The following is a 72089-nucleotide window of genomic DNA, read 5'->3' as shown; positions in this document are numbered from 1 at the left end:
GAATTCAATAATAAGGACCATTCATCCTAAATACCCCCTAAAGATCTAAATTAGTAGTTGACAACCAACCTTGATGCCAGAGGGTAGTTCGAGTAGGATTACTTATATCATCAAGTATGGAAAAACCTCAATATTTGAGTGAATCGAAGGGAGCTTGCAAAAATCGATGACTATTACCACTCCCAAGACATGGATCTAGGCTCAACCTAACCTTGGCATCATTCCTAATATTCCATGCCATTGTAGGAATTTACAGGGTAAGTTCCTCAGATAGAACACCAAAGGACACCGCCCACAAACAAATCACAGATCAATACACCAGTATTCTTGACGTGGTTAAAACCCTCAGAGAGGGAAACAGTCCACGGCCTGAGCCAACATAGACACTTTAGGCAATTTATTAATGTAAAAGAAATAAAATTTACATAAGCTTCTCTCATGAACGATCACCTTACAAATGACCCTCCATGCTCTTTAAATAGAGATCATGGACCAATCGGGTGTTAAGCCATGCATCAAGTGTTGGTAATACTGAGGAGGGAATGAACTGTCAGATCACTTCATGTCTAGAACATATCGTGACCGTTGGATTGTAAGTTACAAAAAGTACATAGTAAAGAAACACACTTTACATAACTATACACTAGACCAAGTTATATTTAACTATTTCCTATGTGTCAGAATATCCTAACATCCCCCCTTAAGAAAAACTTGGGATAGGATTGAAGGATTTACAAATATGACATAATAGGAGAAGGAAGGAGGCATTAGAGCCTATCCCCCTATAGTGACAACTTCCTAAAATCCAACCATAAATCAAAGTTTAGTAAAATTCGCCTCTGTGAGAGCCTTTGTAGAGATGTGTGCAACTTGATCATTGGTTGAACAATATTGCACTTCAAGAACATGGTCATGAATGAGATTTCCGATAAAGTGCATGTGTAGTTCAATGTGTTTTCTGCGCTGATGTTCGATTGCATATTTACATAGTTGAATGGCACTTTGATTATCACACCAAAGTTTAGTCGGATGTTGCTACTGAAAACCAAACTCTAACAGGATCTGATGAAGCCACATGGCTTCCTTATTAACTTCTACGATGCCACGATACTCTGCTTTTGCTGAAGAAAGAGAAATGGAACTTTGTTTCTTGCAAGCCCATGTAATAGGTCCAAAACCAAGAGTGAAGATATAACCTGCAGTAGACTTCTGATCATCAGGGTCACCATGAGCCCAATTGGAATCAGTGAAACCAACCAATAGGGGAGATGCTTCTGCATTGTAATGAATCCCAAACTGAACTGTACCTCGAACATAACAAAGTATTATTTTACCTTCTTTCTAATGACTTTCATGTGGGTTTTGCATAAACCTAGCAATAAGGCCAACATCAAAGGAAAGGTCAGGACGAGTATGGGTTAGATGCAAAATTTTTCCAACAAGTTGACAGTATAAGGTAGCATCAACTTCAAGGGAAGTACAAGCGACTGAAATTTTAGCTCCATATTGAAAGGGAGAAGGGGCTGGCTTACAGTCTTCCATGTGAAAGTGGCGTAGAATATCACAGGCATACTTGGACTAGGAAAGGGAAATACCTTCCTTGTATTGCAAGACTTGAAGACCAATAAAATAATGCAAGTGTCCTAAGTCTGTCATTTCAAATTGCTTTTTAAGGCTGGACTTCACATGGTTTATAAGGTTGGGATCACTACCAGTAAGGATAAGATCATCAACATAATGAAAAAGAATGATAAGAGACTTACCCACTTTCTTGGTGTAGATAGTATTGTCAGAATGACACCTAGAAAATCCAGTATCTAATAGAAATCTATCCATTTTGGCATACCAAGCCTGAGGGGCTTGCTTGAGACCATAAAGGAATTTCTTAAGATGACATACAAGGCTGAAGTTTGTTTGTATAAAGCGAGGAGGTTGTTCCATATAGATTTCTTCATGCAAGTCCCCATGTAAGAAGGTAGATTTAACATCCATCTGATCGAATTCCCAATTGAAAGAGGCAGCAAGGTAAAGAACAAGGTGGATAGAGTTCATTTTGGCAAGAAGGGAGAAGGTTTTAGTATAGTCAATGCCTTCAACTTGTGAAAATCCCTTAGCAACAAGACGAGCTTTATGTTTATCAACTTTCCAATCTAGTCCAAACTTGGTTTTGTAAAGCCATTTACATATAACAAGTTTTCTTCCCTTTGGAAGAGGAATAAGATCCCATGTATCATTTTCCAATAATGAATGATATTATTCATTCATAGCTGCACCCCAATTTGGATGGCCTGAAGCCTTTGCAAAGGTGTTAGGACCATAATTTGCTGAAGCTTGAGCCAGTAAAGAAGATGCTCTATCGAACTGAGAACGTGTACGTCGCGAATTTGTAGGATCACCTGCAAGAGAACCCATTGCATCCCGAGTAGAACAAACCCATTTTGGAAGCTGAGGAGCTGAAGGAGGATCCTGAGAAGGTGGGGGGGGGGGGGGGGAATTTTCATCCTCGCTGTCATCATCTGAAGAAGAGATATTTTCAACAGTAGAAGGGATAGAGAGAGGTGGCACATCCACCAGAACTAGGCTCATAGGCTGATATATTTTCAGCAAACTTTACATCTCTTCTAATGATAACATTTTTGGATTTAAGTGAAAGAAGTCTATATCCTTTGACATCTTCAGAATATCCAACAAAAATACATTTTTCACTCTTAGGTTCTAAGGCTTTATATTTCTCATTTGGAATATGGGCCCAAGCTTCACTTCTTAAAACACGAAAATGACTTACATCTGGTTTAATTGAGCTCCATGCTTCTTCTGGAGTGATATTATTTAAAACCTTAGTAGGAGTGTGATTTACTATGTAATTTGCACCATTAATTGCTTCTACCCAAAAATTAAGACTAATTCCTTTAGATTGAAGCAGACAATTAGCCATTTCCTTTAAGGTGTGATTCTTCTTTTCAGCTACACCATTTTGTTGTGGAGTATATGGAACAATATTTTGCATTTGAATTCCATGTTTAGTGTAAAATTTGATGAATTTGTTGTTAACATATTCTCCACCATTATCAGATATTAGCTTAAGAATTTGATCTCTAGATTGTTTCTCAACAAAGGCCTTAAAGGCCAAGAACATGTTAAATACTTCACTCTTGAGTTTTAAGAAGTATACCCAAGTGCGTTTGGAGAAATCATCAATGAAAGTTAAGAAATACTTGTAGCCAGAGAATGAAACAACTGTAAGTGGACCACATAAATCAATATGCACAAGCAGTAAAGGGGTTGAGGCGTGCCAAGAGGCACATTTTTCAAAACTATCCCGATGATTCTTTCTGAGTACACATCCGGAACAAACACCATCTCTGCAAGATACCATAGGAAGACCTGTCACCATATTTTCTTTACATAGATTTTGAAGGGAGCGTTAGTTTAAGTGACCAAATCGCTCATGCCAAATTTTGCTCACTTCATCATTATGAGAAACAAATACCGAGGGAAGAGTTGATGACCCAAAGTTTTTAAACTTATACAACCTTGTAGAATCATCAGCAATTCCAGTAGCTAAAATATGTTTAGGATCTCTGAGGTCCTTAATTACAACATCATGAGGTGAAAATTCAACGGTTTTATCTTCACCTGAATGCATTATCTGATATACAGATAGTAGGTTGCAGGATAAGGTAGGAACACATAATACATCATTAAATTTACCATTGTCCAGATGAATATTTCCAGTCCCTACAACACTAAGAGATCTATCATCACCAACATATATATTTTTGGTGTTACAATCATTTAAAGAAGAAAACATGGCTTTGTTTTTGGCCATGTGATAAGAATCTCTAGAATCAATGAGCCACTCATGAGAATGAGAAGGAGAAGATACATTTAGTGCATAACCAGACCGAGATGCTTGACAACTACATGCAGAAAGTGCTATTCCTGAAGATGAAGCTGAAGTTGAAGAGTGCTCCAAATGGATGTTATGCTTCTTCATTGCTGCTTCCAAGGCATCCATCTTCTTAAAGCATTTGGATTCTAAGTGGCCATCTCGATTACAAAAGTTGCAATGTCTATCAATCTTCTTCCCTTTTTTTATTTTCCTTATCATTTTGTCGAATTGATTTTTCTTTTTGAGACTGAAAGTGCTTAGGACCCTTGGTTTGTTTAGGACCATTCTTTTTAGGATGCTTCTTCTTCAGATTATTTGAACCTGGTTTCTTTTGGGTGGTTAAGGCTTTCTTAGAAGAGTTTCCAAGATTAAGAAGACCAAGATGTAAGAGTTTTTCTTGTTCTCTTATTAAAGAATCACAAAAGGCATCAAAATAGGGGGATTGGTAGGCTTTTCCTTGAGAAATAAAGGCTTCTCTAGTAGAATGGAAGGTGGAAACAAACACAGAGTAGGCTGGTCCTAATTTTGTAAGAATGGAATAAATAAGGCTACCATCTTCTTTCTTAAACTTAACATCTTCCAAGAGAAGTCTAAGGGTCTTGAACTTGGACAAAAAATCTTCAATGGAAGAAAAATTATTGGGGTCCAATGTAAGCAACTCTTTTTTGAGTTGATAGGCTCTAATTTCATTTTTAATTCCAAAATTTTTATTGAGTTGTTTCGTTGCTTCATCAAGGGTATCAAGTTCTGCGATATGGAATCTAAGGTCTAGAGAAATAAACATCCCTATCAACCCACGTGCTTGATCTTGCCTATTTTCCCATTTGGCTGCCTTATATTAATCTTTAGGTTTAGATTCTTGGCCTGAGGCTATTCTATAAAGACCTTTACTTCTAAGTAAATCCACAATATAGGATAACCATTGGAAGTAGTTGGTGATGTCAAGAATAACTTGGCATGGACTTTCCATTTTAACAGAAATTGAAGCTGTGAATGCTGAAACTAAGTGTTCCAATGGAAAGATCTCGAAAAATTAGGCCGATTAAAAAAAAACGGCTTCTGGATGAAGAAGTTATGGTTTTTTAAGAAAATTTGATGAATACGCTAACGAAGTACATGAATGTGCGGAAGTGAATGATAATGTTGTATTTAAAAAAAAAACCTGCCCCCCCCCCCCCCTTTCAAACTTAATCTAATTAGCTCACTTTAAAAAAATATGTGACCTACTTTTATAAATAAGTGAAAGTCACTTTTACAATAGTACTTTATGAGCTACCCACTAAATTTTAACTTAAATAAAATATAAAGTGACTTTAGAATTATAAGTGACTCACTTTTTATAATGGGTGAGAACACTTTTACATAAAGTAACTTTAAAACATAAGTTACATATGCTTTTTGAAAAAGTAACTCAACAAAAATAAAGACTTGAACCCAAGACCTCTATTCTCATAAAGTAACTTTGGACCAGGTGAGCTAGTTTAAAAGGTTAGTAATTTTTTGGAAAAGAGGAGGTTTTTTTTGTGTGTGTTTAAATCCCTGAATTTTTGGAATGCATGATTATTTGAAAAAACTCTTTTTGCCTACTAAAAAAAACCACACAACCCAACACGGACATGCAAAAAAAAACAAACCTTGTGGCTTGAAGTTAGCTTTTGTTGGAAACTAAATATTTTCCTCTGTGTTTCTGATTTTTCGAGATCACACTAAGGTGCGGTGGAAAAGAGAATACGCATGAGAAAAATCCTTCCTTTCTGTTTTTTATTTTCCTAGATAGCATAGAGTTGCGGGGCAAAGAGAATATGCAGAAATGAAAGGTATATATCCGGTAATAAAAAACTGAGAGCTAAATAAACCAAAATAAACAGAGAGATGAATAGCTAAAACTGCAAATAAAGATTGTATACCTCTAGATCTTAAAAATGACGTAGCTAGGGCTACTAGAAACCTTTTTGGATTAAACAAAAGGGTTCCTCACTGGAATAGATGCTCCTAACACAATAGAGCAGTCATCTCGGCCCGAAAGCAGTCAGAAACAGTAGATCTAGGAAACAACAGTTGGATGCAGTTGTACTGGCTTTGGATTTGGATCACTAACGGATGCGACCCTCAAATAGCTCTGATACCATGTAGGAATTTGCAGGGTAAGTTCCTCAGATAGAACACCAACGACACCACCCACAAACAGATCGCAGATTAATACACCAGTATTCTTGACGTGGTTAAAACCCTCAAAGAGGGAAACAATCCACGGCCTGAGCCAACGTGGCCACTTCAGGCAATTTATTAATGTAAAAGAAATAAAATTTACCTAAGCTTCTCTCATGAATGGTCACCTTAGAAATGACCCTCCATGATCTTTAAATAGAGATCATGGACCAATCGGGTGTTAAGTCATGGATCAAGTGTCGGTAATATTGAGGAGAGAATGAATCGTCGGATCACTTCATGTCTAGAACATATCGTGACCGTCGGATTATAAGTTAGAAAAAGTACATAGCAAAGAAACACAATTTACCTAACTCTACACTAGACCAAGTTATACTTAAATATTTCCTATGTGTCAGAATATCCTAATAGCCATACCAGAAGAAATCACGTTGAAAGAATTTAGAACAACCCACCATACCACTGAAATTTTCTACTTCAGCTTGTCCTAAAGTTGCACGAATCTTCCAAAGAATGCGGAGCAATGTATTTCTAGGAAACCACGTGCATCCAAGGGATATTTGTAGATATAATTCATAACCTGCCCATTGCAGCAAGGGCCTTGGATTACATGAATTTTTTTTATCCCCCACCCACAAGGGGAAATTTTAAGGATGAAAATTCGTCTTGAAGTTTCAAAACCTTGGCGAAGTTTATGAAGAACGGAAAATGTTTTTTGACGACATATTTTCCAAGTGGAGTCATGGGAAAGAAAAACTTAACCTATTCCTCAATCACTTAAATATCCTCTCTGACCATATAAAATTCACTATAAAAATTGAAAATAACAATCAGCTTCCCTTTTTGGATATACTTCTAACTTAAAAAGAAGGGTCACCTGGTTTCCAAGTCTTCAGAAAGAAAACTCATACCGAGCGATATTTGCATGCAAATTCTCATCACCACCCTAAATAGAAAATTGGCATCATAAGGACCTTAACCACTAGAGCGTCCGAAATATTTGATCCTAGCCATTTAAAGTATAAACTTGACCATCTTCACAAAGTATTTGAACTAAATGGTTATAATAAGAACACCATTAAGAAATCCATGCACCAATCCCTAAGCAAGAATAACAATGATAACAAAGTTCAAAATTTGTCAATCACTCCTAAGGTCTCCCTTCCGTACATAAAAGGCACCACTGACAAAATTACTAAAATTCTTAATAAACACGACATTAATTTAGCCTTCACCCTTCCTAACACCATCAGACAATTATTCAACTCGATTAAAGATCCCATAAACCCTGACCTTCAAAATGGTGTTTATGTTATTCCTTGTTCATGCGGGAAGGAATACATAGGCGAAACAGGAAGGTCCTTAAACATCAGAATCAAAGAGCACATTGCAGACTTAAGAAGAGATAGGACCTCAAAATCTACCTTAGCAGATCATGTTCACTCTTCCTCTCATTATATCTGTATGGAAGAAGCCAAACTAATTAAAAAAGAGGACCACTATCTTAGAAGGAAAATCAAAGAAGCCATCAAAATAGAAAAAAGAAGGAACAACTTGAACCGTGACAATGGATTAAAACTAAGCAATACATGGAAACCTTTATTTGAAATCCTAAAAAACCAATGATTAGCTCATACCCTTATAATAATTTAATCCCTCCTCTTTCATATAAAATAAAAATTAATCTAACATCCTCTTCAAAAATAAATAAATAAATGCTTATCCTATTAAATATATAATTTTTCTTATAATAAAACAATTCTTAGGTTAATTAAATTTCATAACTATTCATTTATTGTAAATAAAAATAAAAATACATTCTGATCATATTTTATGAATTATAATATTAAAGTAATCTATGAATTTAAATTATAAAGGTTTGTAATAATTCAAATTAAAAATAAATCAGAACTTATTAACACTAGAATTTATATATTCAAATAGATTATAGTGAATTGATTAATTAAATCCTTAAAGGTTTAAATTCAATATAAGACATCAACATAAATTTCATAATTATTCATTTATTAATCTAAAACCAAGAATTCTAAAAAAATAAAAAATTACATTATAATCATATTTTGTTAATTATAATCTTATAAGTAATCTATGAATTTAAATAAAAAAGGTTAATAAAGCTTTCATATTCAAATTATAAACAAATCATAACTAATTAACACTAGAATTTATATATACAAATAGATTATAGCGAATTTAATTAATTAAATCCCTAACGTTTTAAATTTCAATTTTTCAATATATTACCAAATTAATCAGATTATGGCTGACTAAATCTCTTACATTATTCCTTTTCATAATCCATATATATAATCTCAAATTTAACTCTTGGATACATCATTAATATCTTCTTAAATCTATTGACGCATCCCCTGATGATGGAATCACTTAGTAGTCCGAAACGTTGGGTTCATAAAACTCTATAACAGGTCATTCCTCCTCTATCTGAATATTACTAGTCCCTAATATACAACTACAAAATATTTGGAGATATCTTGGTAAAAATATTCAAATTTCTAAAGGTAAAATAATTTTATTGAATCTTTTTTTTGGAAAAAGCATGGAAAATTAGCCCACCTACGAATATTACCCCCTAAACTTTTCCTTTCCACTCACTCAACAAATTTGGTGCAACTAGGTGGGACCACTTGACCGAGGGAAGCATGAAATGGTCTTGAGAACCTTCCCATAAGAACTTGAAAAACATCCTCCTTGCTTTCTCCAAAACACCCTTTAGAATCCAAGCCATAGACATTCGGTAGACTAGGATGGCTTCACAAACAAATTTAACTAAGACCAACCTACCTACTTTGGAAAGCCATATAAAAATCCAACATTTTAGCCTTTTCTCTAATTTAGCAATCAACCACAACCAATATTATTTTTTATAACAATTTGGATTCAGATGAAAGCCCAAATATTCTAGCCTAACTTCAAGATCATATACCTCAAAACAAAACACATATATGATATATTGAACCTCCTGCTCTTCTAGGTTATGATTGGATATGGAAGGTTTCCTTTGTTGGATAGTTTCCATTGTCTAGATGGTTGGTGGTAGAAACTGTGTTAGCATTGATGTCAACAATCATGTTGGGAGATCAAGTTGGGGAGTTGACATTTCCTAACAGTTAGCAAGTGTGTTGGCATTGCTTTCAACCAGATTAGCATGGATGTATGTGCTAGCATGATGTTAGGAAAGACAACGTTGATGTATACTAGGTCATATGTGATGAAAATAGATGCTAGCATTGATGTTCTTGGCATATCAAGCTTAGGGGGTGTCCCATGGTTGTTGTAGTGCTATGTAGAGAACCATCATAGTAGTAGACTTATTGGAGAAGCATAAAATGATGGCCATGATGGTTGGGAGTCCCAAACTTTAGAAGATATTTTGCCTCAAGAGAACAAATCAGATACCTTTTTAGACAACATACCTTTTTAGTGCTCAAAAAGAGCTTTCCAACGGTATGTGGAAGTCCATAAATGGGTCACGGGATTGAAATTTATTGATAGTTGAAGTAAGGATCTTGAAGTCATTAAGAGCAGGCCAAATTTCAGAACCGGGGAAGCAGGTTGAATTTTGGGACCTCAGAACCAAGGAAGCACCCTGAATTTCCGAACCTCGGGATCTCAGAAGGTCGGAATATCAGAGTCTCAGCCAATCAAAAGTAGACCAAATATCGGATCCCTGAATTTCATAATCTCAGAACTTCGGAGGGTAAGAGTCTCGGAGGGTCGGAGTGTCAGTCAATCAGAAGTAGGCCAAATTTTGTGACTCGAATTTCGGAACATCGAAACCTCATAGCTCATTATTAATGAATCCTTTTTAAAAGCACCGAGGGTTGCTAGGAGCAGGGACTTACAAAGGAATTCGTTTTCTAAACTAAAGAACATGGGACCCTTTCTCTCTCCTTGGACAAGACACATGGCAGTAGTTGATTGGCCCTCAGGAGCTGATAGTGGCATATGACATAAACATGATTGCATTTATGGAGGACACGTAGAAGTTAGTTTCAACATTATTGAGTGGCCTAATGGAGAAAATCCTTGTGACACGTGTCACCACTAAGGAGACGCCACGTGGGGTGTATGACAAGAGAATGTTGGAAATAATACAGAGAGGGGGGGGGGTGAATCAGTATTATCATGTTCATAAAACTTTTTCATTTCCATAATCAGATTCATATATGCTACTTCCACAACTTCTTATGATTAAGTTAATCGATCTTCAATGAGTGCATTAGAACATTATCAACCATATTATCAGTTAACAGATGCAGTAACATAAAGTAGATCATCACACATAAGGCACACACATGAACACAATGATGTAAGGTGGAAACCCAATGCGGGAGAAAAACCACCTGCTGCAAGTCATCTCAATCTTCTTCTTAATAAGAAAATTCTTTTACAATATTTGTACTGGTGCAGCCTTATACCAGTATGGGAGCTACAACCCCCTTTGCTCTTGTACTAGCTGATCCATTTACTAGTACGCAGGCTACTACCTGCTACAATGCTCCAAAGATTTCCTTTAGCTCTTGTACTAGCTTAGATACTAGTACGTAGGCGCCGGCCTACAATCTTCTCTCCTTCAAGTACCACGTTTCATCAATTTTCATACTGGATACACTGAAGCACAACCCATAAACTGAAAGGCCACATTTCATCCAATTTTCATACTGGACCCAACAACAACATTGAAGCTCAAACAACCTTCTGAAACACCCAATCAACTGAAGTAACCATATCAACAATAATAGGACCAAACCCAGAACACAAAAATGATAAACAAAGATTTTAAGAGAAGGAAGCACCCTGCTCAACTGCTAGCCTGAGTCCGGACTCACCCTGCTCAACTGCTAGCCTGAGTCCCGGACTCACCCTGCTCAACTGCTAGCCTGAGTCCCGGACTCACCCTGCTCAACTGCTGGCCTGAGTCCCTGGACGCACCCTGCTCAACTGCTGGCCTGCGTCCCTCGCACTGAGTCTACTGAACTGCCTGCGTCCCGACGCACCTGAACCCTTCTGCGCCTGCGTCCGGCGCACCTGAAACTCTTCGCTCCTGCGTCCCAGACGCACCTGAACCCTTACTGCACCTGCGTCCCTCCGGGCATAGATGATTTCAAGACTTCAGAAGTAACCCAGACAATCAGATCCACAGATCTGAACATGCGCCGAAGAGATCTCGGTCCATCACTAGATACGCCTTGTTTAGATCTAGACCAGATCTAGCCCTCATAAGATATTCAACCCAAGACTTGCCCAATCCAAATGATCTCCTTTGCTTTATATAGGCAAGCTCCTCCTCAAAACATGGAACAATACCACGAGCCGACACCATAGAAACATAAAACCGTCGGCTAGATACCACACAAGAAACCCCCACGTGCTTTTCTCTGCCTTGAAATGTGTGCACTGGGTGGACGCACCCCCTGAATGGCTGGCCTGCGTCCTTGGACGCGGGTTCTGTATGGTATACCTGCGGGGACGCACTTTCTGAACGGTGTACCTGCGACCTTCTTAAATTTTTCAATAAATTAAGAGCTGATCATCAATCTTTGCTGTTGACATGAAGAACAGTGATCTACCACCTGAATGGGTTGCCATCAAGGACAACACTTTAGCCATAATGCCAACAGAGAATGATGTCATCCTAGGAGCATTTTAGAGATCAGAGATTTCATAACTCCTTCGTAATTTATTTTTGAGAAAGTTCTGATACAGGGAGCTCCAATGTTGATTGGAACTTGGTCATGGAGCCCAAAGAAACAAGGGCGTAGTGAAGGGCTTAGCACCTAAGTGCTATGGAGACACCACATGGGTATATCGGAGGTTAGAGATTTTGTAACTCCTCCATAATTAATTTTTGAGAAAGTTCTGATACAGGGAGCTATGATGTTATTGGAACTTGGTCGTGGAGCCCAAAGAACCAAGGGAATAGAGCAAGAACACAAGGAGATAGGCCCCCAACAAGATCCTGAAGGGATTAGCACCTAAGTTCTATGCCACCAGTCACAACACCCGGTCCTATGGTGGAAAAATAATAATAGGCAAAGCAAAGGGGCTAAAGGCCAATATTGGAATCTTGTGATTTCATAATATCCTGCCTTAATAAAGTTATTATGGGTGGGGCTATAAGATTGAAAAATAGAGGTGTATGAAGCCGATAGTCACAACACCAGTCTTGTGGTGGAAAAATAATAAGAGGCGAAGTAAAAGGGGCTAAAGGCCAAGATCAAAATTTCAGAATCTCGTGTTTTCGTAACATCACCTTAATAAAGTTACGCTATGTGGGGCTTCAAAATAGTAGCACAAAGGTGTATGAAGGATGAATGAGTTTGCAACTAAGATTAACTTCACACAAAATAGTTGGTATCTAGAGTAATGGTGACCACAAAGATCACTGAGTCAAGGGTGATAAGGAGCATGATTTTCAGAGAAGAGTGTTGGGCATGTATTGAGTTGAAATAAGTCACCTTTAATCTCTCGTGCACACTACAAGGGATTAAATGAAGAATAGAGCCTCAGAACAAAATATTTGATTACACGAAGGAGAACCATGCTTGAGGTACGTGTTTGTCTCTGGAATACAATTCATAAGTATGTCCTGAGTGGTAAAGAGCCATACTATCAATACAGGGTGAATTTAATGGAAGAATTCATTGAGTCTACAACATGACTCATATTTATTTCTCGATAGGTTGAAAGACACTCAAGTGCCCATCCTCATTTTTAATGCAACAACAATGGGTGAGAGAATAAAGCCCATTCTCAGTGGTTAATGAAGATGCAGTTCCTATGTATTAGACACAAAAATAGGATGGAGAAGCCCATGCAAAGGTACACTCGGACAACGTGAATGGCAAAATGATGGCTGAAAAAGATAGTATTGATCACAGCACAAGAGAGGAACAAAACCTGTGATTGTAGTTTTTTGTGTAATTTAATTGACTATTAATTTACTTGCATTTATATGTCAATCCGAGTACATGAGCTTACGAAGTACACTACCTTGTATGTGCTAGGAGATTAGCTTTCAATATTTATGCATAACTAAAATGAATTGGAAACTTCAAAAAGAAATTAGATTATATTTATGAGATCTTGGTAAGCACATGCACATGTTTTTTTCTCAAAGACTTTATCTAATAAAAACATCAAATTGAGAATTGAATTGTAAGGAGATTCAAAGCAAATCGATTCTAAACTATGAAATCTCTTGAAATTCTATGTTATTAATCATAAAAGCAAATGCTAGTCTATTTTAATTAAAATCAAATCTAGTTTATTATGCTTGAAATCAAAACTAATCTATTAAATTCAAAGGCAATCCTAATCTATCAAATTCAAAAAGAAATTTTAGTCTATGAATTAAAGGCAACGCTAATCTATGAGACTTGAAAAATAAACCTTGATTATCATTATTGTGGAAATAGATCTAGAAAGCAGGAATAACGAATCTTATGATGAATGAACTTGAACTAGAGCAAATCATAATCTATTAAACATAAATATGAGACTAAGCTAGAAAAAGAAAGTCAAAGTAAATCTTTTTGTTTGTTTTTGGTCTTTTAACAAGCGTTTGTCCTGTAGGAAAAATAGAGGCAAACAAGTAAACATAATGAAATGAATTCAATCTAAAGCAACAAAACATTAAAATGAAATAGATTTTTTATTTAAGCGTAGAGAAGAAAGAAATTAAATTAAAGAAATGGAAAACATCTACAGTATTTTCATAGATCTCCAAGGGCAACCCTTGAGGACTGCAAGATGTTGAAAATTCATATCAAGAGAAGATAATTGCTAATTAACAGTTACATGAACACCATGGACAAAGTTTGTATTATTTGCAGCGTGTAAACAGAGTTTTCACAATGATAACTTCAAAAAATAATTACAAATTCAGATCTGAGCTTAATAAATTGAAAAATATCATCCTTTCTCATATAGATTACAATGTTTTATAGATTTCAGAAGCAACTAGAAACTCAAAATTTCATTGCATTAATTCTAGCCATGCGGTCTCAAAAAATCAATTTGAGAATAAAATAAAATGTGTTTTGAAGGATTTTAGGATAAAGGATGAGCCCATATGTTATCTCAAAATCAGGCCCTGGAAGGCTGCAGACCAGGAAGACTTCAAGTAACTATTTCAAACCGACTTTAGGCTGAGGCTTAGCCTCCTCAACCTGAGAGGGCTCTCTCTTGATGGATTAATGATTTTGATTAAAGATAAGATGGCTAACTCTTATAGAACAACTGTGAAAAATATGAATGGTGGAAACACATTAAACAAAACTATCCATTGGGCTTATGGAGTCAACAACACCTCAATATAACAATGAACTCAACCCTACATGGAAGTCAGGGCATTCAGCATTTAAACATTCAGAACATAAACTCATATGGGACCACACAGTTTATAAATGTATACAGGAAGTCAGAGCACATTCAGTGAATTCTGAGTGATTATACATCCATACCACTGTAAGAATTAAGGAAAGGACAACATCACATATTCTGAACATAAAAAATCCTTCATGAATCCTGAGAAGTAAAGTCCAGCATGTATTACTGAAAATGAGTCTTACATAGGCCAAATACAAGCTTTTCCATAAAAATTTCCAACCCCGATTACATTGCTGTTTCAGCTATATATAGAGCTCTTATTCTAACTGATTGAGATTCCTCCTTAAACATTAAGGGAACTCGAAAACTACTTCTAATGACACCTATTAACCCTTTAACTAACTAATAAATACAACTGACTACTAATTGACAGCTCTAGAATCCTAAAACAATTAGGATTATAATTCTACATCATGCTGAATGTAGCATTTATTACAATCAGGATTTATTCCCTGACAAGTGGTCTCTTTTAGTTTGGCTGTGGTAGGTGTTTGTAGCTGCTTGTTGGCCTTTAATGTCGTATCCTCTCCATTGCCCTGAAACATAGGAAACTACCGCTGTTTTACCCGTCTTTGGTTTGCCTCAAATGTTCGAATCCAAAGAAACATGCCATTTATATTTGATTACCCAAAATAGAACAGATTGCCACGTCCTTGATGTGCTGGCCACCTTTGTCATGTGTAAAGGCAAAAACTCTTTCAAACCGTTTGACATATCTTGAACTGTGGTAAGTGTGTTCACTTTATGACAAAAATTTAAAGCTGGATTCGAATCCATATTTTCTCCACCTGTCTTTACATGGTTGAATGTTGATAGCTTCAGATGATGCCTTGTATATATTCCCCTTTCAAAATTTCCACTTGTATCTCAAAACCGGTTGACTGATATCAGATTGTTTTAGCTTCAGCAGTTTCGTAGCGCGTTATGAAATTGCTGAGTTTTAGTCATCATCTTCAGCAGTTTCGTAGCGCTCTACGAAACTGCTATATTATTCCAAAAGACACAGTTTCGACCAAATTTTTTCCATTGTGAGCCCTTTGCTATCTTGAAATGTCTCTTTTCATGTGCCTTGGAGCTTTTCAAACTGAATATATATATGGACCCCATTCTTTCCATATGCCTCCACATAACACCAATTATCTGTTGTGCCAACCATTAATGAGAGATTACACATAGGATTCTAGACAGCTGTAGCAACAAACCTATCTAGTGCCTAGTCAATTAAATGGGTTGCAATAATGCCTTCAGTTATCTGAGATTTCCTCAGAATACCATCTGGATCACATGTCACAAACCAACCAATCTGCCAACCAGGAACCATCCATTTCTTCGATATGCTCCCAAGAGTAATTACTGGTATAGTTGATGCAAAGAATCCCATTGGAATGAATGGCTTCTTACCAAAGACAATATGAGCATATACTTCATCTGAGATTATTAACAAACCTAACCTTTTAGCTGTCTCTGCAACCTTAGCCAAATGATCATGGGTAAAAGTGATGCCACATGGGTTGCTTGGATTGATAACAACCATTGCCACTGTGTTGCTGTTTGCAATTGTATGAAGTTTATCTAGATTGATTTCCCAACCCCTTTCTGGAACTAAATCATGATGCCTTGCTTCCTTTTTCTTGTATTGCCAATATAATGGTAAGTGAAGATGACATGAGATATAAGCTTCTATTCTGGCTGAAAACTAGGGCTTGGGACAGAGCTCATAACTTCTCACAAAAAACGTATTTGGAAAAACTGAAGGAGGCTTTTGTGAACCAATCCATGCTGAACAAAAACCTATCTTGGTTTTTTGAAACACCTTCCCTACCGCCCAGAATGTGTCTTTGAAAAACAGGTGTAAAACAGGAGATGAAAAACTGCACCTACAGCAGTTTCATAGCGCAACTTTGGTCATTAATTTCTCTCAGATCGTAATGGATTTGAGGAAACTGAAGGAGGTTTTTCTAGTTCAGTCTGTTAGGAATAAAAACCTCTTTCCATTTCCCAAAATAGGCTTTCAGTTGCTTTAGAGACCTCCTGGAAGTTGACTACCTTTTCATAATAAAACTTTGGAGTTCATAAATGTATTTCTTTTCTTTGCTTCTTTTTGAAACTTGCAACCTGTGCATACCAAGACAGCTAATGACCTAATGATGAGGATTCTGATAAATATGACAGCTGGGTGAGATTTTCTATGGATCAGCACGAAATCACCTAGACCGGGTCTACGAAATCACCTAGACAGTTGCGTTGCGAAAACACCTAAAACTGACTTATGCACTACGAAATCACCTAAAGAGCTTTGTAGCACATAATAACCTTTGAACAGAGCTGACACATGGAAATTGTGTGAATTATGAGACCAGTGGTGAATGAGAATGCATAGTGGACTCCTAAGACTCAGACTCTAAGGCAAACAAAAACTCAAACTTAGACTAGCACCGAATCTTTACCATCAAGCTAGTATGAGAAATTTTGGCATTAAAATTCTTAAGTGATAACACCATATATGTTCATAATGATCTTCTTGCCATGAATTTTCTAAAGAACAATTTGTTCTGGCCTCTTTGTTGGCTTTGGATTAAATGATGAATTGAAAAATCGTTTATCCACATAATCTGCAAAATAAGGCTCCAAAGAACCTCAAAAATATCTCAAATGGTAACAAATTTGAGAAAATTGCTTATGGATAACCTAAGTGGGCCGTGCTGGAAAAACCCATGTTTTCATTTTCCGAAATTCGCTTTCATTTGCTTAGAAAACGTGGTTGAATTTGACTGGTCAAAATTATTGTGTATTTCCTTTGATTTGATGTTGGAGGTCCACACGTGCGAGCTGGGTGGAATTTAACCAATAAAAATCCATATTGGAACCTTTAGAAATAATGTCCATGTGTTAGATTTCCTTCTAGAGTGGTGCTACTACCTCAACCATGGAGATAGCTATGGAAACTTGACTGCGCTGCAAACACTTGCACTGGCAAAACTATGATTAGTAAAACAAAAAAAAGGTTCTTCTTAACTCATTAAAAATAATGGAAATAATAATAATAAACCATGTAAACATGTATGATGGAATTGGGTGTGTTTATGAAGAAATATGGTTAAGAATGAAGACAATGGGTGAGTGGAATGATGAAAAAATGGATGGTTTGATTAGCAAAATCATGACAAATTGGAGGCCCAACATTCTCCCACACCTAAGTTTTTGCATGTGCTCATGCAAACAAATCTTTGCAAAATTTTATGATTCGACTAGTTCTCAGTAATCCTTTATTTTGTCATTTCAACTGAATCCTTGACCAAAGCTCCAAGGGATTGGTGTAAGTCATCTATCTTGGTAAGATTTGTTTTTCTCTCTTATTCAGTGAACCAAAGAATTCATTCTCCAAAATTACATGTTTGGTAGCACAGCTCTTTGTTTCCACACTTGTTTCTTGATAGTTTCAAAATGAAAAAGAAGAGTTATCCATCCTCTTGTTGAAATTTCTGCCATAGTATGCTACTCATGAATGATATGATGCATGTTGATTTTTTCTTCTTTAATACAACAAACATATTTGCAATACTTATTAATCCCCTGCACATTATCATATACAACTTGTGTGAAAGACAAGGGTTTCCATAAAGTAACATATCCAAATACTTATCATTGTTGTTAAAGCATTTGCAAATTCAATATTAGAAACAATTTATGAAGTTTTTGTCACTTATTCAATTGTGCACAAATTGTTTAATCCTTGGTAGAATATTCAACATGCCATATTGTGAGGAATGCATCAACAAGACTCTTACTACATCCACGTGCTTTCCAACTCAAATAATGAATGATATCCATGTGCACCATGAATGTTGTATGTAAACATACCACCACCTTTTGATCATGTGCTACAAACATGTACCATGAAGTCAAGCTTGCTATATTTGTAAAATATTTTTTTTCTCAAGAATTTCATGTTGATGGACCATTAAGGAAAGCATGAATGAAGGCCAAAAGGTTAGATTGTTCATCGAATAAGCATGAATTAATTTATATGGCAGCAAGAAGAGAAAAGGTAAACATAATATCTCATGAAAAGATTATGCAACCATAGTATGGGGCTCAATCATAACAACATTGGTAGAGCATCCAATAAGGTATGAGGGCTGAAAATAGTAGAATAGGGATGAAGGATTGAAAAAAATGGTTTGAAGAATGTGAATATGATAGGGTGAAATACATAGATCACATGTTTTCAATAGATTTCTTATTACAATTTCCAAGATTTTTAACAAATTAAAAAGTCTAATGCTAGTTTTACCTCAAGTTTACCTTTTGAAGAACTTGAAATATTGAAGTAGGGGATGTAGGTGTTAATTTGGAGTAGGTACTATGTTATTGCATGATGCATTGACCATCACTTTGACCTTGTTCCATAGATTTTGTCCCCTTCTTGTAGTAGACTTTTCTTTCCAATAGCTCTCAAACGAAAAATAAAATTCTCCTAAATTTTTTTGAGGTTGTTACCATTAGTTTTATGCATCTTCGCACAAAATATCTCAGCCAATGGGTGCACAAATCTCAAGAAAATTGAGAAATGACTGTAGGTAAAAGTGACCAATTTCTTGAAAAATACACACTGGAATTTCTTGAAATTTTGTGTATTTATTTACCCCACCTCAATGCATTTACCATAAACATTTTAGGACCAATGGATGCACAGTTTGCAAGATATGGTCAAGTCAATTTCTTCCCTGTTTCACCCTTCACACTACCAATGTTGCAACAAAAACATATGCCACGAATTCATTTTAAGGAAAAATTGAGTGCTTCAAAAGGAAATGGTGTATTTTTATTTTACTGCCACATGCCTTTAGAATCCCATTTTGATGAAGAAACGATGCTGTTGTGCAAAAATACCGAAATATGGCCTAATCTATGCACAATGGTGAAAAATGAAAATCCTTGTTAAAAACCTGATGAAAAGTCCTGGAAATTGCACTTTTTTGGAACTATGCTCGTGCTTTACTCAATTTACCATATTCTGAGAAAACCCAATAGCTCAGAATTTTTTTATTTCTACTCCATCTCTTTCAATATTTGTGCCAAAACCGCCTCTGGAACAAACTTCTACAACAAAAAATTAGGTTGTTACAACAATAGCTACAAAAATTGCAACTTTCTCTAGTTGTTGCAGAAAATGTCAATTTTGCATAAAGTTGTTTTCTCCAAGTTTGAACTATTAATTTGGATTGTGTACTGCATGTTGAAGTAGAAACCATGAAACATAATGCATATTTACTGAAATAGACCCAAATTTATTGTTTTACTTGAAAAGGGAATGAATGAAGACGAGTTGTAGTGGTGCCATTATGCTACTGTTGAATGACCAAAAGATGAACATGCTACTATAAGAAATGAATAAAATATATTGTTGCAAGTTGTTGTTGATTCCATAAAACCATTTAGTCTTCATCAAAACCAAAATTCATGGTACAATTCTTACCATGCGAATGAATTTGCCGAAGTCAAGCATGGAAAGAAATCATTGGATCAACAGTCAATAATGAAAATCGTTAACCAATGCGAGACAACTCACCAATAATGTAAATGAGTGTCAAGGTACCTGGGTGAATCTTGACATGGACGAATGAATGTGTTGAAGTCAAGTCACCTGCAAGATCTGGAAATCAAGAGACATTGTTGTATTCTTGTTGTTTTCAACAAGGAGGCTTGCCATTGATGTATGAAAGTTCCAAGGCACTCCAAATAATCTTTGATCTTGATCCCATATAAGGTGTTGAGGTCAATGGGACAAGATCCGTTGGAAGGTGGGCCTTAAGGAATCCTACATCAACCAAGTCGAGCATAGAACCAAAAATGATTTGAAGAACCATAATAAAATATTGAAACCATCATAAAATTGTAGAACTTATTGTGAACTTTGCTCGCCATTTGCCTAGTTTTCAAGCAAAGATCACATCCAATTGCACCAGCAAGCTGGTTTTCACAATAGGAATTATTTTTCTCTTTACTTTTATTTTTTTATTTTTTTTATATGTCCTACTCTACTTGAAAAATAAATCTCATTCAACTATATGAATACTTCCAATGGAACCATGTGTGTAACAAGATGATAGATAAACTCATATACAGGTTTGAAATATACTATGTACTAGTATATGAGAGACCAACTACCTTGATTGAGATGATGTCAGAAGATACTGAAGAATTGAGTACTGGGATCCAATGACTGTCTTGAACCAAGATTCAATGTAATCTTGTCTTCCTTGACTTCCTACTATCATGCCATGCAAGTCTTCAGAGATGTGATCCCCGTTCATAGAATCTGGTGATAGGCATGCATGAAACTTTTTAGCCTCATGTTCCAACAACTGCTCTTCTTTAATAGGCATCCATGATTCTTAGACCTTATCTGAATCTTCTTCTTCTGGTTGTTGTTATTCAATGACAGTTGGAGAATCATTTTGCAATACCTCAACATTGTAAGTGGATTGAGGTGTTTTATTATTGGAGATCTGAAATGGTTGTGCAGGTAGTGGAGTGGGAATGGATCTTTGGGGTGATTGTGTGCATGGTAATTGGAAAGGTTTAATTGAGGTCATATGAGGGTGAAATTGATGTTGTGGTGGAGGTGAATGGTATGGATAATATGGATGTTGGTATTGACAATAGTGAGGAAAAGATTAAGGATATGGTGGATTTCCTCTGTAAGGCCCTTGCCAACCTTGTTGCCAATATTGGTTTTGAGGTTGGGATTGAGATGACCAAGGTTTCCAAGGTTGGTTTTGAGGTTGGGATTGAGATGTCCAAGGTTGCCAAGGAAAGGGTGTTTTCCAATTACTTTGAGATTGTTGTACATAACCGTGAAATTGAGAATTAAGATCTTGCATCATACTAGGTTGATGAGGCTGTAGTGGTCTTCTTGGAGCTACATAATAGGATTGTTCCAATGTTTGATTTGCTCCTTGGTAAATTGCCTTTAACCCTAGTAATGATGGACAATCTTTAGTAGTATGTGATCCAACACCGATTTCATGAATTTTAATGTTATCAAGTGGACATTCATGCAAATCATGTTTCTCTCTGCATTTAGGGAAAAATATAAATGAAGAAACATTATCAATTTTTTGCTTTTTTTGCATTCTTAGCATATCAATTTGTTCATTTAAATTACCAAAAATGTCTAGCAAATTGTTGAGTTTAGTTTAACTTACCAATACAGATGTCAACTTACCTACTCTTTCCATAACTGGATCCTGAGGGGATCTTCCATACTTTGCTTTTCCTCTTGATATGTTCTTGCACAATTCACAAATCTCTTGAAATGATAGTTGAGAGACATCTCCTTTTCCCACCAGATTACAAATATCAATCCATTCATCCCTTATATCATTTATTAGAAGAGTTTTTAATGTGTATGATCCTAAATTATGAAATTTAGATCTTTTGAAATTATAAGTAAATTTCTCCACTAAATCTTCTAGGCTTTCATCCTCTTTTTTATTCATCTTAAAGACTTCATTTCTAAGGTCATGGTGTATGCAATAACCTTTATATGTTTCCAAAAATACTCTTTTCATATCATCCCATGTCCTTATAGAATTTGTTCCTAACGTCATGAACCATTTAAGAGCTCTATCTTTCAATGTTTTTGAAAACAAATTAAATTTTTGAATGTGTAATGAGTAGCCACAAGATCTACATAGTATTTTAAATTCAAAAATAAATTTTTTTGGGTCTTCCGATATCATACCTTTGAATTTAGGAAGTACAGATGGAGGGATGTTCTTCATATGAATGCTAATATCAACTTCTTGAATGGGAAATCCAAAAGGGTCTTCCTCATTGTCATCATCTCCATCCATTTCTTCTACCTCATTTGTCACATCTTCTTTTACATGAAAAAATAAGAATTCGTGATGTGGACGGGTGGCTCTTATTGCAACACGTGATATAGTGGGGGTGGTAGGTGTTAGTGTCGGTTTCTTCATCCCTCCATCAGTGATCAAAATACTCTTGTTGCATTGCATGTTAGGTGTCTCATCCGATCATCTGCATTCCATTAGGATCATGGATCATCTGATGGTAGTGGCATATTATAAATTTTCCCTCATGATCTTTACCTGCTGGCCCATTTTCATACATTTAGGTCATTTGCAGTCATTTTTTGTCTTTACATCTGCAAAAGTCATTTTTAGGGTTTTAGGTCTCATTAGGTCTAGGGTTTTGTCAATAAGGTCTTGTAAAAGCTCAATAATGGTCAGCAGGCACATGAGGAGGTCAAATAAAGTCTCAGCAACAAAAATTTCAATAATCACATGCTCAGTGATTGATTTTTCCTCAAAACCCTGTTTTGAGGAAAAACATAGTTTTTTATGTTTTATGTACAAGATTTCATGTAATTTCATTTTTCCTATATGTAATAATTCCGAGATGCAGCCCTGGTCACCTTGCCAAGCTCTTGCACTCTAGTTCCTGCAAAAGAGTCAAAATTTCAAAGCATTTAGTCCATCAAAGGCAAAAAGCAAGTCAAACTGCCAAAACAGAGTTTAAAAAAGCAAGTGAAATCCAAACATTACAAAGTGGGTTTTTATAAGTGAAAAATTAAAATCATTTGTATATAAAGTCTTTTTCATGTCAAAGAGCTCATTTGTGTCCAAAGAGTGAATGAGAACAAGTGCTAAATCATGTTTTCAAGCCTAAGGAGCGAATTTACAACCAAACTGTCAAAATTTTAAGGCACGGCGCACTTGGCCAGCGCAGGTTTTACATTGCAATTCTAACTGGCGCAACACACCAGTGAGGCATGACGCACCTGCCTCCAAAGCCCGAACTCATTCAAATCGCCTCCTCCAAGCTCCAAACTTGAAAATTCCTCGTTCCACAAGTAAGTTGACATCTCCATGTTGCCATTGCAAGGGTTTTCATCAGTGTTTATGGTGTTTCAATAGGTAAAAAACAAAACCCTAGTTCCTTGCACAGTTAGTTGAAAAAGATTCCTAGCAAAATTAAAGTTTTTGTTGTCTAATTCCCATCCTACCATTTTCACATCCCCTCACTACAATTTCATTCACCTCTTTTCCCCTTCCCTCTTTCACTTACACTTACCTATCCCCTTATCCCTAAAACTAAAAACTCTAAACACCATTCTCCAAACCCTTCAATTCCCCAAAACCCTACAAGCAGCATCCCAACCCCTCATTCATTGTCCTCATCATCAAATCCCTGTCATTTAGCAGCAAATACCTATTGTCTCTATAAAATCTCTTCATACTCATCTAAGAAACATCAAACAACAATGGCAAACATGGAGCCAGATTCATATTATGACAGAAATGAGGAAACAGTGAGTGATTCCTCCAAAGAAATTCATGCACTAAGGAGACCTCACAAGAGTGGAAACCATGTATGGGAGGAGCCCACTGCACTTACTGAGTTGTTGGCTTGCCCTCTTGCTGTAGCATGCTTCAAACATCAATCTTGTTACCAATTTTGTGAGATGATGGAAATAGTCAAATACCATCATGAGCTTGCCAGACTTTTTGTGTTCCATCTTCACAATGGCCAAGTCAATTTGGCAGGTGTGACATTCACTTTGACACCTGAGACTATAGCTCAAGCAACCGATATTCCGAATGTAGGTGAACAGTGGAACAAGGGACAACAGGTGGACAGAGATCATTATGAGCCTTATATCAAGGATGGTTTTCAGAGGCATATCAGTAGGGTCTACCCTTTCAGGTACCTACAGGACACATATGCTCCCCTTATGAAACTAATAATCAAATATTTCAGCTGTGAAGGCAGATTTTCTCGCCTATACACCTATCATATCATATTGTTGATGCATTTTACTAGGGTGAGGATGATGAACATCCCCTATTTCATATGCCGGAATATTGAGAAAATGACCACATTGGTGCAAAGGAAACCTCCTCATCAGCAGTATAACAACATCTATCACTTTGCATTGATCAAGATTGTGGTTTTGATCAGTTTAGTTTACTGAATGTTTCATGGGAGGATTTCATTTCACATGAGGTCTTCACAAGTCCTCAAGTGCCCCCACCAGTTTTTCATGAGGCAGGAGAGCCTTCACATCAGCAAGAGGTGCATGAAACCCAAACCACTAGTGTGTCAATATTTGTCACCTACCAAAAGGGCACAAGGAGATTGTTTGCAACAGCAAAACGAGTACTATCTCCACCCGGGGTAGAAGGGGTCTCGTTTCCTTCAACAACAAAGCAAGTACAGGAAAAGGGTAAGAAACCATTGCATGATGAGGGGCCTTTAGAAGGTCAAGAGAGGGAGTTCACTCTCATTCAAGATGATGAAACTGATTTGGGCTCCCAAAGCTCAAAGCTCAAGGAGATCATCCAGGAACAGCAAGATGACATTCATGACTTGTCTCTCAACCTGGAAAGAGCCAAGTGGATAATAAATTATCTTGAGCAAAGGAACAAACAGTTAGAGGATCATCAAACCATCATGGAGCTCCAAAACATAAGAGAAAACCAGTAAGCTGCTAAGAGGAAGAAAATCAAGTTGACACCACTTGAACAAGAAATTGAAGCTGATCGTCAATTTTGGCTTGAGAGGGAAAAAATGCACTTGGAAAAGATGTTGGAGAAGGCCAAAAAAGAGAAAAAGATGTTGAGGCACATGGCCTATCACTATTTGGCGAGAAACAAAGTTTGCAAAGCGAGAATTAGGACTTTGAAGGCCAAGTTGAGGAAAGCTATGAGGAAGAGGAAAGAACAAGACAAGCTCAAGATTTTGGCTGAGGCTTCCTTAGCCCAACATAGCACTTGATGCAAGACACTCAGCACAAATTTCAAGAAATTTGGGATACTTTTGTCAATTTTGAATTTTTGGAGCAAAACACAGAATTTTCTGCCTGGTGCGCTGCACCACCTGGCGCTCGCTTTTTCTAGGGATCTCCTTTGGAGGAAAACTCAGCATTTTTGGATTCCTCATGCAAAAATATGAATTCCCACAAATGGCCAAGAAATTTTGTCAAGTTTTGAGCTTCCAAAAGGGTAAAAAACACTTAAAAATGCCCTTTCTGCCCCTTTTTGGCCACACAGGAAGTAGTGTTGGGAGAACTCAATTTTAGAGGGGCAGATGGACACCAAATTTAGAAATTCCACCTGTTCTAGAAAGTAGACAGATAGAAATTTCCAACAAGCCCACTTGGAGCAAATTTGGTGCATTGTAAGGCCTCCAAAGTCAGCTACAAAAAGGTGTGGCGCACAGGGACAAAGGCGCGGCACACAGGATGGAAAATTGACTTTTTTGCCAAAAAACTCTGTTTTTTTCGCCTAGTTTTTTCTTAGTTTGACTTTTCTCTCTCTCATGGTCAAAATCATGATGTAATTTGATGTAACTTGATGGACTTTGATGTAAATATGCTAAAATTTCACTGATGGAGGTAGATACATCATGAAAAGGTAGTTTGAAACTGAATGAATTAGTTTCCTAGGTTTTAGAGGCAAGCTGTTCCACTGCCTACTTTTTAGTTCTTAGTTTAGATCTTGTTGAAACAGCTCCTAAACTCATGAATTCGAACCCTAAAGCCTAGCATGAGTTGTTTGTTGTATATATATAGTAGTTTTTCAGTCATTTGTAAAGGTTGGACTCTTGTGAATGCTTTGAGCATTATTGTATATTCATTTCTGGAGTTTGGCAAAGGAATAGACCAGGGTTCGCAACATTTTGTAGGATTCTTGTGGTAACTTGATTCGGTATTGTTTTTCCTTCTGTAATGCAAGTTTACATGTGTTTATGTATGCCATCATCTTTTTCTGTTCAGCTTAACTAAATGAAACAAGTATAAAGGTAGAATTCATTGATGTTGCAGTGCTCTACCTAGGGTTTTGTTTAGTTATTTATGTTTTCAACTGTTTGAAGAGGATCCCTGAGACCTTCATGCCCTCTCCAACTCCTCACCAGTATTAAGACTCTCCATCTCACTTATTTCAAAGTACTAAACCATTTTCCTACCTCGCACCAAAGAAATCTCTGCAAGACTGTGTCCATTCCCCGGACCCAAATCTGCCTTTCACATTTGAGCCAGCAAAACCAAAATAAATTCAATCAAACTCTTCCAAGCATATACCTAGCCTAAAATCAGTCTTTACATCAGTCATCTCAAACCTCATTGATCATATTTTCTTGATATTGACAAGGAGAGATCCCTCTCCCGACCTGGTAGGGCTAGCTACCAGGTTAGGCATGGTTTGATGTTACCCTAGATCCTACCTTTCTCAGCTTGAGGTAGATTTAGGCCCTAACATATTGGTGACCATACTGGGGAAGAAAAGTTTCTTATCATTGTTTTGCTTTGTAGATTACAGACGGAGCTTGAAGTTAGCCAGGTAGCCTTCGAAACGCTCTTGCTTTGCATTAGCGAAAGTAGATGAATGTTGCTTCAGTAAATCTCCGGTCTAGTTTATAAACTGAACATCTGATCTAAATGATTGCCCCAGTATCATAAAGCAATTATAGACTTTGGATGATGAGTTTAGAATTTGATAGGCTGAACAAGTTGATAATGTCTATTTGATTTTTGTGAATAATTCAACACACTGGCTTCCAAACGATACACCAGAGCCAATCTTGATCCTGATCCTCCTCCTGTGTATGAAAACCCAAATCTCATCCCAAGAATTCTCTGACAAGAAAGTTCTGTGATTCCTGTGTTCAGATCTCGTTCGTGTCCAATTTTTTTTGAATATCTTAAAGATCTTGAGTTTAATGAACAATTTGATCTGTCATTGTTTGAGACTAAATATGAAAGTGCTGTTGATTCTACTATCCTAAATCCGGAGTTTGTTAAAGATCTTGAAACTGAAAGGGAAAATAGATCAATTGACAGTTACATCTTGAATCTTCAAACTTCCATTGTGGCTTCAAACATTCCCGAATTCTTAGAATCTACATCTGCAACTCTCGGTTCCTCCGCTATTACATCTAGTTCAGAAATTCCTACCGAACCTCCTTTCATTCCCACCATTCCCGTGCAACCCACTATATTAGATAAGAGACCTCTTGTCTGATCTCCCCCATCAACCCCATCAACACCTCAAACATCTCATATTTCCTCTCCTCCTTCGACACCTCATACACCAATTACATCGTCAGCTGCTATCGTTGTTCCAACTCCTCCTACATCCCCAAGGCCAGTTTCAAATCCACCTAGAGCAATGGCTGCCCAATATGCACCCCTTGTGTTGCCTCAAAACTTAGATGCCATGCCCATTGACTACCAAAGAAAATCCCATTGTTTGATGGCACTCCGCAAAGTATTACAGCTCAGCAGCATGTGGATAGGATGACCAATTTCTTTGACCTCCATGAGATTGATGCAGAAAATGTGACTATGAGACTATTTGGCCAAACTTTTGGAGGTGAAGTGTGGAAGTGGTTTAGAGCTTTGCCGGCTGCAAGTATTACTACATTGGCTACTCTTTAGAGACAATTCTTGGATCGCTGGGAGGTAAAGAAAAACCCTCTTCAAATTCTTTTTGAATATGAAAACATCAAGAGGAATGTTGGTGAGAGGGTCCAAGATTATTGTGTTAGATTCAATACTGTTTACAATGCAATTCCTACTGATATAAAGCCACCTATGGGTCTGGCTTTGATTAAATTTCCTGATGGCTTCGATCCCGACATGGCATATCAATTGAGAGAAAGAGATCTGGCCACATTGGAGAACATGCAGAAAATTGTGGTCAGCGTTGAGGCAAATCTTCTTGCCAAGAGAGCTAGAGCAAAGGCCGAAAAGAAGGTGACCATAAAGGAGGAAGCTTCTTCCTCAAATCATTTTCTTCGCAAGGTCGAGAAGATGTTTGATAGGCTCACAATTGCTGATAAGCTTGAAGCACAAGTCAGAAATCCAAACTTCCGTGGTCAACAACAACCACAATTCAGAATCAAGTAACGAGAACAAAGAGCACAAGACCAAGCAGCACAACAGCAAGTAAAGACACCCTTACAACAAAATTTTGTACATGGTCCGGAATCAGATGATGATGCGAACATAATAGGTGAGAAGAATCATTTCTTTACACCTGATGATCTACCCATTTATATCACCGAAGATGAAGAGTATTCAGAAATCCCAACTGTACAAAAGGATGAATATTTCATCTTGGCCAACGAAACAATTCTTGAAGAAGAGTCTGCTGAATATCAAAGAGGATACATGAATGCTTTGACAACCCAGCAGTGAAAATATTCACTCAGGAGTAGAGAGGTACCCATCAATCCAATTCAGAAGAGGAAGGAAGTGACACTACCAAAGAACGATTCTCCAATAATGCAGAGAAAGGGAAAAGAGGTAGCTGATCCTACCACTAGCAAAACACAATCAGCAAATGAAAGATCAAATCAGCCAATTGTATCAAAGGAGAAGACTGAAAAGAAGGATGCTCCAGTCAAAGAGGTAGAGAAAACATCAGCCTTTAGCTTAGAAAATGAAATTTCTAAGTTAAAAGTGTCAATACCTTTGACTGAATTAATGAAGAACAACAACTATAAATGTCATGTGTCAAAGATTTTGAATTTGGATCCATTATCTGATATGGTAAATGTGGAGGATGACCAACCCGAACTTATCTTTGGTCCAGCATTAGAAGGTCAGTCTGAGGATAGTGATGTAGCTCCTTTTTACATTAGCCTTAGATTGCATGATTATGTATTGCACAATGCCATGTTTGATTCAGGAGCCTCTCATAATCTCATGCCTAAAGCAATCATGGAAAAATTGGGTTTAGATATCACTCGCAAGTACCATGATCTATATTCCTTTGATTCCCATAGGGTCAAGTGCATTGGGCTTATTAAATATTTGGTTATCACTTTAGATCAGATTCTGGCGAAGAATGTTTTGATGGATGTGGTTGTGGCTAATATTCCTCCTAGATTAGGCATGCTTCTTTCCAGATCTTGGGGAGAAAAACTCAAAGGGACATTGCAGCTTGATTTCTCCTATGCTACTATTCCCGTGTTTGGTCAGTTGAGGAAAATATACCGAGAGAAAAAGATGAAGTACATGATCACTAGCAAGGAGAAACCTCTAAATCATCCAATCAATTATGTACATACTGATTTAGAATCTTTTGTTCTATATTCTGATAGTTTTAATGATGTAAATAGTCAAGTAGTTGAAGTAGAAGATATTCCAGAGATCACTGAAATTTCAAAGCTATACTAGATCAAGAAAGACAAAAGCTTGATAGTACCGCTGAGCAATCAGCCTTCCGATAGTAGCAAAGGATTGATGGACAACAAGCAAAAGAAGAAGAGCAAACAAAATTTCAGCATTTGGAGGACGAAGCTGATTTGTGGAGCATGGATTTTGATGGCGCGGTAGGTAGAGAAGGCACTGGAATTGGCATTTGGATACTTAGCCCTGCATTTATTCTAAACAAAGTTCCAAGTAATGTAAGGGTTTGTTCATACAAATTGGCTTTTGATTGTTCAAATAATGAGGATGAATATGAGGCTTTAATCGTTGGTTTGAGAATCCTTAAGAAGTTAAATGCTAAAAGAATCTCAGTATATGGCGACTCCGAGTTAGTTATCAAGCAAGTGAAAGGTGAATACCAAGATAAGCATCCTCGTATGCGGGCTTACCATAATGCGGTATTAGATATTTTGAGATTGTTTCTAGATTACACTTTGACATGTGTTCCTCGTGTTCAGAATGTTATTGCAGATTCTTTTGCAACAACTGCAAGTAGTTTGAAAATTCCAATGAATTCAAACAATAAGTTTGAAATTCATGCGAAACATCACCCTGTTGTCCCTCATAATCAAAGATATTGGCAGGTATTTCAAGATGATAAAGAGATCGAAGAATTTCTACAAAATGAAGGCAAATACAAAGATACTTCTATCAATGGAGAGCATGATGATGGTGAAGCAGATATGGAAGTAAATCAGATGGAAGTTTTGGAGCTCAAGGACAATGTCATTCCTAAAGGTCTAATACCTTTATAGGAGTTGTTTGATCAAGATGATGTAGCCCGAAAACCGAGCTTGGTACCAACCGAGAAAGGAGTTGAGGATGTAAACATTGGATCAGCAGAAAATCCTAAAATGGTGAATTTATCAAAGGCATTGCCTCCACAAGTAAAGGCAAAATACATTAGTTTATTATCTTCATTTACTGATGTATTTGAATGGGACTATTCATATTTGAAGGCATATGATAAGAGCATAATTCAACACATCATTCCGATCAAGCCAAATCAAAAGCCATTTCGACAAAAGCTAAGAAGGATAAATCCAAAGCTGCTGCCCTCAATAGAGAAGGAAGTGAATTGATTGTACAAAGCTAGTATAATCGTTCCCATAAGATTTTCAGATTGGATTTCTAATTTGGTGCCCGTGCGCAAGAAAATAGGTGAGATTCGATTATGTATTGATTTCAGAAATCTAAATAAGGTGTCTTTGAAAGATAGTTATCCATTGCCCAAGACGGATCACATACTTCAAAGAGTAGTTGGAGCATCCCGTATGTCGCTACTCGATGGGTATTCCGGTTATAACCAAATTCTGGTCCATGAGGATGACAGAGACAAAACAACATTCACCACTCCGTGGGGAACTTTCCATTATGCCAAGATGCCATTCGGATTGAAGAACGCTGGTGCGACCTTTCAGCGGGCTATGGATGTCACATTTTCAAATGAGAAAGATGTATTTTTAGTTGTTTATCTTGATGATTTGACAGTTTTTTCTAATTCAGATGAAGAGCACCTTTATCATTTGAAGATTGTATTTCAGCAGTGTAGAAAGTATGGCATATCTCTCAATCCAAAGAAAAGATTTTTTTCCATGGATGAAGGCAAGTTTCTCGATCATATCATATCCAAAGAGGGCATCTGCATCAATCCAGCTCGAGTGGAAGCCATTCAAAAGATTGATTTTCCACGAAGTAAAAAGGAGATCCAAGCATTCAACGGTAAGATGAATTTCTTATGTCATTTTGTGCCAAATCTTGCAGAACATTTGAGGGAAATCACAAACATGTTAAAGAAAGATAGTGTAGTGAAGTGGACCGAGGAAGCCATCAAGTCTTTCAATTTGGTAAAGTTGGCCCTTTCTTCAGCTCCAATTTTGATCAGCCCAGATTATTCCCAAGATTTCATTTTGTTTTCATTTGCTTCGGATCATACTATGGCAGCGGTCTTAATGCAGAAAAGAGACCAGCTTGAGAAGCGAATTGCTGTTTTCAATAGAACAATAAGGGATGTAGCCTTAAAGTACATTATTATTGAAAAGCAAGCTCTTGCCTTGGTAAAGGCATGGAAAGATTTTCAAGTCTATATTCTGCATTCTCACATCCTTGCTTATGTCCCTAATGCTACCGTTAAAGATGTCTTAGTGCAAACAAAGCTCATCAAAGGACAGGGGCTGGCCAAATTGATGGCATAGTCTAATTTGCATGCCTTGGACATTACTCATTGCTGCTATGTCCGAAGAAGATGAAGAAATTTCACTTGTTCAGGTATCAAAAATGTTTATTCTTTCTCCTTGGTATTTGGATATTGTTTATGTGCTCCAACATCTTTCACCGCCACCTGGAATGGCCAAAAACAAAAGTAGGACCCTGAAGTTAAAGGCTGCCAAGTTTTGTATAATGAATAATGCACTCTATTGGAAAGATATTGGTGGTGTCTTGCTGAATTGTTTGGTTGAAGAAGAAGCAAAATAGGTCACAGATGATTTTCACAAGGGAGATTGTGGAGGTCATCTATTTTGGAAGACAATAGCCAATAAAATTTTGAGAGTGGGATATTATTGGCCAAACCTCTTTGCTGATGTGTACAAAATTGTTACAAGCTGCCACAAATGTCAAATTTTTCAAGGTAAGAGAAAATTACAGCCTTTCCCACTCAAACTGGTTGAAGTAAGTGCTTCATTTCAGCAGTGGGGTTTATATTTCATTGGTGAGATCCATCCTACTTCTTCAGCACAACATAAGTGGATCCTTACAGCGACAGACTACTTCACTAAATGGATTGAGGCGATTCCCACTTGGCAGGCCACTGATTCGGTAATAATTCAATTTCTTGAAAACAATATTTTGTCACGTTTTGGCTATCCTAACAAGTTGATTACAGATAATGCAGCAGCTTTTAAATCTAAAAAGATGATTGATTTTTGTAATAAATATCAAATTACCTTGGGGCACTCAACTACATACTATCCACAAGGTAATGGATTGGCGGAATCCTCGAATAAATCATTAGTCAACATTATCAAAAAGCTGCTGGAAACAAACAAGAAGAGCTGGCACAAGAAATTGGTCAATGCACTATGGGCGGATAGAGTAAGTCAGAAAAAATCAATAGGCATGTCCCCTTTCGAGATCATGTATGGTGTTGACACGGTGTTCCTGACATCTCTCGCAGTCCCGGTTTTTAAACTTCTGTAGGAAGCTGGCAGCGAGGAAGATCATTTGCAGCGAAGAATCAATCAAATGATCCATTTACAGCAGACTAGAGAGGAGGTTTTTCAGAATACCTTCAGGCTGTAAGAGAGAATCAAGAAAATATATGATCGAAAGGCAAAGGCAGACAAGTTTCAAATTGAAGACATAGTGCTGAAATGGGATGCTCGAAATGAAGACAAAGGCAAGCATGGAAAGTTCGAGAATCTGTGGAAGGGACCTTTTAGAATTGCTGCATATCAGGGTCAAAATGCTTTCTTGCTGAAAGAAATGGATGGAGAAGATTGTCCAGGTGGGCCGGTCAATGGTTGGCTGCTGAAACGGTACCATCTTTGAAATGTTTTCTGTTGTCATATGTATCATTGTACATACCATTTTATTTCCTTCATTGCAAGTGTGTACTATTATCATTCATTCAGTTTGGGGCCCGAAGTGAAGGCTATAAAACTGAAGGTTTGATTTCAGTTTTGGTGTGAATTGTTTGAGTCAGTTTTCAGTCGATTTCAGTCTTGAAATTGAGTTAGTTTTGAGTCGGATTTCAGTCTTGAAATTGAGTCAAGATATTGGTTTTGGTTTGTCAAAGTTATTGACTCCATAGCCCAATGGAAGAAGGCACTGTCTGCTTTCTAGAGGTCTGTAGTTCTTGGCACCTCCAAGGAGCTACCATCCCCATTGGAGCCAATGTTAGTGTCGGTATCTTCATCCCTCCATCAGTGATCAAAATACTCTTGTTGCATTGCATGTTAGGTGTCTCATTCGATCATCTGCATTCCATTAGGATCATGGATCATCTAATGGTAGTGGCATATTATAAATTTTCCCTCATGATCTTTACCTGCTGGCCCATTTTCATACATTTAGGTCATTTGCAATCATTTTTTGTCTTTACATCTGCAAAAGTCATTTTTAGGGTTTTAGGTCTCATTAGGTCTAGGGTTTTGTCAATAAGGTCTTGGAAAAGCTCAATAATGATCAGCAGGCACATGAGGAGGTCAAATAAAGTCTCAGCAACAAAAATTTCAATAATCACATGCTTAGTGATTGATTTTTCCTCAAAACCCTGTTTTGAGGAAAAACAGAGTTTTTTATGTTTTATGTACAAGATTTCATGTAATTTCATTTTTCCTATATGTAATAATTCCAAGATGCAGCCCTGGTCACCTTGCCAAGCTCCTGCACTCCAGTTCCTGCAAAAGAGTCAAAATTTCAAAGCATTTAGTCCATCAAAGGCAAAAAGCAAGTCAAATTGCCAAAACAGAGTTTAAAAAGAAAAGCAAGTGAAATCCAAACATTACAAAGTGGGTTTTTATAAGTGAAAAATTAAAATCATTTGTATATAAAGTCTTTTTCATGTCAAACAGATCATTTGTGTCCAAAGAGTGAATGAGAACAAGTACTAAATTGTGTTTTCAAGCCTAAGGAGCGAATTTGCAACCAAACTGTCAAAATTTTGAGGCGTGGCGCACCTGGGTCAAGGCGCCGCGCACCTGGCCAGTGCGGTGCACGTAGTGCAGGTTTTACATTGCAATTATAACTGGCGCGACACACCAGTGAGGTGTGGCACACCTGTTAGTGGGTGCGGCGCACCTGCCTCCAAAGCCCGAACTCATTCAAATCGCCTCCTCCAAGCTCCAAACTTGCAAATTCCTCATTCCACAAGTAAGTTAACATCTCCATATTGCCATTGCAAGGGTTTTCATCAGTGTTTATGGTGTTTCAATAGGTAAAAAACAAAACCCTAGTTCCTTGCATAGTTAGTTGAAAAAGTTGCCTAGGGTTTTCAAAATTACAGTTTTCGCTGTCTAATTCCCATCCTACCATTTTCACATCCCCTCACTATAATTTCATTCACCTCTTTTCCCCTTCCCTCTTTCACTTACACTTACCTATCCCCTTATCCATAAAACTAAAAACTCTAAACATCATTCCCAAACCCTTCCATTCCCAAAAACCCTACAAGTAGCATCCCAACCCCTCATTCACTGTCCTCATCATCAAATCCCTGTCATTTAGCAGCAAATACCTATTGTCTCTATAAAATCTCTTCATACTCATCTAAGAAACATAAAAAAACAATGGCAAACATGGAGTCAGATTCATCTGATGACAGAAATGAGGAAACAGTAAGTGATTCCTCCAAAGAAATTCATGCACCAAGGAGACCTCACAAGAGTGGAAAACATATCCAGGAGGAGCCCACTACACTTACTGAGTTGTTGGCTTGCCCTCTTGCTGTAGCATGCTTCAAACATCAATCTTGTTATCAATTTTGTGAGATGGTGGAAAGAGTCAAATACCATCATGAGCTTGCCAGAATTTTTGTGCTCCATCTTCCCAATGGCCAAGTCAATTTGGCAGGTGTGACATTCAATTTGACACCTGAGACTATAGCTCAAGCAACCGGTATTCCGAATGTAGGTGAACAGTGGAACAAGGGATAGCTGGTGGACAAAGATCATTATGAGCCTTATATCAAGGCTGGTTTTCAGAGGCATATCAGTAGGGTCTACCCTTTCATGTACCTACAGGACACATATGCTCCCCTTATGAAACCCATAATCAAATATTTCAGCTGTGAACGCAGATTTTCTCGCCTATACACCTATCATATCAGATTATTGATGCATTTTACTAGGGTGAGGATGATGAACATCCCCTATTTCATATGCTAGAATATTGAGAAAATGACTACATTGGTGCAAAGGAAACCTCCTCATCAGCAGTATAACAACATCTTTCACTTTGCATTGGTCAAGATTGTGGTTTTGCATCAGCTTAGTTTACTGAATGTTTCATGGGAGGATTTCATTTCACATGAGGTCTTCACAGGTCCTCAAGTGCCCCCACCAGTTTTTCATGAGGCAGGAGAGCCTTCACATTAGCAAGAGGTGCATGAAACCCAAACCACCAGTGTGCCAATGTTTGTCACCTACCAAAAGGGCACAAGGAGAATGTTTGCAGTAGCAAAATGAGTACTATCTCCACCTGGGGTGGAAGGGGTCTCATTTCCTTCAACAACAAAATAGGTACAGAACAAGGGTAAGCAGCCATTGCATGATGAGGAGCCTTCAAAAGGTCAAGAGAGGGAGTTCACTCTCATTCAAGATGATGACACTAATTTGGGCTCCCAAAGCTCAAAGCTCAAGGAGATCATCTAGGAACAACAAGATGACATTCATGATTTGTCTCTCAACCTGGAAAGAGCCAAGTGGATAATAAATTATCTTGAGTAAATGAACAAATAGTTAGAGGATCAGCAAACCACCATGGAGCTCCAAAACATAAGAGAAAACCGGCAAGCTACCAAGAGGAAGAAAATCAAGTTGACACCACTTGAACAAGAAATTGAAGCTGATCGTCAATTTTGGCTTGAGAGGGCAAACATGCACTTGGAAAAGATGCTGGAGAAGGCCAAAAAAGAGAAAAATATGTTGAGGCACATGGCCTATCACTATTTTGCGAGAAACAAAGTTTGCAAAGCGAGAATTAGGACTTTGAAGGCCAAGTTGAGGAAAGCTTTGAGGAAGAGGAAAGAGCAAGACAAGCTCAAGATTTTGGCTGAGGCTTCCTTAGCCCAACATAGCACTTGATGCAGGAAACTCAGCACAAATTTCAAGAAATTTGGGATACTTTTTGTCAATTTTGAATTTTTGGAGCAAAACACAGATTTTTCTGCCTGGTGTGCCACGCCACCTAGCGCTCACTTTTGCTAGGGACCTCCTTTGGAGGAAAACTCAGCATTTTTAGTTTTCTCATGCAAAAATATGAATGCCCACAAATGGCCAAGAAATTTTGTCAATTTTTGAGCTTCCAAAAGGGTCAAAAACACCTCAAAAATGCCCTTTCTGCCCCTTTTTGGCCACACAGGAAGCAGTGTTGGGAGAACTCACTTTTGGAGGGGCAAATGGACACCAAATTCAAAAATTCCACATGTTCTGGAAATTAGATAGATAGAACTTTTCAACAAGCCCACTTGGAGCAAATTTGGTGCATGGGAGGGCCTCCAAAATTAGCTACAAAAGGCGCGGTGCACAGGGACAGAGGTGCGACGCACGGGATGGAAAATTGACTTTTTTGCCAAAAAACTCTGTTTTTTTTCGCCTAGTTTTTTCTCAGTTTGACTTTTCTCTCTCTCATGGTCAAACTCATCATGTAATTTGATGTAACTTGATGGAATTTGATGTAAATATGCTAAAATTTCACTCATGGAGGTAGATACATCATGAAAAGGTAGTTTGACACTAAATGAATCAGTTTCCTAGGTTTTAGAGGCAAGCTGTTCCACAGCCTACTTTTCAGTTGTTAGTTTAGATCTTGTTGAAATAAATCCTAAACTCATGAATTTGACCCCTAAAGCCTAGCATGAGTTGTTTGTTGCCTATATCTAGTATTTTTTTAGTCATTTGTAAAGGTTGGACTCTTGTGAATGCTTTGAGCATTATTGTATATTCATTTATGCAGTTTGGCAAAGGAATAGACCAGGGTTCGCAGCATTTTGTAGGATTCTTGTGGTAACTTGATTCGGTATTGTTTTTCCTTCTGTAATGCAAGTTTACATGTGTTTATGTATGCCATCATCTCTTTTTGTTTAGCTTAACTAAATGAAACAAGGATAAAGGTAGAATTCATTGATGTTGCAATGCTCTACCAGGGTTTTGTTTAGTTATTTATGTTTTCAACTGTTTGAAGAGGATCCCTGAGACCTTCATGCCCTCTCCAACTCCTCACCAGTCTTAAGACTCTCCATCTCACTTATTTCAAAGTACTAAACCATTTTCCTACCTCGCCCCATAGAAATCTCTGCAAGACTGTGTCCATTCCCCGGACCTAAATCTGTCTTTCACATTTGAGCTAGCAAAACCAAAATAAATTCAATCAAACTCTTCTGAGCATATACCTAGCCTAAAATCAGTCTTTACATCAGTCATCTCAAACCTCATTGATCATATTTTCCTGAGATTGAAAGGAGAGAGCCCTCTCCTGACCTGGTAGGGCTAGCTACCAGGTTAAGCATGGTTTGATGTTACCCGAGATCCTGCCTTTCTCAGCCTGAGGTAGATTTAGGCCCTAATAGTAGGTGATTGAAGTTTTTTTAATGAATGTACTTCTAGGATGTACTAAAATGAAATTAGTCTTATGCAACTGAATGGATGCAACTAAGAATGATATGAAATTGAAAGCTAATGCCTATGTGTACTTCCCTGGTAACAGTGCCAAAATTTTGGGTAATTTAATTGACTATTAAATTACTTGCATTTATATGTCATTCCAGGTACATGAGTTTGTGAAGTACACTACATTGTATGTGTTAGGAGATTAGCTTTCAATATTTATGCATAATTGAAATGAATTGGAAACTTCAAAAAGAAATTAGATTCTATTTATGAGATATTGGTAAGCACATGCACATGTTTTTTTTCTCAAATAATTTATCTAATAGAAACATCAAATCGAGAATTGAATTGTAAGGAGATTCAAAGCAAATTGATTCTAAACTATGAAATCTCTTGAAATTCTATGTTATTAATCATAAAATCAAATGCTAGCCTATTTTAATTAAAATCAAATCTAGTTTATTATGCTTGAAATCAAATCTAATCTATTAAATTCAAAGACAATCCTAATCTATCAAATTCGAAATGCAATTTTAGTCTATGAATTAAAGGCAACACTATTCTATGATACTTGAAAAATAAACCTTGATTATCATTATTGTGGAAATAGATCTAGAAAGCAGGAATAACGAATCTTATGATGAATGAACTTGAACTAGAGCAAATCATAATCTATTAAACATAAATATGAGACGAAGCTAGAAAAAGGAAGTCAAATTAAATCTTTTTGTTTGTTTTTGGTCTTTTAACAAGCACTTGTCCTGTAGGAAAAACATATGCAAACAAGTAAACATAATAAAATGAATTCAATCTAAAGCCACAAAGCATTAAAACGAAATAGATTTTTTATTTAAGCATAGAGTAGAAAGAAATTAAATAAAATAAATGGAAAACATGTACACTATTTGTTGGCTTATGGGGTCCTGACCCAGGTTCAGAGTTAATTGCACCAACCAAAAAAACCCTACACTTCTGGCCCTTTCAGCAACAACCTGCGTAGCGCAGGCCTCACTCTCACCCGAAGCAGTATTGGGGGATGCATTAACCAAGTTTCTACATTGAGAGACTAGTGTGATGTCTTTTAGTACCCTAGATCTGCTTCTGCATAGATCTAACCTTCCGACAGAGCTTAAACCCTCAACTCAGCCCTATGTACATTCAATCCTTTGCGAAATCCATCAATTTCCTTATTCAGACCCTAAAAGCATAGGACTACTACTTTCGGGCACATAGACAGGTCTTCTAGGGTTTCTGGGATTTAGATTTGTCGTCGCGCAGACCTATCTTCCTTACCCAAAACTAACTTAGTTTAGATCTAGAACTTTGCGTACATCATTCAATCATCTTATTAAGCATAAACATATTCAATTAACCCAATTCACGCATGTAAGACACATTAATTCAAGAAGATAGTATTCAGAGTGATATAAACATATAAAAAGATAAACAGATAAATCACAGATGCAATTATTTCCAACCCAAAATTAGTCTCTGTTAATCAGAATCTTTTGAGTAAAGGCTTCAAATACCATGTGCACTCAGCTGCAGGGGTCCATGCACTCAGCTGTGGACTCTCCACGCACTCAGTTGCGGAGCCTTTCCTTCACTACTAACAGGAATAGACCTTCCTGTCTATTAACTCCTTACAATATCATTCATTCATTCATCTCTGTTCATATCTATTCTTATTTTTCCTAAGTTATCTCTAAGACTCTCTATGACTCAACTATTTATAGCTTTTCTAATACAATACCATGCCCCCCGGCTCATGGGTGAGTCTTTAAAACCGACCAAAACAAGGGGCTAAGACCCATTTGATTCTTATCTATCTACGGGCTCCACATCCACATTTCAAGGAGACTTTACATCATCTACAAAATTATTTACAAAAATTGACTAAGTTAATTCAAATCTATCCCTCGGGACCCCATCCCAACAGGCCCCCAACACAAATATCGTGACTCGCCCTCGATTCATTTAGTTGGTTGTTCCATTTTCTTATGGAGTTCGCTCAATGCCTTGGTCAGTGTTTGATGCTCCATGGTACTTTGTTTTGTTGCTTGTTGTACCTCCTTGACCAATTTCTCTGTGGTTGGCCACTCCACTACAAGTTGTGTAATCCTCTGGGTCTGCTGCATGGCATTAAGCTTCTCATGAATTTTCTGTGAAATTTGGTTGTCTTCCTATGTCTAAGGTTGAAGTCGGTCTCTTAACAAGGACTATTTTTTTTGCAACTCCTATATCTATATCAACATCGCCTTGCCTTCCTGTAAGCGCACGAAGTGTTGGACTAGCGCCAACGTCTGCACCGTCGTACTGATCTCATCATATTATTGTTGTGCTTCCCTGATCTCTGTGTTCAACTATTGCAGTGTAGCATCCTCCTGCAGTGTATCCCATAGGCCCATTGCCTGAGTGAATAGCTGGTCGCAACCTTGAACTGCAACATCTAGTTGACCCATGGACTCTGGTGAGCTCCAGTATTGCAGCAGTGATGCTGCAACTCCTGGGACTCCCTACTTTACTTTTATCAACCCGGAAGTTCATAACAAAATTGGAAGCGACGATGCTATATGCACAAGTACTAGCTCTTACTGCATGCTGTCACTTTTTTTCTCAATGCACAAGCAGACTTTTACTCTCGTTTTTCAATCTAATGTCGTGTTCAATTCACCACCTTGCACAAACAAATCATGCACAGAGAATTTTTCCCGAGCCTACCTCATTTTGAGTTTGAAATTCGACGAAAATTCTAGGTTTTCTTTCTGCAGAGCTGTTCTCTACCTTTCCTGTAGAACCCTTCCTATAGAAGCCACCCGACTCTTGTAGAACGAAACTGTGCTTCCTGTAGAGTCCGATAGGTGGGATATTTTCGAAAAACAGGCAGAAATCTGGCGGAGGACGACTGGTTAGCTGCTCTGGAAGTGGTAGATGCATACTCCAGTCGAGAACGTCATGAGTGCAGAATGAACAAAGGGTGGTGAATGACTTAACTGAGTTGTTTTTTATCTGCGGGCATGATTTGTGGTGAGGTGATGAGGTGGCCAGCCCGGACCATTGATCCTATGTCACGGTTGTTATCACAAAACCAGTACTAGGGACTGCAACCAAGCAAGGTCTCATGTAACTATTTTAGACCATACTTTAGATTAGGAATTAGCCTTCCTAATCAGAGAGGGCTCTCTCACAACTCTTGACAAAATCCTTCAAACACTAGATGGCTAACTCTTTATTTACTTATGAAAGCATAACTGGTTGGAAACACATCAAACTGGCTCTCATTGGGCTATGGAGTCTATAATATCAAGTAAACAAGGAAAAACACAGTGACCTCATAGAAATCAAGGCTCTTAGCATTACATGTCAAACATATTTCACCAAAACATAGCTTGCTGTATACACAGGAAGTCAGAGCATATATTTATGAATTCTGAGTGATTGCATACAACAAAACCATAAAATAACATAAAGTACCACACATCATCACTACATTTGATCATGACAATCCTTCGAGAATCTTGAGAAGAGAATAACTCTGTTTTACTATTACTGTCAAAAAAGGTCTTACAATGGCCCAAAACAACACTGTTTTTCTATTAAGTATCCAACCCCTATTACATCCTAGTTTTCACCATATATAGGAATACATTCCTCCTCTCTAGAATGAGCTCGAATGCCCTATTAACTCCTCCTACATGCTTCTAACTAATGCATTAATTACAAACATGCTGAACTGTAATTACACACAATCCTAATCAAACTAAAATATTAATTCCATTCTCCTCATATGCTGGATGCTTTCTTGAATGCTTTGACAGCTGTCCTCCTTCGATTAATCTGATATGGCTGAGCTACAGATGCAATGGATGCTGACTTGGGATGCTTGAAAGCGCTGATAGCTCATTTAATGACCAGAAGGTGTGCTCCTATTTATCGGCTTCTGTCTCCCAACATTCTCCTAAAGTATAGCAGCCTGCTCCCAAATGTTTTAATAACCCCAAATATGGAATGATGCCAGGCTTCTGATGTGCTGTAGGTGGTATTTGATAGACAGCTGTTCTTCTTCCTCAACTCCCGCTCACCGTGTCAGACTAGCTGCTCACAGTATCACACTAGCTGCCCTGCGCTTTAAATCATCACCTACAGCAGTTTCGTAGCGCGCTACGAAACTGCTGTGTGATTTAAAAACACAGTCCCCCTCACTGGTTTTCTGCTAACACTGTGCTACATTTATTAATGATCTTCCTCATTCCAACAAATGAACAACAATTTGCAAATAATCCTGTTTAGCTGCCAGGCTTCAATGTCAATAGCTTTTCCTAAAAACAAACTCAAACAGCATGCCCGGATTCCTCTGCTTTCTGGAGATACTTTTAGGCCTGCCGAAAGGTTCTTGTAAAACTTGTGAAATTCCAAGGTATCACCTCCAGCCTTGCGGACTTCAACCATAAAAAGAGAAGGAGCTACTTCAAATACCTCTGTAGCTACATTCAAATGACCCTTTCTTCCAGTCTTTGAACCTTGCATCTTCATCTTGTAATTTCTCTTTTGCACATTGAATCCAAGAGGCTTTGCAGCTTCCTCAATTTTTTGATACTATCTCGTTTGCAGGGCGTTTAGATGCAAACCTCGTTTCTCGCTTAACCATACCCATGTCCATTTCAAAGAGATTGCCAAGATTGAGACCCTGGGACATGGAGATAAGTTCAAATGCATTCATCACCTCTGGTTTTGTTTCCTTTTTTTTCTGTAACAAGATGTTCTTCTGAATCATTGAAAACAGCATCAACATCATCCAGATTTACATCTTCTTCTTCATTAAACTTGGGTGGCTTATAACCTTTCTTGAACCATTCATTGTCTAAAATCTCAGGTACTGTAATTCGTGTCTTAGGGTTTGGGTCCAAAATCCTTGTACTTAATTTCTTTGCACCAGAAGAAAACCATGAAGGGCACGTAAAATCTGCTTTATATATCTTTTTATACAATGTCATAAGGTTTGGATCATCAAAAGGCAAGTAACCTGCCATTAAAACAAATAGGATGACACCACATGACCACAAGTCTGCAGTTGCCCCATCGTAACCTTTATCATTGATGACCTCAAGAGCAACATAATTGGGTGTTCCACAAGTAGTGTGAAGCAAACCGTCATCCCTGACTTGTTGAGACAGTGCACTTAGGCCAAAATCTGATACTTTAAGATTTCCATATGCATCCAGAAGCAAATTTTCTGGCTTCAAGTCCCTATGGTAGACACTCCTACTATGGCAGTAATCAACAGCATTAATAAGCTGCTGGAAGTATCTCCTTGCTTCATCTTGGTAATAAACCTAATGTGCTCGAGGTAGCAGTCTTGCCACGAAACTCTTATCTGTATATTAATTCATCAGCAAGTTTTTTACCCACCGCACTATTGCCAAGGATGACAGCCTTTAACAGAGTTCTTCTACAAGCTGACATGATGAGCTCGAGCTTATGTTAAATGAAGAAGGAGTCGAAAAGATCTAAACTGTTCCATCTATTGATCACTCCTTGCAAATCTTCGAGCAACGAGCATCTTTTCCTGCTCTGATACATGCTCATGCTCTAAAAATCCTCTGCGCCCTTGGAACTGTCTTGTTAGGCAATTCATTTGCAACTCGTATTCAACCTTGTGATCTCTTCCAAGCAGCAAATACTCTACCTGAAGTGACTTCAAACACTTGCGCCCACATATCAAGCTATTATAATAGATATCACAGTTTCATTCACCGGTTCATATCACAGCTTGTTGCGTAGCTTCAAATAGATATATAGCGTATATATTTCCAATGAGAGTCTTTATTTCAAGTGAGCGAATTCCTGGAAACAGAATTGCCAGATGTCTCATTATAACAACAGTGACTATTGATCACCCCTGCCACCTGTTTGCGTAGAAAAAGAGGTCTTATGAAGCTAGGCCACGATGATAATGAGCTACGTCTGTTTCATCAAACACTTGCGCCCATACATTAAGCTATTCCATGAATTTGCCACGGGACCAAAGACGTGTCTCTTCATAGACTCTAATAATCCCGAAGACAAATCTTCCAAAATTGATTCAACCTTCATATTGATAAAGGTTCTGGCTTTTAGCTTCCTCGACCTTCGACATGAACACTTTCAGAACTGCATTCTTCATATCTGCCTTCGCCTCCTCCATATGGATATTGTCGGACAAAATGATACAAGTAATGCAGCGGCCTTAGCTCTTGGAAATCCCATTGTCCTTCTACAACTTTTCGCTCTGTTTGCCTTTGATAACGCGGGTTCAATCCTCCATAATAGTGTAAGAGGCTCGAAAACATATGATAAGCCAGAAGATTGGCCACTAAACCATAGACACTGTGATCATCTCCATAAACTGGTTTTTTCCACAAAAGGCTTGATAATTCGCTATGCATGGTTTTGAACAAAATCCCTTACTCCACAAAGTAGTTCAACTCTTAATAGGGGTAATCTCTGTTCACAAGTGCATACCTTGGAGTATGAATGCGAAATTTTTGAAGGCGCTCATATTTAACCAAAACCTGATCAACTTCTTTTGGGTGCTCCCATATATCCTTTTCTGTGCAGCAGTGATAAATTTTTGATAAGATTTTCCTTTGTTAGCGCAATGTTCTTAGCAACAGAACAGGTGCTCAAATGCCGAAGGTCCCCTGCCGCCAGCATGCAGTGCAAAGGCTAAAATGACAACTATAGGCATGCCAACCACATAGTATGCCCCAAGATTTGCATAGGCACCCAACGTTTGCCATCCACATCCTCTAGCAATACCTGATAGAACACCTTGGATGGCATCCATAAATGTTGAGGGTACAAGCAGTGGCATCATGGTTGAAATGCATTCAACTACCTCTACTTCATTGCTATAAGCATAGCCCCATACATTTCTGATAGAGAATAAAATATATCCTATCATAAGAGCCTCATTGACTGCCATACAAACCCCGACACACACTGATAACTGTGCAGTGCGTGAGCGTCCAGCTCCTAGTTCATTGGAAACTCGTGTACTTACAGCAGCACCCACGCCAAAGGGGATCATATATGCAACTGCATCAGTGCTAAGACAGATGGAGAGAACTGATATCTCAAGTTCAGGCTTAGGCAACAAACCGGAGAAGAGAACAAGCATTTCAAAAGACCAGTATTCCAAGCAACGCATTACTGCAGATAGAATAGTAAGCTTAAGAAAGTTTGTAATGTCATATAAAGCTTCCCTTGAGAAAGATGTCCATGTCTTCTTGCATGCAGGGGAAGATTTAACATAAATTGATAGAAGTGCCACATTTAGCCAATTGGAAATGCTATTTGCAAGCGCAGCCCCTTTATTACCTAATCCAACTTTGAACACCAATACCCAACAAACGGGAACATGAACTTTATCATAAATATTTTTCAAATCTTTCAATCCATTGTGGCGCCCTGCTTTGTGAAAGAAGTTACAGATTGTGAAAAGACAATCCCAAATATCAAACACTCTATGACTTATAAAATTTAATAGATTCTTTGTCTAGAGGATTCAACACAAAATCTCCTGCAAGTCTCCCACATTAGTATGTACATCTTTCACAATCACCCATGAGCCAGAATTCAGAGATAACTCCCTTAATGTATTTGATGGCAATCCTACAATAGCTGCATCATCATAAGGTGTCTCCTTGAACATACTGCCACTGCTCTCATCAACATTCCTGGAGGGAAGAAGAACTCTGTACAATAAGCATGCTAGGATTTGGACCTTCACTGAAAACTCAAACAAATCCCCAGTTTCGTAGCACGCTACGAAACCACTCAAACAGGTAGCGCTGCGAAACTGCTAAAAAGAATTCTGGCGCTGCGAAACTGCTAAAAAGAATTCTGGCGCTGCGAAAATACCCTGACTTTAAGCCAAGCTAAAAAAATTTTTACTACAGCATTTTCAGTGATAACAGTGGCTCCACTTGGGATAGTGTGCCCCTGTGGTGCACTAAGAACATGCAGCTCCAGTGCCTTATCCATTTGTGACAAACAAAAATTTGCTTGACAAGCATGACTGTAGGAGAAAGAAACTACTGCTACTGAAAAATAAATGCTCAGCCAACCTTGAGCTTATTTGCAATCTACCTACCTACCTACCCTAACAATTCAAACTCTTCAGCTCAATCAATATGAAACTTCCAATGCAGCCAATTATTAGCCTCATCTGATATTTGATTTCTTTGACTGTCCTGGAGTTCAGAGCCAATGTGATAGTGTGATGACCGCTGCCACTGAAATCTTATCTGAATGTATTGGATTTCAAATCCAATGTGATAGTGTAAAGACCACTGCCACTGAAATAGTCTCTGATCTTCATATGAAAACTGAAACACTGGAGAGTAAAACTCTTCCATGTAATCAGCTATAGGGTCCCAAAACACATGATCAGCTTGTCCTTCCTTGAGACTTTCCAGCTGTGCAAACTGATCTTCAATTACAGTGTTCAGTTCCTCAATCATGAAGGAGAATGGAAGCAGCATAGTCTCCTTGCTCTCTGTCACAGAAAACTTTTGAGAATAATAATCATGATCATGAAAACTGTATGCTTGAATTTGTCCTTCTAAACCTTCAATCTCTTTCTCAATATCTTTGGCAAATTCATCAAAAAATTTCATCTTATCCTCTGACTTGCAGTCAAAGGATTTCAGATATGAGGACAGGGACAAAGAAAAAGATTCATTTGTTTCTTCTTTATTATGATCATCATTCCACTGTTTAAAACCTTCAACTGAAGGAGAGTTTACTTCCACCTCTGACCTATCTATCCATTCCTCCAAGAACATAAGCCAAAAGTCTGGCAATGACTTAATGGACTTGGCAGGCAAGCATTCAACCCACTGTTTGCATTTCCCTTGGAGTGAATCATAAAATAACCTTATGCAAACATCCTCATGTTTAACTCTAAGAAGCTCAGCAAAATGACAGAAATCTGAAATATGATCCAAGGTTAAACTCAAATCTTCTCCGTTGTATTTGGGACCATTTCTTAGAAAATATTCATCCTTGGGAAAATGGTTTGGAAAACCATGAATTCCTGAGAAATCTATGCATGCATACCTTGAACAAAGAATGTCAGCTTCTGGGTCTTTCATAACTCCAGTGGAATCACCATGAATATATAAACCTTGAATTCTTCAACAATGGAGTCGCCAAGGTAGTTTTGCAGCCTTGAAAATCATTTGAACTCCTGCTACCTTCAGAAATCCAATCTTAAGCTCCCGGCAGACGCACCAAAATGTTATCACAAAACCAGTACTAGGGACTGCAACCAAGCAAGGTCTCATGTAACTGTTTCAGACCATACTTTAGATTAGGAATTAGCCTTCCTAATCAGAGAGGGCTCTCTCACAACTCTTGACAAAATCCTTCAAACACTAGATGGCTAACTCTTTATTTACTTATGAAAGCATAACTGGTTGGAAACACATCAAACTGGCTCTCATTGGGCTATGGAGTCTATAATATCAAGTAAACAAGGAAAAACACAGTGACCTCATAGAAATCAAGGCTCTTAGCATTACATGTCAAACATATTTCACCAAAACATAGCTTGCTGTATACACAGGAAGTCAGAGCATATATTTATGAATTCTGAGTGATTGCATACAACAAAACCATAAAATAACATAAAGTACCACACATCATCACTACATTTGATCATGACAATCCTTCGAGAATCTTGAGAAGAGAATAACTCTGTTTTACTATTACTGTCAAAAAAGGTCTTACAATGGCCCAAAACAACACTATTTTTCTATTAAGTATCCAACCCCTATTACATCCTAGTTTTCACCATATATAGGAATACATTCCTCCTCTCTAGAATGAGCTCGAATGCCCTATTAACTCCTCCTACATGCTTCTAACTAATGCATTAATTACAAACATGCTGAACTGTAATTACACACAATCCTAATCAAACTAAAATATTAATTCCATTCTCCTCGTATGCTGGATGCTTTCTTGAATGCTTTGACAGCTGTCCTCCTTCGATTAATCTGATATGGCTGAGCTACAGATGCAATGGATGCTGACTTGGGATGCTTGAAAGCGCTGATAGCTCATTTAATGACCAGAAGGTGTGCTCCTATTTATCGGCTTCTGTCTCCCAACATTCTCCTAAAGTATAGCAGCCTGCTCCCAAATGTTTTAATAACCCCAAATATGGAATGATGCCAGGCTTCTGATGTGCTGTAGGTGGTATTTGATAGACAGCTGTTCTTCTTCCTCAACTCCCGCTCACCGTGTCAGACTAGCTGCTCACAGTATCACACTAGCTGCCCTGCGCTTTAAATCATCACCTACAGCAGTTTCGTAGCGCGCTACGAAACTGCTGTGTGATTTAAAAACACAGTCCCCCTCACTGGTTTTCTGCTAACACTGTGCTACATTTATTAATGATCTTCCTCATTCCAACAAATGAACAACAATTTGCAAATAATCCTGTTTAGCTGCCAGGCTTCAATGTCAATAGCTTTTCCTAAAAACAAACTCAAACAGCATGCCCGGATTCCTCTGCTTTCTGGAGATACTTTTAGGCCTGCCGAAAGGTTCTTGTAAAACTTGTGAAATTCCAAGGTATCACCTCCAGCCTTGCGGACTTCAACCATAAAAAGAGAAGGAGCTACTTCAAATACCTCTGTAGCTACATTCAAATGACCCTTTCTTCCAGTCTTTGAACCTTGCATCTTCATCTTGTAATTTCTCTTTTGCACATTGAATCCAAGAGGCTTTGCAGCTTCCTCAATTTTTTGATACTATCTCGTTTGCAGGGCGTTTAGATGCAAACCTCGTTTCTCGCTTAACCATACCCATGTCCATTTCAAAGAGATTGCCAAGATTGAGACCCTGGGACATGGAGATAAGTTCAAATGCATTCATCACCTCTGGTTTTGTTTCCTTTTTTTTTCTGTAACAAGATGTTCTTCTGAATCATTGAAAACAGCATCAACATCATCCAGATTTACATCTTCTTCTTCATTAAACTTGGGTGGCTTATAACCTTTCTTGAACCATTCATTGTCTAAAATCTCAGGTACTGTAATTCGTGTCTTAGGGTTTGGGTCCAAAATCCTTGTACTTAATTTCTTTGCACCAGAAGAAAACCATGAAGGGCACGTAAAATCTGCTTTATATATCTTTTTATACAATGTCATAAGGTTTGGATCATCAAAAGGCAAGTAACCTGCCATTAAAACAAATAGGATGACACCACATGACCACAAGTCTGCAGTTGCCCCATCGTAACCTTTATCATTGATGACCTCAAGAGCAACATAATTGGGTGTTCCACAAGTAGTGTGAAGCAAACCGTCATCCCTGACTTGTTGAGACAGTGCACTTAGGCCAAAATCTGATACTTTAAGATTTCCATATGCATCCAGAAGCAAATTTTCTGGCTTCAAGTCCCTATGGTAGACACTCCTACTATGGCAGTAATCAACAGCATTAATAAGCTGCTGGAAGTATCTCCTTGCTTCATCTTGGTAATAAACCTAATGTGCTCGAGGTAGCAGTCTTGCCACGAAACTCTTATTTGTATATTAATTCATCAGCAAGTTTTTTACCCACCGCACTATTGCCAAGGATGACAGCCTTTAACAGAGTTCTTCTACAAGCTGACATGATGAGCTCGAGCTTATGTTAAATGAAGAAGGAGTCGAAAAGATCTAAACTGTTCCATCTATTGATCACTCCTTGCAAATCTTCGAGCAACGAGCATCTTTTCCTGCTCTGATACATGCTCATGCTCTAAAAATCCTCTGCGCCCTTGGAACTGTCTTGTTAGGCAATTCATTTGCAACTTGTATTCAACCTTGTGATCTCTTCCAAGCAGCAAATACTCTACCTGAAGTGACTTCAAACACTTGCGCCCACATATCAAGCTATTATAATAGATATCACAGTTTCATTCACCGGTTCATATCACAGCTTGTTGCGTAGCTTCAAATAGATATATAGCGTATATATTTCCAATGAGAGTCTTTATTTCAAGTGAACGAATTCCTGGAAACAGAATTGCCAGATGTCTCATTATAACAACAGTGACTATTGATCACCCCTGCCACCTGTTTGCGTAGAAAAAGAGGTCTTATGAAGCTAGGCCACGATGATAATGAGCTACGTCTGTTTCATCAAACACTTGCGACCATACATTAAGCTATTCCATGAATTTGCCACGGGACCAAAGACGTGTCTCTTCATAGACTCTAATAATCCCGAAGACAAATCTTCCAAAATTGATTCAACCTTCATATTGATAAAGGTTCTGGCTTTTAGCTTCCTCGACCTTCGACATGAACACTTTCAGAACTGCATTCTTCATATCTGCCTTCGCCTCCTCCATATGGATATTGTCAGACAAAATGATACAAGTAATGCAGCGGCCTTAGCTCTTGGAAATCCCATTGTCCTTCTACAACTTTTCGCTCTGTTTGCCTTTGATAATGCGGGTTCAATCCTCCATAATAGTGTAAGAGGCTCGAAAACATATGATAAGCCAGAAGATTGGCCACTAAACCATAGACACTGTGATCATCTCCATAAACTGGTTTTTTCCACAAAAGGCTTGATAATTCGCTATGCATGGTTTTGAACAAAATCCCTTACTCCACAAAGTAGTTCAACTCTTAATAGGGGTAATCTCTGTTCACAAGTGCATACCTTGGAGTATGAATGCGAAATTTTTGAAGGCGCTCATATTTAACCAAAACCTGATCAACTTCTTTTGGGTGCTCCCATATATCCTTTTCTGTGCAGCAGTGATAAATTTTTGATAAGATTTTCCTTTGTTAGCGCAATGTTCTTAGCAACAGAACAGGTGCTCAAATGCCGAAGGTCCCCTGCCGCCAGCATGCAGTGCAAAGGCTAAAATGACAGCTATAGGCATGCCAACCACATAGTATGCCCCAAGATTTGCATAGGCACCCAACGTTTGCCATCCACATCCTCTAGCAATACCTGATAGAACACCTTGGATGGCATCCATAAATGTTGAGGGTACAAGCAGTGGCATCATGGTTGAAATGCATTCAACTACCTCTACTTCATTGCTATAAGCATAGCCCCATACATTTCTGATAGAGAATAAAATATATCCTATCATAAGAGCCTCATTGACTGCCATACAAACCCCGACACACACTGATAACTGTGCAGTGCGTGAGCGTCCAGCTCCTAGTTCATTGGAAACTCGTGTACTTACAGCAGCACCCATGCCAAAGGGGATCATATATGCAACTGCATCAGTGCTAAGACAGATGGAGAGAACTGATATCTCAAGTTCAGGCTTAGGCAACAAACCGGAGAAGAGAACAAGCATTTCAAAAGACCAGTATTCCAAGCAACGCATTACTGCAGATAGAATAGTAAGCTTAAGAAAGTTTGTAATGTCATATAAAGCTTCCCTTGAGAAAGATGTCCATGTCTTCTTGCATGCAGGGGAAGATTTAACATAAATTGATAGAAGTGCCACATTTAGCCAATTGGAAATGCTATTTGCAAGCGCAGCCCCTTTATTACCTAATCCAACTTTGAACACCAATACCCAACAAACGGGAACATGAACTTTATCATAAATATTTTTCAAATCTTTCAATCCATTGTGGCGCCCTGCTTTGTGAAAGAAGTTACAGATTGTGAAAAGACAATCCCAAATATCAAACACTCTATGACTTATAAAATTTAATAGATTCTTTGTCTAGAGGATTCAACACAAAATCTCCTGCAAGTCTCCCACATTAGTATGTACATCTTTCACAATCACCCATGAGCCAGAATTCAGAGATAACTCCCTTAATGTATTTGATGGCAATCCTACAATAGCTGCATCATCATAAGGTGTCTCCTTGAACATACTGCCACTGCTCTCATCAACATTCCTGGAGGGAAGAAGAACTCTGTACAATAAGCATGCTAGGATTTGGACCTTCACTGAAAACTCAAACAAATCCCCAGTTTCGTAGCACGCTACGAAACCACTCAAACAGGTAGCGCTGCGAAACTGCTAAAAAGAATTCTGGCGCTGCGAAACTGCTAAAAAGAATTCTGGCGCTGCGAAAATACCCTGACTTTAAGCCAAGCTAAAAAAAATTTTACTACAGCATTTTCAGTGATAACAACGGTCATAATGTTTCTGCATGCCATCTAACTGCCATCACCTCCCTTACTCCCGTTATCTGTCGCCACCACTACCAGTCCTGAATATTTCTTCCTGAATGGACATTCCACATGTGTTGGCTGCGTATCTGATAAGTAGTTTTGAATTTGACGGGGCTCGTTTGGATTCCATGAGGATGTGTAACTGACCGAGGGTGTCCAATTAATTGGCCATCGATTCCATTCAATCCGAACCATTCCCATAGTCACGCAGCCTTGAAATATGATTCATGTAATTGAGGAATAGGTTTAGGCACTTACCTGTGCAGTCGCGGCCGTGTTATGCACATTTCGGATTTTGGAACCCATTTCTTCATTGCTGTTGCTGCTTGCGTTCTGCATGCTCGTCCTCGGGCTGTTGTTGATGTTCACACGTTCAAATAGAGCTCCATGCTTGTTTCATATGCTATACTTTGCTGTCCCTGTCTCTGTAGTGTGTTTTTAAGAGGGATCAGCTGCTACAGGAATCTTGTAGGATTTCCTGTAGCTTCTTTTCCTTCTGAAATTCAAGCTAAAATGAGTAGGGCTACAACTGCTAATGAGGGTCTTAGCTGACAAGGAATCACAGATGGAGCGTATCAGGTATGGTGAATGAAACAAATTGCTGTTTTGATTTGTCATTAAAATTTTGTTTGCAGCATGAAAAACATGATTTTTGTGTGTGACTGTACAGGGACATAAAAATGAGTGTAATGGAGGTGTATAGAGATGGAAAAGGGTGACATATGGCGAGGGATGGAGGTAGGGAGGTTTATAGGCCTCATAGACAGATTTCAAACCCTCGGGTCCTCTTTTGAGATCGATTTTGTCTTTCCATAGTTTCTACAGGATCCTCCTGTAGAAGATACAGAGCTTCCTGTAGGATGTGGAATTTCGGACCAAATGAGACCAGATCTTGGGAAAGGGTAACGATGATGGAGGAATGGATTGTGAGGGATGCATGCATCCTGGTCATGTCCTTTGTCTTTGTCTTGCACAATCCTCCCAAAACCTGTAATGACCTTCCTGCAACCTACAATTTATTCAACATAAATTAGGTTTTTTTTCTTCTTTTTTTTTTTTTTTTCCTTTTTTTTTTGTTTGAGATAGCTGGGGCGCCTCTAGGAGGTTTTCACCCTCACTGTCTACCCTGGGCGCCTCCAAGAGGTTTTCACCCAAGGATCTTTTATTCCTTTTTTCTTTTTTCTGTGTTTTTTTTTTTTTTGGTGTTTGTTTTTTCATGGTGTAGGTGGAGTGGAGACAGGGACCTGCTCCATTACCAATACTGATTTGCCAAGAGTCTCAATGAACTCCTGCTTGGAAAGGGGCTTCCTATAGATTTTCAATCTATGCCCATTGACGAGCATGGGGATGGCTTCTTCATCAATGGTCCGAATAAGGACTGAACCATTGTCATTGCATGTTTCCACTATATATGGTCCCAGCCATCTTGTCCTCAGCTTGCCCTTGAAATCCTTGTATCTTGAATCATATAGCAGTGCCCAATCCCCTGGCTGAAATTGCTTTTCTTTGAGGTGCCGGTCATGCCATATCTTTCTTTCAAGTTGGATTACCTATGAGTGGAGAAGGGCCTACATTCTCTGTTCATTTAATCCATTCAACTGAAGCAATCTTTCCTGTTGTGCATGGCTAAGATCTAGGTCCAGCTGAGATGCCAACCTCAATGTGTTATATTCAAATTCTATGGATAGCAAAGCCTTCTTCCTATAGACCAGCTCATAGGGTGTGAAGCCTGTTGTAGTTTTTCAAGTAGTGTTATAGGCCCAGGTGGCCTCAACCAAGCGATCTGCCCAATATTTTCTGCTACTTCTCACTACCTTAGTCAAAATCCCTTCCAAAGCTCTGTTAATAACTTCCACCTGTCCATTTGCTTGCAGATGATAAGGGATGGGAGTTCTGTGCTTAATCTTGTGATGAGCGAGCAGGTCTTCAATCAGGTTAGAGGTAAACTGACTTCCTTGATCTGTGACTAATTCTCTTGGGTAGCCAAACTTGTAGAAGATATTTTCCCTCAAAAACTCAACTACCTTTTCTTCTATTGCTACTTTTATTGCCTTTGTTTCCGCCCATTTTGTCAGGTAATCTATGCACACAATGATATAGGACTTCTGTTTTGAAGGAGGGTTGATAGGACCCACAAAGTCCATGCCCCACTTCTCAAATGGCTCGAAAGTCACCTGAGGCTGCAAGGGCATCTCATCCTTTGGAGTAGTTTTCCCCATCCTTTGACATTTGTCACAATGGCTGATGTATCTCCTGACATCTTGATGAAGAGTGGGCCAATAGTATCCTGCCTGTAGAATTTTGAAGGTTGTTCTCTTTGCTGCAAAGTGGCCTCCACAGGGCCCATCATGACAAGTTAGGAGGATGTCAAAAACTTCCTCCTCCCTGACACACCGCCTCAAAATCTGATCTGGGCCAAGTTTAAAAAGATTGCCCCCAATCCAAGTGAATGGGGCACTTTTCCTCACGATCTTGCTCTTCTCTTTTGAGGAAAGGTATGGCAGAAACTGTGCTGAAACAAAATAATTTGCTATATCAACAAACCATGGAGAGAGTACTTAAATAGAAAACAGGTGTTCATCTGGCATTTGATCATCCACCATCCCTTCTTCACCTGCAGGCAAATCTAGTCTAGACAGAAAATCAGCAACAACATTTTCCTTATCTGGCTTATCAACAATGGTCAAATCAAATTGCTGCAATAAAAGTAACCATCTAATGATACGAGTGTTTACATCGGGTTTGTTCATCAAATACCTAATTGCAACATGATCAGTATGTATGAATGTTTGATAGCTAATGATGTAGTGTCTGAACTTGTTTAGGGAATGGACTACAACCAGGAGCTCTTTCTTGGTTACAGTATAGTTCAACTCTGCCTTGGACAGGTTTTTACTGAAAAAATATATGGCATATGGTAGCTTCTCTTCAACTTGTCCTAAGGTTGCTCCTATGGCTTTGTTTGAGGCATCTGTGTGAATGTGGAAAGGTAGGGCCCAGTTTGGACCTCTCAAGATTGGGGCAGTTATCAGCTTACCTTTCAAAGCATCCAGAGCCTCTTGACAGTTGTCAGTCCATATGAACTCAACATCTTTTCCCAAAAGACCAAACAATGGAGAGGCTAGCTTACTGAAATCTTTAATGAATCTTCTATAATATCCTGCTAAGCCTAGAAAACTCCAAACATCTCTTACTTTTTGAGGAGGCATGATCGTTTGGATGATAGCAATTTTGTTGGGATCCACTTGTAAACCTTGCTGAGAAATTGTATGACCTAGCACGGTCCCTTTAGTCATTAGGAATTCACATTTATCAAGACTGAGGTACAGGTTCATCTCAATACACTTGGCTAAAACTTTCCTCAGGTTGGTCAGAGCTTCTTGGAAGTTAGAACCATAAGGGGTAAAGTCATCCATATAGATTTCCACTGAATCATGAACCAGCTTAGCGAATATACTCAGTACTGCTCCCTGGAAAGTGGCAGGAGCATTGCACAACCCAAAGGGAAGGACCTGGTAGGCAAAGGTAACCCATGGACAAGTGAAAGTGGTCTTATCTTGGTCTTCCGGGCTGATTTGGATTTGATTGTACCTGCTAAACCCATCTAGGAAGGAAAAGAACTTCTTCCCTGCCAGGCCATCTAACACTTGATCAATGAAAGGCAAAGGGAAATGGTCGTTCTTTGTGGCTTTGTTAAGTTCTCGATAATCTACACAAATTCTTGGGCACAAGCACCAAAGGAGAAACCCACTCGCTGTCAGAGATGGGGTAGATGAATCCTGCATCCAGCAACTTTTGCAGTTCTTCTTTGACAATGTCCTTAAGGGCTGGATTCATCCTCCTTTGAGGCTACCTAACTGGTTTACAATCCTCTTTAATGTAGATGTGATGGGTGCAAACTGAAGGGTGGACTCCCTTCATCTCCTTATAGATCCAAGCAAAAGCATCCAAATGGTTGTTCAATAAGCTACACAACTCTTTCTCCTAAGAGGTGGATAGGGATGAGTTGATCTTCAAGGTTCTTTCAGGGCCAAATTCCACATTCTTAACTAGGAGAGAGGTCAGATCAGCCACACAAAGATCAACTAAAGCACTGGCTTGGGTTTCTTCCACCAACTCTTCTAATGGCAGTGCATTGGGGGTTGGATTTTGAATCAAATGCTCAATAAGATAATCCTCGGTTTGAGGACCTCCCCTGGTGGCTTCCACGGTGCACAATGGGGTAGAGTAGACTTCATCCTCATCTTCCTCCTCCGACCAAAGAGGTAAGTCATGTTCTAGCAAAGGTTGGGAAGGAGGATATAAGACTAGCTGTTTGGACATATGCCCATTCTTGATGGTCATGCTTCCAGCTCGACAACTGATGTAAGCATCTACAGTAGCTAACCAAGGCCTTCCTAAGATGAGGGGATACCCAGTGAGTTTTGCCTTTGGCTAAAGGACCAAGAAGTTAGTAGGGTACTCCTAGGAATCAATGGAGACCATGACATCTTCCACAATCCCCTCAGGAGTCACAGTGGAGCGGTCTACCAACTGCAGTATTGTTGAGGTCTTTCTTAGGGAACTCTAAAGGTTGAGTTTGAGCATAGTGTCCCTGGTCATTACGTTAATGGCAACCCCTAGATCAATCAAAGTGTGGGGGATTATGGTGCCATTGATGTGGACATCGACTACAGGACTCCCAGGGTCCAAATATTTTGGACAGATTACTTGTCCTAACATCAGGTCAGACAGTTGTCCTATGACATTGATAGCTGGGGCATATCTCTTACGCCTGCCTGGGTGCCTGAAACACTTCTCTTTGATCAACTTATTGTAGATTGGTACATCTTTTATGGCCTGGAGAAGTGGTATTTTCACACATAACTGTTTAAGTTCTCCCAGAAGTTCAGTTTCTTCTGGGTTTGGTTGCGTGGTTCCAGTTAGTCTCTCAGGAAAGGGTGGAATGGCTTTGGGTTCACTTTCCTGTTTCTCTTCCTCATCCTCCTTAGGAGGAGGTTGGCTATCTAGGAGGACCTTCCCATATCGTAGGTTGATCTCCTAAATCTCCACAGCATAGGTAGGGCATGTGGTTTCTCCAGTATATACCTGCTGGGCCTGTCTGTTATTGGGGTGCGGGTTCGATTAAGCAGGTATTTGGGGCTGTCTTGGAGGAGCAGGAGGTAATGGTTGTGGTTGAGCAGGTGGTGGGGGCAAAAGAGTGGGAGGAGAGTTGTATTGGGGCCTCCACCCCTAATGAGGTGCATTCTACTGCGATTGTGGCTGAGTGTGAGATTGAAATGAGTGAGCAGTTGGTTGAGTATGGTATTGAGGAGGATACGACCAAGGAGGGGGTGTGGACTAGGAAGGATGAGCATGGGGACCCCAAGAAGGCATGGAAGTGGCTTGATTTGGGTTGTAATAAGTCTAGGATGTCCGTTGCATTCCCTGCTGGTAAGGTCTGGGTCCATGTGGCCTCCTTTGGTTCATGAAGTAGAGTGGTTTAGTGGCTCCTTCAGCCCCTTGGTACATAGCTTTAAATCCGGGCAAGGAAGGGCACTGATTTGTAGGATGGTCTTCTTCACAGACAAAACACACTTCTATAGAGTGTAATGGACATTTGTTCCTAGGATGCTTTCTGATGCACCTGGGACAGAAGATGGCCAAAGCCCTCTCGGCTTCCTCTTGCTTCTTTTGGATTTGCAAGGTATCCATTTTCATGGCAATGGTCTGTCTCATCTCGCTTTTGAAATATTCCATCTGATTTTCAAACTCGCTTTTAAGGAATGAACTAGATAAGGGGGTACTGGCTAAGAGTTGACTTCGCCTACCTCTCTTTCTGGCTACCCTAGAATGGTTTCTAAACACAGTCTTTATGTCATCATAAGGTAGCTGGTAGATGTCTCCCTCGGCCAACAAATGGAGGGTATCTAGAAGGTCTTTAGGGACTCCTCTGAGTAGAACCAACTTCAGAGATTCGGGGTCAAGTGTGCACTTGACCTTTTTATAACTGAGTTGAAACCTCTCTTCATAGTCTTCTAAAGATTCATCACTTCCCATGGTCATTCGAAAGATTTCTTCTTTTGTATCCTTTGACCTACAGTAGTCCCGATATTTGTTGTTAAAGGCTTGCTGCATTTGAGCCCAAGTTGTGATACTATTTCCAGGTAGCCCCATGAACTAGCAGAGTGCTACATCCTTGAGGGTAGAAGGAAAGAGTTTCAACTTTTGCTTGTCTTCTGCATAGTCATAAGTTCGACAAAGGACAAAAAACTCAAACAAGAAGGTATCAGGGTCTTCAGTAGTCAATCCATGGAAGTGAGGTAAGGCTGAGGGACTTATGTTTTTCATTTTTGTGTCCCCATTGGTCTCTCGGATGGGAAAGGTACCTTCTACTCTCTCCCCATTTCCTCTACCGTTTCTGTTTTCAGCCATGGTCTCAGGAGGAATGGTTTCTTTCTCTTCTTTTGTTAAAGGATCTTTGTATATCTTTGGAGCTTCACCTATAGGTTCTTTAGGATCACTACCACCAAAGAAGAGAGAAGGGTGAGTCAATGATGTGGTGGGGGTGTTGGGTAGGAATTTTCTTGAATTTTCTCTGTTCCTACGAGGCATGAAATGAAATCTCTTTTTTGGGTGATTTTTGTTGTTTTTTTCTTCTGCTTGTACCTACAAAAACTGAAATAGATTGAACTGCAACTAACTAAAATCTATCTTACGGAAATGAAAATGCAGAATTGAAATGAAAGCAGGAAATGACTAATCTATTTTGCTGAAATGAAATTGCAGAAATGAAATGAAAGTAGGAAAGGACAGATCTAACTTGTTGAAATGAAATTGCGGAATTGAAATGAAAGTAGGAAAGGACTAATCTAACTTGCTAAAATGAAATTGTAGAATTGAAATGAAAGCAGGAAATGGTCTAATCTACTTTACTGAAATGAAATTGCGGAATTGAAATGAAAGCAGGAAATGGTCTAATCTACTTTTGCGGAATTGAAATGAAACAACTACTCTACTTTTGCTGAAATAAACTACTTAGCAGAAGGTTGCAGTAGAAAATAGAAGAAAAGCAGTAATCACAAAATACTTTGACTCTTCCCGGCAACGACGCCAAAAAGATGGTGAGCTCCAGTATTACAACAATGATGCTGGAACTCCTGGGACTCCCAACTTTACTTTTATCAACCCGGTAGTTGATAACAAACTTGGAAGCGACGATGCTATATGCACAAGTACTAGCTCTTACTGCAAGTTGTCACTTGATCAGCTAGCACAAGTTCGCTAGGAGCTTAAGCCAACTTCTATGAGTTTTTAGAAAAATATTTTAACTGTGATGGATGAAAGCTAACATGAAAGAGGCTAGTCTACTTGCAGAAAGAAGATGAAAGCTGAAGGGAAATGCAAACCCTAGCAAACCTTAGTTTTACCGACTAACCCTACTTGTGCAAGAAAAGAGATGTAAAACTACTAAACTAGATACCATTAACTGTTGAAAAGGAAAAATGCATGTGTTTAAGCTACTTCTGAAGGTAAACATGGAAAAATAATATTTTTGTATTCTTGAGCAATTTTATGCAGAATTATTATGCATGTGTTTTAACAATTTTTGACTGTGCAGAGGTTTATTGGCGAAAGGAAATGGAGTGGGCATTTGTAGGAGGTTGGGACAGTGTGGAGAGGACCTAAGGGGTCCCTAGAGCCCTTCTAGAGATTTTCACCGTGCTCAGATCTCGAAAAATCACTCGCGTTTTCTTCTACAGGAGGCTGCAGGGGATCTACAGGAAATTCTACAGGGAGTTCTACAGGAACATGCCGAAAGTGGTTTTTAGAGGGTTGATGGTGGAAAAATGGTGGGAAAGTGGAAATGAAGGGTGGATAAGGGTGTTAAGAGGTGTAGGACCTGGTAAATGAAGCTCAGGAGTGATGAAGATGGTTGGATTTGTTCAAGGATGAAGAAAGCAATGTTGCACAAAAATGTAGGAATTAGGGCAAGTTGGGAAAGTGTGGCGAATGAAGGAAAGAAATCTTGAGTGAGGGGATGGAGCAGGTTGTATGATGGAGGGAGGATAGGTAGGAGTGACTTACAGGTGTTCTGCACACTACTTTCCAAAACTGATCCAAGCAAAGACTAAAAAAAATAGAGATTTATCTATTTTGACCTAATCTGCCCTAAAAACTAGAAATATGATGAACAAAAGTTTATAGACAGAAAATCATGCAAGAAAGCTATGGAAACTGAGCAAGAACAGATCTAAACATGAAAACACAACTGATATCAACTTTTCCAACTCAAAATCTAACACTAGTAATCATATTGGAAGGCAAGAACAGTGTTTTTGTGGTAGCAAGTGTGCCTTGGTCTCAATTCATGGTCCCAAGGAGGGAGAAATGAGATCAAGGAATGCTTGGTAGCCTTTTTGTGGATCTTTTCTATTACCAAACATTCAAATCAACCTGAAGCATGAACAAATATCTTAATCATCAAGAACAACCTAAGTAGTAAGGCAAGATTTTAACCTAAATAACAGAAATTATTATATGAATGCAAGAAAAACACACAAAAATACACAAAGGAGGTATTGGGCACTTGGGTTGGGCCCAACCCTAAGAGCTACAACATCCTAAGAAAGCTCAGAGCTGGTGCAAAGCTAGATTCATCTTCATTGATAAAAAAATAATAGTTACATCCCAAAAACTGTCTACAAGAAGAAGCTCGAAAATGTGCTGATACAGGGCTACAATAAAGTGCAAAAAATAGACTAACAAATGACTAAACTACTAAGGCTTGAAGCCTTCCTACTTATGCAAATGAGGACCCCCAACAATCCTCCTTAACTTTAGGAGCTTAGCTGCCCAAAACTGTAGTTAATCAGCCACTTCACTAGACCTGCTCGGCTGCCCCTTGAAATCATCTTTGGTGGGCTGTAGAACTTTGAGCTGATGGTGGAGAACTTGAGGAATGGGTCATTTAGTGCAGGAGACACCCCTCCTACAAATCCTCAGCCTTGTTTCTTCGTATTTGGCTACCAATCTGCTCATAAATTCCTGATCTTGGTCCAAAAATGTCAAAAAATCTGCAATAAGCACGTATTAGACCTTGTGGTAAAGTGACTATCCCCATTCACACAATTAACATAAATATATTCAAAATCATGCATAAAAATATGGAGAATGGTGGATTAAATAAGAATAATAGGCAAAATGAGCCCATATAGTTACCCATTTCCGAGGCTCATCAGGCTCTTTTATAGTTGTGCCTCTTTGTTCCCGAACTTCTAGCGGTGTCATTGGTTAAAGCTTGATCTTAAGCTCAGATATATGCATCTAGAATTCAAAAGTCACACACCCAACCTCATATTTTGTGTCACGCACTGCATCAGCTAACTTCCTAACTTTTGTCTCGGCCTCATCTGGGATATGTAATTCTGGAATTGTCTTGCAAGCTTGTTTAATAACTGATTCTAGGTTTGTGTTGCGTACTTGCATTTCCTATTTCTCTTTTAGCGCATGTGTCTTCTCCTCGTACATCTATGCATTGTTGACTTTTCATTCACTGAGGACCGCAAGGGCGCATAACTCCCTGATCTACTGTTGGGTGTGGAGCCTGATTATCTTCTGTATTCAAAGGTTTCAGCCAGATGTATACCCCAGGAAGACTGTACACCCCTCCACGTGGGGGGGTGCGAGGGGGACTTGTCCCCCCCGTGGGGGTTCGGGGGCAGTGCCCTCGAAGCTAAAAATAGATGTAAAATTTCCTTGTAAAAGTCTAGTAATTTCTAGTCAATCTAGGTCATTCATTAGGCGGATGATCTGACGGTAGAAGTTATGTTTAATTTAGGGTTTTTTGCCCCAGAAGGCAACCCCTCACTATATTGCGTCTATATATACATATGTATTCTGAGTGAGGAAGAGAGAGGAGATTGAGAGTGAAGAGAGTGTTACAGCGGATCTGCTATAGGTTGTATCTCTTCAGTTTGCTGGATAATATAATAAAAGAAGGACTAGTTGTTTCTCCGTGGACGTAGCCCAAACTGGGTGAACCACATATATCTGTGTCTCTCTTGTTTTATGCATTTTGTGTGTTTATATTTCTGCAATATTTTATGTGTTCCATTGCTCCGTAATATATAATTTTCTAACATCTTCAACTCATCTGAGACCCCCTGATGAAATGTGTGGAGGGTCGGGAGCGGCAACGCGACCACATTGATTCCAAGATCCTTGATCTTTTTGAATGTGGTGCAGTCATCCTGGTTGTCTATTCGCAAGTATCCTTCTGGTAAAGGAATGAACCTTAATTCCATGGACTATTCCAATTCTGTAACACTCACACTCACTTGAGTCTGGCTTGCTTGCACTATGCTCATTTGCCCCACGCTTACCTGGATCCTATTGGCCTGGATCTGTAGCTCACGCAGATCCTTCTGGACACTGCCAAGTGTTTGCATATACTGTTGTTTGAAGTGTGACCATAGCTCTGACGTGGTATCTCTTACTTTGTCATCAATTTCATCTAAATCACCCTTTGTGAGCACAAGAGGGTCCACCTGCAATATCGGACTTCCACTTCTTTCGCGGACCTGTTGCTGGCTCCTTGGTACGCTTATGGAATTTAAAGGGGGTGGACACCTCTTCACCCCCATCTCTGCCCTATGCAAATAGCTCCCATTCACCAGTGCATTGCGAGGCTAATTTGTTGCTCACTTTGGTATCTTGTGTTTCCTTCTTAGCCCACTCTTTAGCAGCGTGCTTCTTCGCAACTTGCTGTTTCTCTGTAGCTGTCTTAGCAGCAACTTCGTTTTTCTTTTGCTGGGAAGCCTTCTCCGACTCGACTGCATGTTCTTGTTCTTTCTTCTTTTTTACAGCGGAGGTCTGTGCGGAGGAGATTTCGCCTACTTTGTTGGTCCCAACATCCAAATGGGTAGCCTCGTGCAATTCTGCTAGCCATCCACCCACAACCTCTTGTACATATTTTTCAGCCACTAAGTAAGGCAGCTTGTGCCATACCTCTTGAGGGTCTTTCTGCGCGCAGATCCAGACGTTGTGAAAGTCTGCCTTAAATTCTACGAAGGCCCTTAGCTGCTCGAATAGGGTGGGAGATAACCTTGGCCTTTGCTTTACAGCTATGCGGATTTCCATCTCCATGAAAACCCCCAAAACCTTGGATTCTGTACTTCGTGCTGCATCTTTTTTCTGCCACAGCGAAGTGAACTTCGCTGCCTCTAGGAGGGTCACATTCAGCGGAGGGAATTGACTGTCCTCCGGAAGCCTCCATGCCACCAAAACCATTAGCAATAAGAGCCAAGCATAGTGGAACAACTTCGCTTCTCTTGCGTCTCATGAAAGTTTGCCAAGAATTCCTTACATAAACATTTGGCACAGCTATACTAGACCCCGTTCGCACACTACGCGGCTAACAATATGACTGGCGTGGGCACTTCATCCACGCGACACTTCCCCATTATCTTGCCTGCGAGGATCTGCACAGAAAACTATACTGCCTGGCTCGTAATGGAGTGGATAGAATATCTGGGCTTTCCCTTGACCACCCCGTATTCGATCTTTATGCGGTCTACAAGTTGTTTTTCGAGGAATTTTCCCACAAACTCCTTTGTCGGGTCTTCTCCTTTATATGATAGCTTAGTAATCATATGGATTAACATATCTGTGATGGGGATATGCTCACCTAGCCATAAACACCCATCATGCACTAAAGTCAGCAACTGGCACACACATATCGTATTGATATTGGAGCGGTGAAAATGAGGTACGAATAGCATGTGTAAAACCCCCGCCAATTGAACTCTGCAAACCCATTTCATTGGTTCCAAATTCGTAACCCCTGCATCTTCATAGTATATGTGTGTCGTATATTGATTCATTGCTAATGTGGAAATTTCTCATGGTCAGCGAGGTCCTAGTCTTCCATCTTTAATGCTGGTATGCAAGCTAAGAGTGTACCCTCAAATTGAACTTCAGTTGGGAGCAATGGCGTAGCAATTGAAAATGTGTTGGAATTAGGGTCTTTGGTCACCTTATTTTGTCCTCTTTGAGGAGGCACATATGCTAGAAGCGTAGTGATTAGTTCCGCATCCTCAGCATCCAACTCCTCAATCCCTTGTCGGAGTTCCTCTTCATCTAGATCAAAGGGCACAAAAGTTTGCTTTTACTTATCCATTTGTCCCTTCTTCTGCACCTCCTGCAGATGTTTTTGGGGTGAGTGGCACACTGGTTCGACGATCAACTTTCGCTTTTCCTTAGAAACAAACTGTTTAGGCCTAGGTGACCTTGGCGCTGTAGGTAACAATAGTGTAGCTTCTATGCTTGTATCTTTTGGAGCTGGGGCCCCAGACATTGCAGCCTTAGAATTCATATGCTCATATCTCTTTTCCAAAGAAACTCAACACAACGTATCATAATACTAAACTAGCCTGGCATGCTTGAACAAACTCTCCACTCTTCTCGGTGCATGCAAGAAATTATTAGGAAACAAAGTGTTTCTTTGCAGACCAACAAGGCATATTTATAGAAATTTTTGGATTCAAATCCAACCGTTCCCTCCATAAAGTTGTCATAAATTATCCTTTCATGACAAATTTTCAAATATTTTCGCCTTAATTGTTGCCTACTCGCTCCTCGTAACAGGATTTTCTCAGTCCAATCAGCTACAGTAGCGCCAACAACTATTTTGGATTGGACTGTGCAACACCCTCCTCCATGGCACAACGTCCTACGTGCAGCTTCATCTAGTGCACCCTTACAAATATTCGCACAACCTGGTTGCTGCCTTGTCCTCCAAGTTGAGCAGCATAGTTTTATAGTCCCATGCTTCCTTGAAACTGCCTGGAGCACTAAGATTTTCCCGTAGTCATATAGTCATTGCATAGGGGTAGGATCCCCTGTATATAGCTTCAACGGGCTCCCATTCAATTTTCCTGGAAACATTTCACCATTCAGCTTCGCGAGATGAACTACACTACCTTCTGTAATTTCCTTGACAATATATGGTCCTAACCAATGCATCTGAAATTTACCTGGAAATTTGGTGAACTTGCTATCGTATAAAAACATAAGATCATTTATCTTGAAAGTACGAAGCTTGATATGGCGATCATGCCATGCTTTTTCGCATTCCTTCTGCACTTGTTGGTGGAATCCCACTAGAGATCAGTCCTCCTCTAACTCCATTAGCTGCGTGAGACGTTCCTCCAAGGCCTCACAATCCGCCATATCCGTCAAAGATGCCATGCGCAGACTAGGTACAATGTACTACATAGGCATTACTACCTCGACCCCATAGACTAATTTGAACGACGTTTGCCCTGTCAACTTCTTACAGGTTGTCCTATAGGCCCATAGTACTGCAGATACGCGCAAATCCCAGTCATTTTGTTGCACGTTACATACCTTTGTCAACGCGTTCTCCAAAATTTTGTTAAAACCTTTAATAGTCCCATTTTCTTGCGGATGATATGGTGTACCTTTCTGATGGTAGACCTATGATTCATTTTTCATCACACTAATCATTTCATTCAGAAAGTGCATTCCACTATCATTCATTAATACTTTCGGGCATTCGAACTGTGTTAAGACATGTTCAAACAAGAATTTTGTTGTTGTAGCCCCTGTACAATACTTTACTGGGTGTGCTTTCGCCTATCTAGTTAAATATTTCATCACAGTGATAATGTAGCGTGCACTCGTTTTATTTCCAGGTGGCTGAATTGGCCCAATAAAATTGATGGCCCATTTCTTGAATGCCTGTAAAGATACCTGAGGATGTAGCGGTAGTTCACCCCTTCATGATGGTTTTCCAGTCCTTTGACATGCATCGCACACCTTATAGTATGCTTTGGAATCCTTGTGCATTGTTGGCTACCATAATCTTGCGCACAAAATATTCTACGCAGTTGCTTTCCCTGCATGGCATCCCACAGCTCCCCCATCAGCTTTAGTGAGAATACTATCACACTCAAAATCCAGTACATATCTCCACAATATTTCATATGCCCCCATTTTGTACAAATGTCCCGCAATGACTGAAAAATCAGCTGCGTGAACTACGAGTTCTTTCTTATGCTGATTTATATATCCTTCAGGCACCATCCTTGTAGTTAAGAAGTGAATAATGTCATCAAAATGGTCATCAGCTACATGTACCACAAAGAGTTGCGCATCTGGCAAGCCTTCCTCCAAATCACTGGGTTCTTCACCTATTTCAATCCTCGATAGATGATCAAGTCCAACATTCAACCTCCCAAGCTTCACAATCACTTCAAAATCATACTCTTGAAATAATAACAACCACCTGCGAATATTCCCCCCCAACACAAGCTTGTTGACTAGGTACTTTAAGGCTCAATGATCTGTATACATCTTGAAATGTCCCCTAACAAATAATGCTTGAATTTTTGTAGCGTGTAGACCATGTCCAACCCCTCGCGCTCTGTCGTTGAATAATTTTTCTTAGCCTTTGATAACTTCCTACTTGCGAAGGCTATAGGATGGTCCAACTCTCCTTCGCCTACCTGTGTTAATACTACACCCAACGCAATGCAAGAAGCATCCACATGTACATGAAACTCATTTTTCCAATTGGGAAATAATAGGATTGACGCAGTCACCATCTTTTCCTTTAACACATCTAAGCTGCGCTGACATTCCTCTTCCAAACAGAATGTCGCATCCTTCTTTAGCAGTTTTTCCATGGGCACGGTAATTTTAGCATAAGATTTAATGAATTTCCTATAGTATCCCATGTGTCCCAATGTCACGCGCAGCTGCTTGACATTCTTAGGGGCCTCCAAGTTCACAATCACTGCGATCTTTACAAGGTCCACCATCAATACTTGCTTACACACGAGATGACCCAGCAAGATCCCAAAAGGAACACAGAATATACATTTTTTCAAATTCAATGCTATCTGATATCTTCGACATGTATCCAACATAAGGCATAGACTTGTTATATGGAATTTTACCAATCCAAACACAATCCAGTCATCGAAGTATACTTCTAGAAACTTATGAATGAATGCTTTGAACGCTACTATGACTACGTGGGAAAATATTGCAGGTGTGTTCTTCAATCCAAACGAAGTAACAGTGTACTAGAAGCAACCCCACTCGGTCACAAAGGTGGTTTTGCATCTATCCTCTAGTGCAATATTAATTTGATGATAACTAGAAGAGCCGTCAGTAAAGGAATAGGCCTCCTGCCCTTCGACATTGTCTAACACTTCATCTGTAAATGACGTTGGAAATGGATCATGAACACATGCATCATTCAACTTTTGTAGGTCTACACAGATCCTTATTTCACCCTTTTGTTTCTTTTCTTGGACTACCATAGGGCTCACCCAATCAGATTCTTCAATAGGTTCTATAATGCCAGCATCCAACATTTTATCTAGCTCTTGGTGAACTTTCTCCTTATACTTAGGGTTGAGGTGGTAAGGCGTCTGTTTGACAGGCTTCGTGTCCAGCTTCAATGTGATCCTCATAACGCAAAAATCACCAAGTATGCCCTTTAAATATGAAAACTTAGTAGGGAAGAGATCCTAGTATTCACGAAGTAATACAACAACCTTGTCTACTGTAGCATCGTCCAATAGTCTCCAATCTTCACGAACTTCGGTTCTTCTTCAGTGCCAATGTTTACTTGTCTTGTTTTCAAAGGTGCAGAGGTGTCTGGGTTCTTTACTTGTGGTCCTTCTACTTCGTGATGCCATTCTATATCCAAAATATTGATATTCCTCAGGTCTTCTTCCTCCTCTTCAGTGGTCACATTATAACATTCCAATGCGTTGCGCAACTAGGTGCTCCAATCTAGTTAGGTCCATTCCATCGGTTCCTTCGGTGTCCTGAAGATAACCACTTTAATTTCTTGAAGCACTTCATTGATGCTTGCAAACCCATCCTCAAAGATGAAAGTAAATAAGAAACCTTCCTTCAATACATCCCATTCTGTAGTGTCATGGCGGAGCTCTGTTTTGAGATACCAGTTTATGGGGATTGTATCCAAGGAATGAAAAAATATATGTACCCATTCTAACTATGGTTCCGTCCCCCATGCCTTAGTCCACTTTTCCAGGTGATCGAGTGGATCATCCTTCCCATTATACTTCTCAGTCATTCTTGTATTAGCATGCCCAAATAATAACTTCACCATTCGCCTGTAACCTCGCCATCCAGCAAAACTATCCTTATGCGTACCCCACCATCGTACGGGTATAACGCGCAGCACCAACTCCAATGCTTGAAAATGGTGGTCTTCAGGGACTTCATGCTCAAATTCATTTAAAAACATATCTACGTTAGTCAAACCATCAGAATAAGGTAGATTTCTTACCTCCAATGAAATGTAGCATAATGACTTCATCATCATATTGCATCACAATGTAGATACTTCATGTAAGTGGTTTTTCCAATGCTTTGATTCATCATTTGAGTCAGAAGTGTAGGAACTCTCCCGGTCCCATGCGACCTCCCAAGCAGTTGTGATGAGCTAATCTCCTCTGATTCAGAATCAGAGAATGAATTGAACTTTGCAGATGACTCTTACATAGAAGAAGAAGAATACTGCAAAGACCCCTATTGCACATAGCAGGTAATGTCTGTGGTAGATATTCGCCAAATTCTTCATTCTTGAATTGTCTCGTTAGTGATTCTACTGAAAATAATGTTGCAGGGGGGAAATAACCTCGATTTGAAGATCCATCCATCCACCATTGGATTGATCCAATCCTGATCTCATGTTGTTATCTTGTAGATTTGATCCAACTCATTTTCACTTTCTACATAATTACGGACTGGTTCAGTATAGCGTGCCCCTTCCATAGGATCCAGTGGAACTATAATCCTTAGTGACTTCCTTTCAAATGACATTTCTCTTCCTCAAATTAATTACCCCATTCATATCAATAGCGTAGTAGATTCCCAAGAGCGTGGGGTAGGGATTACTTTCATCGAGAATTTCTATAACTTCAAAGTCCACTAATGCACTTGCACCTTCAATATCAACCATTACTCCATATAATCATCCCATGGGGATGATTTTTTGTTGATTTTCCATTCTGAGTTGAATCAGAGAACACTGCAGTGAAGGTCTCCCCATCCTTTCCCATGTTTGTTTTGGTAGAACATTCGCATTGGAGCCCAGATCCAAAATTACCTGGTCTATTTCCTAATCACGTATCTCAGCTATTAGCCACATCTCACGTCCTGTTCGTGCCTTATGATTACCAATCTTTCTAACTATGTGCTACTTCGTAGGAGTCTTTTCCTTATTGGCGCACTTGTTTATTAAGTCTTGCAATCCTTCCACAACCTTTCTATCGCGTAGTAACTTCATGCAAGTCTCCAAGAAAGTAGCGAGTACGGAAGGATCAACCTCTTGTGTTGCACTGGTCTCTCGTGTCTGGTCCTGGCTTCCTAAGGTGGAGGCCTCGGCAAGGCTCTTCTTTTTGAATTTTTGACTGGAGAACCCACAGTAATGGAATTTTTACACCAACGTTTCGAATCCCAAATGGGATCCATCATCAGGGAAAGAGAAAGATGATAAAAGGCTCTTCTTTGCTTCCATAAATGTTTCCTTAGTGTGATTAAGGTCAAATGCGACTTCTTTCTCAGAAGATTTTCAGACCCATCCATCTTCTTCAGGATGCTTACCTTTATTTGCGCCAGTCTTCATACCACTTCTTAGTAAAATATTAATGTTGTAATCCTCCTCGTGGGGATCAACCCTCATCATTTGTAAATTCTTTGTAGGCTACTGAGGCTGCGTTTTCTTCTCTTGCATTTTAGCTATTAGCACCAGTCATTCTTCTATGGCATGGTCAAATTGTCTACAATATTGACACGAATGGTGTGTAGGATTCAGAAAATCTTGTGCGAAGTGCCCTGGTTGTCCACATTTGTAGCAGATAACCTAACCATGACCTCGACTGGTTCCTCCTCCTTGTCCTCATCCTTGGCCTTGAAAACCATCGCACACTCCTCCTATGCCACGATCCTGAGGCCGACTTTCTGCTTGCATACGGTAAGTAGGGGTTCCTTCCACCATTAGCTCATAACTTTGACAATGGAGCTCATCATGGCCCACAGATTTACAAAAAATTCAAAACAGCTGCTGCAGTGTTTGAACGAACTTCTAAAGTAACTAGCAGTTATCTGTCACATGTTGCCCAATGACTTGACAAGTGGCACACTGTAGCACAACTCTTGTGCTCAGCCTAGCTGGGGCTTCTGGCTTTAGGGGTGTTGGCCTTCCCCCTATAAGATAATTCGCGTATACTCAACAATGATCTTTATCGTGCCCATGACCCTTGCACTTCAAGCACTAAACCTCTACACGCACTTCTGGCTTAGTCTCCTTTTCTTTATTTAGACTCTGTAATTGTAGGTGCAGGCTTGCTAACTGTGAGTGGATCTGTTGTACCCCTAGGTTTGTATCCTAAATAGGTGACGCATGTAGCCTCATTGCGATATCCAAGGCTTGTGCTTGTGTTGCTATCTTTTGCTGTGATAAAGGGATTCTTAAATGCGGCAAAAGCGATGCAATAAACCGGTCAGGATGCTGGGTATCTGAGATTTTTGTGTTAGTTTGTCTGATCTGGCACTTCAACCTCTGATCAAAGTCCCAAGGTGTCTCATCGACTCTCATTAGGATCTCCTTAAATTCAATTACCGAATGCGCCTTAGATTTAGGCTTACTAAATTCTTTGTTCAAATTTGTCTGAGTCTCTGCTAATGATGCCTGAGGATTATCAGCGCAATACTTAATGTAGCAGGTCAGTGGCGGTAACCAACTATGCCTTATTTATATTATCATCAGTTATTTTTTGCACTATCCATACAATGTTCGTAACAAACCAGAATTGCTCTAGATCTTCACTTCTTATTCCCTTGAATATAATTCATTGCGTTGGCCATGATGAATGGTGGAGGTGGAGGCAGAGGTGTACGTGAAGGTGTATGCGGTGGAGGTGGAGGTGGAAGTGGAGGTGGAGGTGGAGGTGGAGTGGATGGAGGAGATATCCTCGGGATAACCTGAGTTATTAGCTTAACAACACTTCACCGTGTAGTCAGCACCGCCCCTTCATCGTCGCTTGAAGGAGGTTCAATTAATTTAATATACTCTAGACCTGATTCGTGACTTCGAAATAGTCTACCACTTTGCGTAGCTCCGAACATTAAGGTGATGGAATTACCCCCTTTTCACATAATATCATTTTAATCCAAGTATTCAAGAACCTTAAGTACTTACCTCGCTGTCCTTTGAAGAACCTCTGCTCCGCATCGCTATAGCTAACTGATGTGTCAACTGCAAATTCAATGATAAATCCTCACAGAATTTGATTAAGCCAATGATCAACAGCCCACGCGATCTTGTTTTCAGATGCCTCTAGTCATCGTACCAATTCTGGAGTCCACACTATAGGACTATCAATCTTCCACCTTTCTTGAATGTCTATCAATTTAGCTAACCACTCATATAATTGAATTGGGAAAGTGCAAAAGAAGATTTTGTGTACCTCTGTATACATATACCTATTCAACCAAACCTCTTTTGATAGGCGTGGATTCCTATTTTCTTGAGCCACAAACTCGTGAATCTTATGATCTAACCACTTTTCAATCTCTTTCTTATTCGGATTCCAATGATGTGATATCGCACATCTCTTTAAGAAGATCTGGTCCCGACAACAGAACCATTTGTTGGCTTATGGGGTCCTGACCTAAGTTTAGAGTTAGTTACGCCAACCAACAAAACCCAACACTGCTGGCCCTTTTAGCAACAACTTGTGTAGCGTAGGCCGCAGTCTCACTC

The 72089-nt window shown here is 39.1% G+C and overlaps 3 pseudogenes; all 3 read right to left on the bottom strand.

The window, feature by feature from the left end:
* Positions 1-15707: 15707 nt before the first annotated feature.
* LOC149160966 (CBL-interacting protein kinase 32-like) lies at positions 15708-44255 on the bottom strand (annotated as a pseudogene).
* Positions 44256-44714: 459 nt separating this feature from the next.
* LOC149160965 (CBL-interacting protein kinase 32-like) lies at positions 44715-50462 on the bottom strand (annotated as a pseudogene).
* A 459-nt stretch (positions 50463-50921) lies between these two features.
* Positions 50922-61481, bottom strand: LOC149160964 (protein DETOXIFICATION 16 pseudogene; annotated as a pseudogene).
* Between the last annotated feature and the right edge of the window lie 10608 nt (positions 61482-72089).

The sequence above is a fragment of the Pinus tabuliformis genome, chromosome 5_2 (genome assembly GCF_031772625.1).
Source record: "Pinus tabuliformis cultivar Carrire ecotype Pingquan chromosome 5_2, CPIR1, whole genome shotgun sequence".
Lineage (NCBI taxonomy): Eukaryota > Viridiplantae > Streptophyta > Pinopsida > Pinales > Pinaceae > Pinus > Pinus tabuliformis.
This window is presented reverse-complemented; position numbering and strand designations above follow the sequence as displayed.